Source organism: Dysidea avara, chromosome 2 (assembly GCF_963678975.1).
Source record: "Dysidea avara chromosome 2, odDysAvar1.4, whole genome shotgun sequence".
Taxonomy (NCBI): domain Eukaryota; kingdom Metazoa; phylum Porifera; class Demospongiae; order Dictyoceratida; family Dysideidae; genus Dysidea; species Dysidea avara.
This window is the reverse complement of record NC_089273.1, coordinates 17,033,137-17,105,225: the sequence shown is the minus strand read 5'-3', so window position 1 is coordinate 17,105,225 and position 72,089 is coordinate 17,033,137. Positions and strand designations below refer to the sequence as shown.

The 72,089-nt window shown below is 36.8% G+C and overlaps 1 protein-coding gene and 1 long non-coding RNA gene across 2 annotated transcripts in view; both read right to left on the bottom strand.

Annotated features, from left to right (window-relative positions):
• LOC136246770 (uncharacterized) overlaps window positions 1-6,228 on the bottom strand; it is a 12,524-nt gene extending 6,296 nt beyond the window's left edge. The window contains exon 1 of the long non-coding RNA XR_010696826.1: window positions 6,120-6,228. This is a non-coding gene — a long non-coding RNA (uncharacterized lncRNA). The remainder of the gene's footprint in view (window positions 1-6,119) is intronic.
• Window positions 6,229-30,623: 24,395 nt separating this feature from the next.
• LOC136246723 (uncharacterized) lies at window positions 30,624-60,100 on the bottom strand. Its single transcript, XM_066038280.1, has 6 exons — window positions 60,021-60,100; window positions 33,998-35,657; window positions 33,607-33,947; window positions 33,502-33,558; window positions 32,036-32,329; window positions 30,624-30,857 (listed from the first exon to the last, which is right to left on the bottom strand). The coding sequence occupies exons 1-6, from the start codon at window positions 60,076-60,078 to the stop codon at window positions 30,805-30,807; spliced, it is 2,463 nt and encodes an 820-aa protein (XP_065894352.1). The 5' UTR covers window positions 60,079-60,100; the 3' UTR covers window positions 30,624-30,804.
• Between the last annotated feature and the right edge of the window lie 11,989 nt (window positions 60,101-72,089).

The following is a 72,089-nucleotide window of genomic DNA, read 5'->3' as shown; positions in this document are numbered from 1 at the left end:
GAGCTCGAATGGTGTTTATGGCCTTGTGAATGGGCTGGCTTGGCAAGAATCAGTGGATGGCCAGATAATGTTGGCCAGATAATGTTGGCCAGATAATGTTGGCCAAATAATTTTTCTGCTGATTCTGCTACCACTAAGTAGCCAGTGCAGCCCTGTAATCTCATGTCTAGACTTCATGTGGACTGCCTCCACGTTGAAGTCTATCTCTTGCCCACTCTGCCACCCCCTCCCCCTTTTGAGCACTCATGATACTACTTCACTTTCCCATCTGCTAAGGTTTTATATCTTATTTTTTGGAAACTCCACAGGCAGTTACAAGTACTCTGAAAAGTAACAGATTGATGTATCTTTTGTGTAACTTTTATATGTATGCTTGCTATCCTTGGTAAGTTATGGTGAGATGAATTCTTTAAAATCATAATCCAATCACATATAGTATGCAAGGAAATATACACAACCCATCTTGATGGTGTTTTGACAGTCCATGAACCTGACAACAGCATCAATGAAATCAAACCATATAATCACAAAGAAGCAGGCACTCATATGATCCTTCGTACTGTACAAGCAGCTATGTGTGGCCAGAAAGTTACCATTAGGTCAGTAGATACAGATGTTGTTGTCTTGGCTGTTGCTAATTTTCAGTTCTTACAGTTAACAGAATTGTGGATTGAATTTGGTGTTGGGAAGCATTACTGTTTTATACCAGCACACTCAAGTATTGGACCTGAAAAAGCTAATGTTTTGCCATTTTTTCAAGCACTCACTGGGTGTGATACAACTACTTTTTGTGGTGTTGAAAAATGGCTTTGAGTGTCTGGGAATTGTCTAATAATTTGTCTGAAATCAGTGACACATTTCTTAATAAGCTTGAGAATTTTGCTACTTTGATGTACTGCGTTCCAAACCAGTGAAACCGAGAGAGTCAATTAGCACAACAAGAATTGTTTGCTAAAGGTAGATTAGTTGAAAACATCCCACCTACACAGGGAGCACTGATACAACACATATTATACAGAGCAACGCTATATATATTTGGGGCCAATTACTAGTGCTTCCAACAACAGCTTTTTGTCTCCTTCTAACAGGGACTGGGACAGAGTTGAAACTGGGTCGGGTCACCCAGGTCACATTTTGTCTGGGTCATCTGGATCTGACCCACTTTACAAATTATCTAGGTCTGAACAGGATTGGATCACATACGAAGCAACTTAATGGACCTTATCCACAATGACATCATAATTGACAAAATGGCTGTGTTTAGTGTGGCACTTCGTATGTAATCACTAAAATAAGCTTTGTTTGCAGATTTCACGACATGAAACTATTGGATAATAAAGGTAAAAGGCTAGTTAGCATGGTTTGGCGATGCAAAATAGTCCCACCAGACGAAACCAGACTTAAGTTTTACTATCAACACAAAACCACATGCATTTGTCTTATGTATGCCTCACCGTTCCCTTTGCTGCAGTATGCAAACGTTAACATAGCGAACTGCCATCTCTCCCAATACCCTCTGTACAAAAGTGCCCACACTATCGACCTCCATTTTGTGGTTTGATGTCATTGCGGAATAAGGTCCATTAGTTGGATGATACAGAAGTGTACAAACAATCCCTGATGCAACCCAGCTTATTTTGTGAGCCATACCCACTTATAGTAGGCATTCCAGCCCAATTTTTAAATTTTGGAAAAATGGGCTTTTTATATGCTCAATAGATAGAGTATTGATTGCCGATCTCACAAATATATAGTTTGTTGGGTTGGAATTAGCTACTTTGGCATGCACAGTGCTTAAAAACTGAAAAAAGGTACATTTTTTCTCCAGGGCTCCCCATACATTTTAAGGGAAAAATGGCACAATTGAATCAGGAAGCCATCTAGCAATCTGGACTATCTTGAAACTGCAGTTGCTTCTAGCAGCAAGTTCGTACATGTAATGAGAGTAACTTCAGATCATATTGGATCTCAGTGATCTTTGTATGCTTTGTGGTGAGCAAATATGTTTCACTTACTGCACACTTCTCAATACAGTGGTGTATAGCCATAGGCAAGTGGCTATCTCAAGTAAGTAAAAACATCAAGTTAACAACTTGTAAAGGGTAAAGGTAAACAACTAAAGTGAAGGTGCCACAATACCTAAGGTGGAGTTGTGGTTTCAATTATGGCATTGTTATGCCAACTTTGAAGTGGTTTATACTTTTGAGCTGATGACACAGCCATCAGAAAATTGCTCTGGAGCTGAAAATCGCTAACTCGAGCGAAGTAACTACGCACTTTAAAGTAAGTACCAGTGACTACCTTCCACCCAACAGTACGTTTTTAAAAGTTTTCAAGTATTCTACATACATTGCATGGCTTGAAAAGATTACAAAACAACACAAAACTCACTTATATGTAACGCGCACGGTAAAACTAAGATTTTCATGATGAACAGCATGTGAACAAACCCCACAGCGATTTTCATCCTCATTGAAGCTTGGACGACGGAGCAATCTCAAGTTAAACACGAGTTGTTATTTTGTGCCAGGGTTTTATTGGGGAATATACGGAGAATTTTTTTATTTAAAAATCTCGGATACTGGAATGCCTACTTATAGGGATGACAGTCTGCACATTTATCGGTAGTATTGCAGACTGTAGGTATGCATGAATCTGCTGCCTGTAGAGCCACGCCCACTAATCGTATGAGACATGGTCTAGTCTTGCAATAGGCCAGCTTTTTCATGAACCACACCCACTTTGACATAGGAAATGTGTCATACTGTAATTATGATGTGTTAGGTATGCGCAAAACCACCATTTGCAGGAAATGTGTTTTGCTATCCGCAAACTTACGTGGGACCACGCTGTATAATATCTGCTTAGTTTTCATACAGTATAGCTACCTTTGTACATACATAACGTGCTGGTCGAGCACTGCTCTTGGTGCACACTTCAGTTTTGATTAATCTGAGTCACATTCGGGTTAAATCTTGGTCTGACCGAGATTGCTACCTGGGTAAGCGGGTCTTCCGGTTCAGCAGTAGTGACCCGGTTTCAGTGCTGGACAAGGAAGAAACTTGCATTGGGTAAATGCCTCATTGGACTGCACTACCTGAAGCAAGTGCAGTTTGTAATGAACTACTACACTGTGGTTGCAAAAATCATATCAAGGATTGTTCAAAAGCTTTAAATCATGACTGTAGTATACCATTTTTGTGCTTGTACAGTACATTACAGCAGACAAGACTCTGAATTGTAAATCCAAGGAGTATATTAACTATTATTTAACTAAATGCTGTTAAATAGTGACTGTCTCAGCAAAAACCTGATTTGTTCTCACAAGTATACATATTGAAGTGGTTACTGAATCGAAAGGTTTTTATTTTCACATCTGGTAGTTTCCCCAAGCATTCAACTTTAGGGGACGCAAAAAGTAGCATTAGTATTAGGGTTAGAATCGGGTTCAGCTTTGGTTTCTTCTTCACCTTTATTTTTACTACACGTACTGAGACAACTACATGAGTAACATTTATAAGATAGAAAAGTAGGGGTAGTGGGTAAGTAGCAGCGGTAGCATAGTGGTTAGCACACTTGCCTAGACCCCCAGTAGTCCAGGGTTTGAGCCTCGGATGAGTTTTGAGATTTTTTTTTTCATTTAGTGACCCTTTTTTGTCTAAGTTTTACTGTTGGCTCAATAGCCAGTACAGCTTATTGAACCAACTTTCAGTTCAGTATCCACTGCTAATTCAAAAATAATTCATAAAATTATGCATGCTACAACAAAAATACTCAACTTTTATTGGGGCAGTACTCGAAGAAGGAAGACTTAAATCAATTAAAACTATATACCATCTTATTCACCTGCTCATGGAGAGTTCGAAAATCTTTGTTTTGTTTCTGTAGCTCCAATGGTATATGTGACATGTGCATTTGTTTACAATGCAGGGAACATAAATGAGATCATTATCATTTCTGCTACTAAACTGCCTTCATGTCCATACACACAAGTGACTACTGGAATAATGCTATACCTCGGCTGATTCGCTAAACCATGGTTAACATTTTAGGCCAAACTGCAAGATTGTAGACTAATCCAAATGGAAGTTATGACTGGGAATGTAAGCACCTGTAGTTTATTTTCAGTATAGTTGCTGATCATCTTGCTCTTCCTACTGTCTAGCACTATAGTTCCAAAACTACTCACCACAGAAGGCTGAAACTTTGGTGATTCATTTCTTGGACACTGCAGAAAATACAGAGAAAATAAAAAATTCCAAAATTGTGAAAAAACAAGTCGGGTTTTTGCTGAGACGGTCACAATTATGTATTAACTAATTGACAATTATTGGTCATTGGGATGGTACATTTCTGTTCTGTATGTTGTGTTTATCATTGTATTTACAGGTAATTGCAGTTCCTCATGGTAATTAGCATGTATTTGTATGGCATCTAACCTGTAGCATTAATATCCATACAGTATCTAGTAGAGCGGTATAGCACAAAAAAACATTTTAATGCACACTCAGCTCTGAAACTTTCCACACAAATTGCACTCATTATGACGTTTATTTATTTTTGGTGACCATTACAGGCATTGTTGTAATACAATTAGCCATACAATTAGCTATTTTTGTCTTTATCTCCCTGGGGCATTATTTTACATGGTTAAAACACAGTTTCAAATTAAAGGTCTTATTAAAAGAAACAACTTGGTTTTTATTTGAAGTAAATAGGTTATTCCAAAGTTATTATCATTTCTATTAGTCATAAAAATGAATTTATCTGCCCTTGGGGCGTATATTACAAATAGTCAGGTAACTATATAATTTCATGGCTAATGAAAATGACCATAACTTTGGAATAAAAACACCTATTAACTTCAAATAAAACCAAGTTGTTTATTTTATCAAGACCTTTAATTTAAAATCATGTTTGGACAGTGTAAAAGAATGCCTCAGAATATAAAGACAAAAATGGTAAATTTTCAATGCAAAAATGTCTGTAAATGTCATCAAAGGTCAAATATGCAATGCACTATATCACAAAATAAATGTCATAAGAAGTGCAATTGATGTCCTAAGTTACATGGTTTGCACTATGCCACTCTGCCATCCACAAAGTTCACCTGAGGTGATTATGTGCCATTCTGAAGGTCTCTAATGTAGTGAAGATATATTGTATTATTAATTGTAAACCTCATAAATGAGTATCCTGGATTTGCTCAATAACTGATTTAGATTATGGCTCGTGTGGCTCTGGTCACTGCCAGTAATGGCGGCTTCCTGATCGAATTAGTGCTAAAAAACTCACTGGTAGGCTTCCTAGATGAATACAACCATCTTTATTATTCAGCGATGCTTTTTTATACTCTAGCGATGATTTCTGATGGCTGTTGTGACTGGATCCAGCAAAACATGTGGCACATATAGCTGAGCAAAAGAATCATTCACTTTTTGATAAAACTGAGCACCAAATTTGGTACAATATTTACTTGATTCATATTATTTCATTTTAGATATGGTGCCAATAAAATTACCAATCATCATATTACACTTTACGAGCCTTTTAAGTATGTAAAACAAATAGAAAATGTATTGGAAAGCTAGCTATAAAAGTATTTAATAGAGACAAGTAAGACATGGTTTCATCCAAAACTGATCAACGGAGGTGTCCATCCAGGTAATTAGCTTGTAATATCAATAAGCACAGAAGTTTGAAGTATATGAAGCCATAGATGTGCAATATAGTTGAATTGTGTCTGCACTTTTACACTGAAATATTGGCACCATTAAAAGTTTTAAAAATTGTTCATTTTCCCACAGTTCACAAGATTTTCTGATTGCACTTGTAAATTTGAAATTCACTTGCATGGTTTCCTGACAAGCGATCAATTGGCTTATAACCTAGTTTAGAAGTTTCCAAATATGCCCTACAGCAATGATTTTGATGTGGCACCATATCTCAAATGATTTAGAATACCTTACTCCTTCCACAGAAAATCTGGTGCTTTCATCACAAAGTGAATGATTTCATCAAAATTTGTTTCTTAGCCACTCTACTAACCAATTTTTGAACAGTAGGTCAGGAAAGTCATCCAGATAAATCTAAAGAATTATTAAAAATTATTTACGTACCTCCACCAAATAATTTGCATCATCTTCTGGTAGTAGTAATAAGCCAAACTCTTCCCACTTGTTCAATTTCATCAGATAACGTACCATTTTTGGTATAATAGGTGCTATGAAAAAATAAACAAACAATGGTACTATTACAGTATAGACATTATGTTATAATATATGTATGATGAGGTCAGATGTACATGTATAATCAGTATAATGGGTGCACTAGCAAGGCTGAATTCTCAATAAAAATACAGTAATCAAATAGGAACTGTAGCCAGTTTTTAATTTTTTATTGTTGTAAAAATTGATTTTATATGAGAAGTACTATGTGTGTATCAATGTTTATAGCTGTGCTACATTTCTTTATATATAGAGATATTGCTGTAAGCTTCTTTGTAGCCATTGCTATAATATACATTGATCTGTAGACAGCCTGGCATGCTGGCATAGGCTCATGGCTACTGCTATTATCACACATCTGTGAAGCCTCAAATACATATTTGTCAAGTTTACAAACCAGTACTACGCTATCACACCCCATGGCTTGTCACGACCTGTTGGAAAGCACTTACTGAAATATCTCTCAATAGGAACTCTATAGACCAGGTCACTGCTTTTGCACCATTGTTTAAAACACTGAGAAACTTGTGATGGCATCTTTGAGCATTCAAAACCATTAGTGATGGGTAAATAGAATTTGAGGAAAACGACCAAAAACAGTGGAATGGAATGGCCCACAGAAAATTCCTGATAAAACAATATACAGGTTAGATTTTACAGCACAGTGCTTCTTTGTAACATTGCATCTTTCCGCTATAACAAATGAAACACTCTGATAGAGCATTCACCTGTATTAAATTACTCTAATAGAGCATTCAGAGTCAAGAAAGGTTTACTAACTAGCTATCTCACCATACAACTAGGGACCTGCATTAGAATCCTGTGAATTGATGGACTATAGTTGTCATAGATTAGGTACAGAGACTAGCTAGTTCTTGGCTAACATAGCTAAACTTCACTGTCATCCATGACTCATGTATACTACATATAGCTAGCTATGTAGTTGTAACTAGAAAGTACTTGACATGTCTGCAGACAGTGCAGTAGCTACAAATATTTTATTTTACTTACATGTGTATACACATTTAAGATAAACATGACTGAAATTAGCTAGCTATTTCTTTTTTTTTGCTTACCAACCAACCAACCCAATATGTTGTAAAATCAATCCAAGCAACAACTTTTCAAATAGGTATGGTCTTAGGGATCATAGGAAAAATAGGGAGCAAGGGACGTTACACCAGCAGATATACTAGTGAATATTTAATCTTTAATTCAGTCATGGTTACAGATTGGAGTATAGGTTAAATGTTAATGACAAAATTCTCAGAAATTAGCTATAACTATACCAGGATTTACAACTTTAGCTGTTTTTACATTTTCATACCTACATAGTAACTGGTAATATTGCTCAGGCTTAATGTAGATTGCCCTGCCAGGTAGGAAACGTTGCATGAGATGTACTTCATTAAGGTAAGGGTGTACAAAAAACTCATTAGTTAGTGTGATGCATTAGCTGGTTCCCTCAGTCGCATGACACCATACTGTGTGTCATATGGAGTGTAGTTTTGACCTCGATAATCAAAATGTCAATACCAGCAATAATTCATCCCTGTATCTAATCTATCATATATATATGACCGGATCTGCAAGTAACCCATATGCTCGCACATTATTCGAGTTCCCTTTTATTACATTTTCTTTATCCAGGAAGCTAGCTTCAGCTCTAGAAGCCCAGAACTTTCAAAACTATACAGCACTACTAAGTGGTAGCAGCAGCAGAAACATCAATTTGTACAGTGATTATCTGGAAATAAACTACAGATGCTTAAATAAATAGTCATAACTTTTGCATGCAGTCCTGTACCAAGATGCAACTTACACCATTGGATTCTCCAGTAAGAGGTGAATCCATTGCTGGGTAAGCTTTGTCTTCTAGGCCCTTCCTAAAAAAGTGCAAAGGCAAAAACCTGAGAAACAAGTTGATGTTGTGCTATGTACTTTTAAAAACCAGGCACTAGCTGGAAATATATTTCAACTGAAGCTCCTGTTTTGTAATAGTTCAATTATGCATACAGTTATTGTAATTTTGGATTTTGTAATTGGTGTGTTATTTGTAATTCTCTAATTATATTGCTATATATGCATTTTTAAGGAAATGCATTTCAAACAAACTGCTTTCAACAACTTATTACACACAGAACTATCTACTCAACTGTATCATAGTTTGTCTATAGTGTTTTTCCACAGTTCTCTCTACAGACCTCAAGGCTACCTTTCATTTTTTGTTTGCTTGTGTGGGGGAATGCCCCCTTTTGAGTCAAAGATATCAAATTTCCTAGTAGTTTAAGAAGCCTGCTATGTTGTTTATCAGTAGTTAAATTCATGATGCATGAGGTTTGTAGAGAGTCACTACACCCATATTTCATTGAAACCACCTCAGTGCAAACCTTGCCTATGCTGAAGTTTAATACGGGCTTCATTATTAGTGATTAATTTTCATAGGCTGACTGCTTTTACCACTAATAGGATTTTCCCACGTGGATGCATACGGATAGACATAGGTAGACAGATACAATCTATTTCATGTTGGTTACCCACATAGGCCAAATGCGAAAATATCACGTGAATAGAAATAACCTATGAAATTTCACACCAGGTGGTCGGTTTATTCGTGCCAGCTTGAAAGATGTGCAAAGCGAATCCCTGAAGACATTACGAATGGCTTCCACAACAGGCTATATAATTAATTCCCTATTTAGTTAGAATGGAATAGTATAAACTGCATGGACTCCTGATTATTAGAAGTAGCATAACATCAAATTGTTATGAAACCAATTTCAGTAAACCAGGTTCAACTGGCTGTGGGTGTGAACCTGGTTTACAAAATGATAACAAACTGTCCATCCAACATAAGCCACTAATGATCATATATATATATATATATCTTCTTTCTCCTTTAATTGGGAGTATTGACACGAAACAAAGATTTTCAAACTTCTCTTGCTTTGGGGATCATGATGCTATCATAGTTTTTGTTACATTAAATTTGTTGCAGCTCACTTGAACGTTTTCTGCTGAACTGTGCAAGGACCTTGGAAGGCAGATCTTGCTAGTCTTGCAAAAGTGGTTTCTCTGGGGCACAACCTCAAAAGATCTAAGGAGATTTGAATTAAGTAATAGATAATGCTACACTTTTACAGAATTTGCTCTCATTATACCTCACTAGACCTACCAGTTAACAGCTTCCAAATCATCAAGTTTTATGGCAGCTTTACTACTGTATGTAGACAAAGAAGAAACAAAGGAAAAATTAAACCAATTGTTGAAAGCTTGCATGTCTGGAATAAGTGAACCAATCATGTTCAAATTAGCTATTTGAACTAGTAAAGGTAGAGGATATTTCCAAAGCAAAATCCATGTAATTTTGTAAAGGCAAGGCAAGGCATTGCTATGTTTTTATTACAATATTGTTCTTTCTGTTTAACAAACTGACGTGACACACTGCATCACAACACACTAATGTGTGTCTTTGATTTTTTGAAAATTCCATAGAAACTTTTAGAAAATGTTTGTGGTTACTCTGTACTGTACATACTTAGCATGGGAGGATCAAAGTGCTGCCGCATATCAAGCGGCCCAAGAAGCCGGCGCGCCACACCGTGAGTATATTTACAGGAAGAAAGTAAACGCGATTTTCACACCTTTGCAGCTCCGTGATTCCTTATCCGATTGAAACCAAAGTTGCTACAGAGGTGCCGACTAGGTAGGGGAGTCCACATTCCAAATGTGAAGAAAATCGCTCCAGCCATTTCCGAGATACGAGCGGCCAAAGTTTGGGTTTTTTTTCTTCGTTTTTTTCTTCTACTTCTTCTTTTCGCACACTTTGCAAAATCCGAAATAAAACACGAATGCGTGCTCCAATCGGGCTGAAATTTGGCACACTTAAAGGAGCTCATTAAGGCGAATCTTAGTACCAAGTAGGTAGGAATCCGATGAACATTCACGGAGTTATGACCGATTATTTGCGTAAAATAAGGTCGAAGGTCTGTCACGCCCACAGGGTAAACCGCTCGAAGGAATGAGCTGAAAATTGCTATGTAGATGGAGTAACTATCGTAGGAGTGCCTTTTTGTGGTTTGAAAGGAATCCAGTTAAAGGCCATCGAGATATAACACAAAACCCAACCTGTGTTACAATTACGCGATCGATTTTTATGAATAAAAAACTAATAGTTTTCACGCCTACCAGGCAAACCGCTTAGAGTAGTGAGCTGAAAATCGGTGTGTGGCTGGAATAATTATCATAGAAAGTACGTGCAGTAGTACAGAAGAATCGGATTATAAACTACCGAGTTATGATTCCAAAGCCAACTACGTGTAGCATATGCGAGATCGAGATACTCTAATAGAACAGTCACCCTAATAAAGCATTCAGCTACGTTTATAACTTACTCCATTATAGAATTATATTACATTGCAAGTTATTCTGTAGGGAGTTCAGCTACATACAGTTAATGTTATAGACAATTCAGCTACAAGCAAGTCACCCTGTAGAGAATTCAACTACAAATATGTTGCTGTAGAAATTCAGAATATTATAAGTCACACTGAAGAGAATTCAGTGATAAACAAGTCACCTTGTAGAGAGTTCAGCTACAACAAGTCACTCTGTAGAGAATTCAGCTACAAACAAATCACTGCGTAAAGGGTTCAGCTATAAAAAAGCTACCCAGTAGAGAGTTCATCTAGATCAGCTACAAACAAGTCACTTTAAGCAATGTTCAGCTACAAGTAATTCACTCTGTAGAGAGTTCAGCTACAAACAAGTCATTCTGTAGTACAAACAAGTCACAGTGTAGCTGGAGAGTTCAGTAACCAATCAAAAAACCACTCTGTAAAGAGTTCAGCTATACAAACATGTTATAACTGTATAGAGAAAGTTTTAACTCTATATTGAGATCAGCTAGAAACAATTAGTCATCCAGTAGAGAGATCAGCTACAAGACATCACCTTATAGAGAGTTTAGTTACAAAGAAGCCACCATGTAGAGAGTGCAGCTATAAACAGATCACCTTGTAGAGAGTTCAGCTAGAAAAAGTCATCCTGTAGAGAGATCAGCTAGAAGGATCACCTTGTAGAGAGTTCAACTACAAACAAATCACCCTGCAGATAGTTCAGCTACAAACAAGTTACCCTATAGAGAGATCAGCTAGAAGAAGTTACCTTGTACATACAAAGAAACCATCATATAAAGAGTTCAGCTGCAAACAAATCACCCTGTAGAAAGTTCAGCTACAGATCACCCTGTAGAGAGATTAGCTAGAAGAAATCACCTTGTAGAGAGTTCAGCTACAAAGAAACCACCATGTAGAGAGATCAGCTAGAAACAAATCATCTGTAGAGAGTTCAGCCAGAAACAAGTTCACCCTGTAGAGAGATCAACTAGAAACAAGTCACCCTGTAGAGAGAGCAGCTACAAAGAAACCATCCTGTAGAGAGTTCAATTACAAACAGATAACTCTACAGAGAGTTCAGCTAGAAACAAGTCACCGTGTAGAGAGATCAGCTAGAAACAAGTCATCCAGAGATCAGCTAGAAACAAGTCACCCTGTAGAGAGATCAGTTACAAAAAAAACCATCCTGTAGAGAGTTCAATTGCAAACAGAAAACCTTATAGAGAGTTCAGCTAGAATCAAGTCACCGTGTAGAGAGATCAGCTAGAAAACAAGTCATCCTGTAGAGAGATCAGCTAGAAACAAGTCACCCTGTAGAGAGATCAGCTAGAAACAAATCATCCTGTAGAGAGATCAGCTAGAAACAAGTCAGAAGAATCGGATTACCAACCACTGAGTTATGATTCCAAAGCCAACTACGTGTAGCATATGCGAGATCGAGACACTCAAATAGAACAGTCACCCTAATAAAGCATTCAGCTACATTTATAACTTACTCCATTATAGAATTATATTACATTGCAAGTTATTCTGTAGGGAGTTCAGCTACATACAGTTAATGTTATAGACAATTCAGCTACAAGCAAGTCACCCTGTAGAGAATTCAGCTACAAATATGTTGCTGTAGAGATTCAGAACATTATAAGTCACACTGAAGAGAATTCAGCGATAAACAAGTCACCTTGTAGAGAGTTCTGCTACAACAAGTCACTCTGTAGAGAATTCAGCTACAAACAAATCACTGCGTAAAGGGTTCAGCTACAAAAAAAGCTACCCAGTAGAGAGTTCATCTAGATCAGCTACAAACAAGTCACTTTAAGCAATGCTCAGCTACAAGTAACTCACTCTGTAGAGAGTTACAAACAAGTCACTCTGTAGTACAAACAAGTCACCGTGGAGAGAGAGTTCAGCAACCAATCAAAAAACCACCATGTAAAAGAGTTCAGCTATACAAACAAGATGTAACTCTATAGAGAGATCAGGTAAACTTAACAGATCACACTGTAGAGAGTTCAGCTAGAAACAAGTCATCCAGACTAAGTAGAGAGATCAACTAGAAAACATCATCTTGTAGAGAGTTCAAATCACCCTGCAGATAGTTCAGCTACAAACAAATCACACTATAGAGAGATCAGCTAGAAGAAGTCACCTTGTAAAGAGTTTAGCTACAAAGAAACTACCATGTAGAGAATTCAGCTATGAACAGATCATCCTGTCGAGAGTTCAGCTAGAAACAAGTCATCCTGTAGAGAGATCAACTAGAAGAAGTTACCTTGTAGAAAGTTCAGCTACAAAGAAACAACCATGTAGAAAGTTCAACTACAAACAAATCAAACTGTACAGAGTTCAGCTACAAACAAATCACCCTGTAGAGAGATCAGCTAGAAACAAGTCACCTTGTAGAGAAATCAACTAGAAGAAGTTACCTTGTAGAGAGTTCAGCTACAAAGAAACCATCATGTAGAGAGTTCAGCTGCAAACAAATCACCTGTAGAGAATTCAGCTACAAACAAATCTCCCTGTAGAAAGGTCAGCTAGAAGAAGTCACCTTGTAGAGAGTTCAGCTACAAAGAACCATCATGTAGAGAGTTCAGCTGCAAACAAAATCACCAGTATAGAGTTTAGCTACAAATAAATCTCCCTGTAGAGAGATCAGCTAGAAGAAGTTTCCTTGTAGAGAGTTCAGCTACAAACAAATCACCCTGTAGAAAGATCAGCTAGAAGAAGTTACCTTGTGGAGAGTTCAGCTACAAAGAAACCATCATGTAGAGAGTTAAGGTGCAAACAAATCACCTGTAGAGAGTTCAGCTACAAACAAATCTCTCTGTAGAGAGATCAGCTAGAAGAAATTACCTTGTAGAGAGTTCAGCTACAAAGAAACCATCATGTAGAGAGTTCAGCTGCAAACAAATCACCTGTAGAGAGTTCAGCTACAAACAAATCTCCATGTAGAAAGGTCAGCTAGAAGAAGTCACCTTGTAGAGAGTTCAGCTACAAATAAATCTCCCTGTAGAGAGATCAGCTAGAAGAAGTTTCCTTGTAGAGAGTTCAGCTACAAACAAATCACCTTATAAAAAGATCAGCTAGAAGAAGTTATATACCTTGTGGAGAGTTCAGCTACAAAGAAACCATCATGTAGAGAGTTAAGGTGCAAACAAATCACCTGTAGAGAGTTCAGCTACAAACAAATCTCTCTGTAGAGAGATCAGCTAGAAGAAGTTAACTTGTAGAGAGTTCAGCTACAAAGAAACCATCATGTAGAGAGTTCAGCTGCAAACAAATCACCTGTAGAGAGTACAGCTACAAACAAATCTCCCTGTAGAAAGGTCAGCTAGAAGAAGTCACCTTGTAGAGAGTTCAGCTACAAAGAACCATCATGTAGAGAGTTCGGCTGCAAACAAATCACCCGTATAGAGTTCAGCTACAAATAAATCTCCCTGTAGAGAGATCAACTAGAAGAAGTTTCCTTGTAGAGAGTTCAGCTACAACAAATCACCCTGTAGAAAGATCAGCTAGAAGAAGTTACCTTGTGGAGAGTTCAGCTACAAAGAAACCATCACGTAGAGAGTTCAGCTGCAAACAAATCACCTGTAGAGAGTTCAGTTGCAAACAAATCACCCTCTAGAAAGATCAGCTAAAAGAAGTCACCCTGTAGAGAGTTCAGTTACAAAGAAACCACCATGTAGAGAGTTCAGCTACAAAGAACCATCATGTAGAGAGTTCAGCTACAAACATATCTCCCTGTAGAGAGATCAGCTAGAAGAAATTACCTTGTAGAGAGTTCAGTTACAAAGAAACCACCATGTAGAGAGTTCAGCTGCAAAGAAATCACCCTGTAGAAAATGCAGCCACAAACAAATTGCCATGTAGAAAGATCAGTTAGAAGAAGTTACCTTGTAGAGAGTTCAGCTACAAAGAAACCATTCTGTAAAGAGCTCAGCTGCAAACAAATCACCTGCACAGAATTCAGCTACAAACAAACCACCCTGTAGAGAGATCAGCTAGAAGAAGTTACTTGTAGATTGTTCAGCTACAAACAATGCACCCTGTAGAGAGAGCAGCAAGAGGAAGTCACTTTGTAGAGTGTTCAGTTACAAAGAAACCACCATGGAGAGTTCTGTAATAAATATATGTATTATATATATAATTTGTACATTTACTGATAAAATCAGAAATATTTAAAGTACATCTGCTTCCTCTTTTCTTCTTCCTGTGGAAAAGAAAAAAAGACAGGTTAAAAAAGTCCCAAAGCCGGCCTATGGCCGGCTTTGGGGTATACAAATACAAAAAGAAGTGAAAGCTAATCCAAAACAGCCAGATGTAAAAAAAGTGTGCGGCCCTCAAAAACGCAATGGTGAAAAAAGATGTGAAATCCAAGGTGGCGGCCAAGAAATGGCTGTGATGGTAGGTTAATGGTAAAAATTTTAATAACGGCAATTTAGGTGAATTTTTTGCCAAGACCAAGCGGCACAAAAATTCACCTGAATTATCGTTATTAAAATTTTTACCATTAACCTACCATCACAGCCATTTCTTGGCCACCACCTTGGATTTCACATCTTTTTTCACCATTGCGTTTTTGAGGGCCGCACACTTTTTTACAGCTGGCTGTTTTGGATTAGATTGTATTTTCCATACAACACTGATCAGCTACATAGCTGTACAGTTTGAGTAATATGGCATAGTTTTGCACATATAGTTTTGCACCCCACAGTGACTCTTCTATCAGAGTATTTTGACTTCACGACTCACAGGTTTGCCTTGTAACTTTGTAGCTGTCAATGAAATTTTTTCAACCACTAAAGGTTTGAGCTATGATGGTTAACCTATATGCATTCCTATTTTTAAGTTATTCCCATAAGAGGTTGACCATGTAGGTGTGACAACAAATCGGCATTCTTTAACACAAATAATAATCGTCCATCATTCTACGAATGTTTTCATAATACTTGGTATGTGATTGAGCTACAATACATTCTTAAAGTGTACTAAAGCTCAAGACAATTAAGCTACACATTTGCATTATACGTATAATGGTTTTTGTGAAGTGTGCGAAAAGAAGAATCTAATCCCCCTGAGGCCACTGAAATGAAGAAAAAGAATGAAGAAATTAAGCCAAATTTTGAAGGCTTATATTTCATGATTGTGTTAGACAATCTTGCTCAAATTTGGTATGTGAGGTCCTGAAGGTGGAGGGCATTTGCAGTATAAAAGCAATTTCAATTTGAGAAGAGAGCATGGAGCTACGTATGCATGAAAATTGCATTTTGTTTCTTCCTGTAAACATACTCACAGTGTGGCGGGCCAGCTTTCTTGGCCACACGACACACTACCATGTGTCATGATACATTGCAAACACAGCATTTGAACTATCATATATTAAATATTATGCTTGGTTGCTCTATACCGTTGTTTAGCAAACTTGGTGGCAAGCTTCTATCACCTACAGAAAATGTGTATACAATTTTATAAGCATTATACAAAATACAAAGTTTGATGTGCCAATGCACAACTACATAATAGCACTACAGTAAATAGGTGACCATAGTATAAGCTTGTTTAACAATAACCCAAAGTTTGTAATGCTTAAGTTAAAGCTACAGTGTGTGTATAGGGTCTTACCACAGTCACTTGCTGCAGAACTGGTGCTGAGATCAAGCTTAATTCCTGACTGAGCTAATATGATGAAAATGTAGCGTTGTTAGTTTATTTACTTCATACAATATAGACAAGTGAAATTATTACACCCACAATTGAATAATTGAGTCATCAGCTATCAGTGTTGGGAGTAACGCGTTACATAAGTAACGCGTTACGTAATATTATTACTTTTGTGGTAACAAAGTAATAACGAAATACGCTATGAAAACAGGTAATATAACGCCAGATACTTTACTTACAAACATAACGCGTTATCTAAGTAATATAATTACTGTAACGAGTCTGATGTGACGTAATATTATTACTAAAAGTAACGAAGTTACTAATCTCGTTAGTAATCCTCTGAGTAACGCCTAACCACAACGAAGTAACGAAGCCTATTGAATGAAGCTTATTCACTAGCTTCTTACTTATAACCAAGATTTACACATTGTCCAACAACGTAATAATGTCACGTGATAAGGTGGTAGTTTCAAACGTAACAGCTTAAGGCTGTGGACACAAAGTAATATAATATGTAATATTATTACAGTTACTTTATTTTATGGGTAATATGTAACTGTAACTAAATAGTTCTGTTGCAAGTAATATGTAATATGTAACTAGTTACTTTTACAAAGTAACTTGCCCAACACTGTCAGCTATACAAGGTATGTAAATAAATATGTATAAACCATAAAGCCAATTCAAACAACAGTGACCAGCTGAGCAAAAATTGGTCGTTTTTCACACATTCTTTGAATTCCATTTTATTGCTTCTCTGTTATCTATAGTAACAAAGGAGTTGACAACTAAATTTTCAGCCATTGTGATTAATAGTCTTGGAGTTATAGTACCAAACAGTTGGAACAGGAATATACTTGATTTATATAGCAACAATATGGCAAATAAAATACAGGAGCTTAATTAATCAATGATAACTCATGACTAAAACACATCATGAAGACAGAGCAATCTGTTCACTGTGAACCGGCACATTGACCAAGGTATTTTTATCAGTGTACATCTCTGTGTGTAAAAAGAAGGCCATTTCAACAATTAAATGACGATGGTAATATATAGCTGTTACCAGGTTAGTGTTGTTTAGTAAGAACTTTTAGTTTTAGTTATAGTCATATTCAGTTTCGTCAATAATTTTAGTTTTAGTTATAGTAATCTTTCTTAGTTCATTTTAGTTATAGATTTAGTTATGGTTTTTATTGTCTTTGTTGATTTAGTTTTAGTTGAAAATCTTTTGATTTTAGTTATAGTTTTAGTTATCTTTCTTAATTCATTTTAGTTTTAGATAATGCTTTTTGTGAAGTGTGTGAAAAGAAGAATCTAATCCCCCTGAGGCCCCTAAAATGAAGAAAAAGAATGAAGAAATTAAGCCAAACTTTGAAGGCTTATATTTCATGATTGTGTCAGGCAATCGTGCTCAAATTTGGTATGTGGGGTCCTGAAGGTGGAGGGAATTTGCAGTATAATAATAATTTCAATTTGAGAGGAGAGCACAGAGCTACGTATGCATGAAAATTGCATTTTGTTTCTTACTCACAGTGTGGCGGGCCAGCTTTCTTGGCCACACGACACACTACCATGTGTCATGATACATTGCAAACACAGCATTTGAACTATCATATATTAAATATTATGCTTGGTTGCTCTATACCTTTGTTTAACCAACTTGGTGGCAAGCTTCTATCACCTACAGAAAACGTGTATACAATTTTATAAGCATTATACAAAATACAAAGTTTGATGTGCCAATGCACAACTACATAATAGCACTACAGTAAATAGGTGACCATAGTATAAGCTTGTTTACCAATAATTCAAAGTTTGTAATGCTTAAGTTAGTGCTACAGTGTGTGTATAGGGTCTTACCACAGTCACTTGCTACAGAACTGGTGCTGAGATCAAGCTTGATTCCTGACTGAGCTACTATGATGAAAATGTAGCGTTGTTAGTTTATTACTTCATACAATATAAACAAATGAAATTATTATGCCCACAATTGAATAATTGAATCATCAGCTATACAAGGTATGTAAATAAATATGTATAAACCATAAAGCCAATTCAAACAACTGTGACCAGCTGGGCAAAAATTGGTCATTTTCACACATTCTTTGAATTCCATTTTATTGCTTCTCTGTTATCTATAGTAACAAAGGAGTTGACTACCAAATTTTCAGCCTTTTGTGATCAATAGTCTTGGAGTTATAGTACCAAACAGTTGGAACAGGAATATACTTGATTTATATAGCAACAATATGGCAAATAAAATACAGGAGCTTAATTAATCAATGATAACTCATGACTAAAACACATCATGAAGACAGGGCTTGGCTCAATCTGTTCACTGTGAACCGGCACATTGACCAAGGTATTTTTTATCAGCGTACATCTCTGTGTGTAAAAAGAAGGCCATTTCAACAATTAAATGACGATGGTAATATATAGCTGTTACCAGGTTAGTGTTGTTTAGTAAGAACTTTTAGTTTTAGTTATAGTCATAATCAGTTTTGTCAATAATTTTAGTTTTAGTTACAGTAATCTTTCTTAATTCATTTTAGTTATAGATTTAGCTATGGTTTTTATTGTCTTTGTTGTTTTGAAAACCTTTTGGTTTTAGTTATAGTTTTAGTTATCTTTCTTAATTCATTTTAGTTTTAGATTTAGTTTTAGTAAATTATTTTGCTGTTTTTCAGATTTAGTTTTAGTTATAATAAATTATGGATTTGCTTTTAGTTATAGTTTTAGTTAACTAATACATATTTGCCTTACTAAAAGTACTTTTAGTTTTAGTCATAGTTAACTAAAACAACACTATACTAGCTCCTGCTATAATATACAGGTAAGGTTAATAAAAATAATAATATTGTGATGGTGTTTCCAGTATCATGTTAAAAGGACAGTCATGGCTTAGCCTGAAAGTTTACATTTGCAGTAGTGTGCAATAAGCATACTCACTAGGAAATGAAATATATTGGAAAACAATTGTATTTCAATATGCTCCTATTATAGTAACTCTGAGGACAGGGAAGTAACACACATCCTAGCTTATGCTTCTCCTAGTCTTTCTCTTAGGCTATGTTGTATTATTGACATTCCTGATATTGTTTAACAATATTTAATTATATACTGCAACAATGGAGAGAATATTGACCAGGGGCATACCAAGGGGGTTTCCAGGGGTTTCAGGAAATGCCCCTTGGATTTTACACTCCACTCGAAACATTATAAGAAATTGAAACTTCAGGTCTCCAGAAACTGGAATCTATCATGGAACAGGACACATTTTAAACTTTTATCCTAGTTAAATAATAGTTTGAACTTGATAGCAACATTTATAGCATTGTTCTGAATTATGATTTTAATGAAAAAGATTGAGATACTCTAATAGAGCAGTCAGATAATATAAATTACTCTAATATAACAGTCACTTAGCTGTAGTGGAAAATACTTTTCAAAATTCCCCTGTGTATGCCACTGTATACTACTATAGGATAAAGTAAAATGATACACTAACTCTGTATGCACACATCTGCATTCTGTGTAAAGTCCTTGTAGACTTTTCCACGGCTCAGGGCCTAAGGCTTCCTGTGACCACAAATTACTGTAGTATTAATAACATCTAGTGCAAGATCAAGTTATATATCAGTACTAGTAATGATGATGATGTGAAGGAGATAATTTTATAATAATATAAATTAATTTGTCATGATACAATACTACTAAGGGTGCATCAGGATTTTAACAATTTAGTGAATCTACTACAAGTATATATAATCCACACAAAAACAGCCAAGCTGTGAAAAAATGGTGCGGCCTTAAAAAGCCTGGGTGAAAAAAGTTGTGAAATCAAAGGTGGCAGCCAAGAATGGCTGTAATGATGTTAATGCTAATAAATTTTAACAATGCACACAGCCATTATTAAATTTTTTTAGCATTAACATCATTGCAGCCATTTCTTGGCCACCACCTTTGATTTCACAACTTTTTTCACCCAGGCTTTTTAAGGCCGCACCATTTTTTCACAGCTTGGCTGTTTTTGTGTGGATTTCACTCCTTTTTATACTTTATAAGGCCCAAAACCAGCTTATGGCTGACTTTGAGGTTTGTAATTTCTTCTTTTCTATGTAGATACAATGATGATTATTGAAGACAGACTTATAAATGTATTTCATTGCATGATTTAATTCAATATTTGATAATATTATTGTAATACTCTAATAGAGTGCACATTTTTTGAGGACTTCTAATAGAACATACACAGAATGTTCTAAAACAATCTAGTACTTCTATTGGTAGATCTATGAAATTACAAACGTTTGATTATAAGCAGATTTCAACTAGAAATTTCATTTATAAAGCAGAAATTAAGTGAGGTGATCAGTCAAGGTAGCAGTGGTTCAGTGGTTTAATAAGGATGCAGGTGTTAGGTATGGAGGTCCCTGGTTCGGACTCTGGTAAGACTTTTTCTCGACATTTTTTGCACACCTTTTTTACCCCGTGGTGACTGCTCTATTAGAGTATCTCGATCCCGCGATTTTACACTTGCTTAGTTTTTGCTTTATAATTTTGTCGCTGTAACTCTATTGCTATTCAAACTATCAAAAGGCACTGCTACGATGATCAGCCTGTCTACACACCAATTTTCAAGTTATTTCTATGCTTGGTTTACCCTGTAGCCGTGACAGAAGTTCGATCTATTTTTACGTGGCGCCCATATCTCGCAAATGGCTGTTGCGAATTTAATCAAATTTGCTGTGTGGCGTACCCTACCTGGGGGACAGCTAGCTATAATGCAAAAATAGTGTGCTTTGGAGAAGGGGCCATGGAGCTATGCATGCGTGAAAAAGCTGCTTTCTTTCTTCCTGTAAATATATTCACGGTGTGGTCGCCGGCTTTCTTGGCCGCACGACACACTACCGTGTGTCTTCATTCAAGGGCAAGTTTAGGGGGATGCATGGGATGCTGAAGCGTCCCCCTTAAAAATTAACTATGGGAAAGCTAGTTGTAGCTACACTAAATATGTAATTGCATCTTCTGCACACATGGCCAATAAAAATGGAAAGAACAAAGGAAATTTTTTTTTTTAATCACTAATTAATGACATAAGATAAAACAGTACATAATAAACAAAAACAAATTATCTTACATATGGGCCTCAGCGACCTGCACTGCAATCGGTGCCTCAGCAATGGGACAGCGCAAACTGGACCTGGCACCGCGAATGCACATAATTGCAGACCTCAACAAAGAGAAGCTCAATTTGCATCTCAGCCATCCCATCACTATTCCGTAGGAAAGACTGTGCTTTGCACTCAAAAGGTTGGCCAATCTCTTATAAAACTGAGTAGCAGCATCACCCATTCCACCAGTAGTGGTAAAAATTAAGGGAGTAAATGAGGCATTCTCTACTTCATGAACCCGTTGTTGGTATTCACGTCTCTTTTCCTTGTCATGACGTCGGTATGCAGAGTGTAGGGGTTGATTTGCAGGTGCACTAGGGTTAAAAATTCTGACATCAAAGTATGACCTCTCAAACCGTCCTCCCCAAAAACCATTAGCTGCAATGTCAAGCCTTGCGTTATCATCACGATTAGCTTTTTTGTATTGAAGGGTCTCACTAGAAAGAGGCTGAAGGTGGGGTTCAGTGACAACATTGTTACAGACCTCGGAAAGTAAATTGGCAGTTAGATCACGCACTTCATTATGTCTCAGAGAAGGAAACCCACCCTTTGGGCAAGACAGAGCATGTTCTATGGTAAAAGAGTGACCACAGGCACAGGAAGTAGGGCAGGCAGATGGTAGCCAATGATAGCGAAGCGCAATTGCATCACGAAAAGCAGTTTATGAAGCACAAAATTATGCGACTTCAATGGAAGACAAGAGAGCCAATTCGATGCACCCTTCTCCTGAGCCAACATGACTGAGGAACGCATGCTAGGAGGAAGTTCATCGAACAAATGATTGGCAGATTGAAGTTGCTCTTGATGGTTCCTAGAGTGAAACTTGGATCGCAACTGAACCTGTGCATCAAGACAGTCACCTAGTTGATGTACCTGAGAGATAATCAAGCCAACGAGACCAGCATTTACTTCTACAGAGCAGGAATGCTGCTGTGACACAACAATCGAAGGATCAAACACACCAAGGCCTCCTAGCCGCACAGGCAAGGCAAATAGCTTTCTCTCAACATCACCAGGGACAGTTCGACCCAATAGACTAGGAAGGAAAACAGATTTAACAAAATGTTCAAGAGGAAAGAAAAGGTCTGTAGAACAAGAAGAAACACGAAAAAAATAGTTCCATCGGAAAGAGAAACCATGACAAAAAGCAGCATAGGAAGCATGAGGTTGTGTTTCGGCAAAGAGGCTCAAGGTCTTAAGATCATCAATCCAGCCATCCACTTTACGTCTCAAAAATAGCTGTTCAAAGGCAGGAGTGCCAATTACACCTCCCAGATAACGGTGTCCTCCAGCAGTAACCTGAATGTCACAGTCTCCAAAAATTGTTCTAGCATCAGTTAAAACAGTTTCCTTGACTATCAAGATAGTTTTAGTAGCATTTGGAAAATAGACATAACGGGGCCCTACGGAAGATAACAAGTCCCACCACTGCTTAAGCTTGGAAAGCTTGCCACCAGCAGCAGAGTCATCAGCATACCAGCACTGCTTTACTAGACCAGTAAGACGAGAAATCAAGGGCAAAGTACCAATAGTGTACATAGCCATAGCGAGAGGATCACCCTGGGTAGTCCCTTCACTAGAAAAGATGGTACGACCTCCAGTAAACAAAAAAGCATCAGTACGATAAGTGTTAATTAAAATGGGAGCAAGAGAAGGGCAGAGGACCTCAACGTTTCGGAGTGTTACTTGACGATTTAACTCATTGAAGGCATTCTTAGCATCAACAAGGAGAACACCATCAACCTCAGGCAAGTCAAATATTTGTTTCATTGCATGGACAGCAGCTTCACAACCACCCATTTGACCAGCACATAATTGAGAGGATCCTGCAGCCTGCTGTAAATCACGCCCTATAATTCTCATCACAGCTTTTCCAATAATTCTTTGCAAAACTTCACCCACACCAATAGGACGAACACCAGGACGCTTATCAAGAGGAATTAGGCGACAAGCACAGTAAGCAGATAAATATTTTGAATTAACATAAGAGGTGGAAATACAATGGGCAAAAGCAGAAACAGCTGCACACAAGTCATTAGAAGCATCACCAAACGCTGTACAAAGATGTCTCCAAGCATGAGCATCAAGACCAGAAGGGCCTGCAGAGCCACTTATCTGCATGACCACTGATTTAATTAAAGCAGCATCTAAGCCATCAAATAGAACTGGATGAAACGATTGAGAGGAGTCAACGGGATCAAGTATAGCATCAGGGTCTGCAGCATGACCATGAGGATGTTTTTCATGCAATACATCAAACACAGTTTTGGGAGAACCATCAGACAAGGAACCCACTACATGATCCAAGTTAAGAGGGCCACAGTCGCAAGAAGGAGACAGACAGCGAAGAGCAGCATTAACACGGCCCTGAGACATAAGGTGGGAAAACCTGGAAGAATGAGTTTGATCATCACAGGAAGGACGATAGCGAGGTGAAGCAGATAGATGTTTCTGTATGACAATCCCTTCATTAAATAAAGCTAAAAAATCACCCTTAAGCCAAAGATCAAGTCGTCTCTGAAGGCAAGAGCGAACTACTCGAAAACTGAGTTTGGACTCGTTGTGGGGTTTCAAGAAGGGAAAATGGATCAAAATTATGGTTAAGACGAAATTAATAGAACAGCCAACTAGCTACTCTAATAGATCATCCATCACTAAAACTCCTCTAAGGTATAAGGTACAGAAATAGTGTGTGAGCTGCTACTTCTTCACCAGTTCATGTGCACTGATATCTTACCACAATACCAAAATTTAATATCCTGTCATACAAATTGCTTAAAGTTACTCAGGGGCGTAGCCAGTTTTTTTAATGGGGTTCGGATTTAAAGTGGAATGTCTTATGGGGAAGGCCTGGGTGCTTCCTCTAGACCATGTTTGGACGAAAATGATACATACACAAAATGTACCCTTAGGCAGTAACATTAAAAGATGCTGTTTGTGCATCTAACTAGCTAAAACCTACACACTGCTGTTTATGCAGCTTATAGAAACTGTAAACCTATTGTACAACTAACTAATCTTCACTTCCAGACAGCATACGCGCCATACAGACAGCCAACTTCAATTTCTTAGCACAGGGAAGCCCTCCACACTCGAGTCCCTTACTTTTTTTTCAGATACATTATTCTCGGCCGGTCCTCCTGTTGATGGTCAGCCACTTCACACTTGACTTGTACTCCAATATGTTCGAGACATCACGTGCCCACAACATGTAACAAATAAACAAACCATTCATCAAGTAAATATACATCAATAATTCGCAGTTTGTGTTAACCTGACACATGTATAACATGACCACTCAAATTTAGCAGCTGCTACCTTGTAATATGTCTCAACCGACCATTGAACAGTCCTTCGCCACTTCATTTCAACCATGTATCACGTGCGCAATTGATCACGTGATGCAATAGATATGCTTTTCAATGGTTCAGCATTAATGTGATGTAACCCTCAGGAGTAGTACAGAGGAACGCCAGTGGGCAAGTAGCTACCGGAGAACATGCAGGGCTGTAAGATTTGGTGTGATTTTTAATTTAAAAAAATCTGCCTCTGAAAGGGGGGTTCGTCCGAACCATCCGAACCCCCCCTGCCTACGCCCTTGTTACTGTGACTCATAAGACATCAATTCTAGCAGATAACAGTTCTTTTGGTTTTAGGAACTTGATACTTTTGAAATGAAACTAAAAATTCTAAAACATTAATTATAGTGTAATTTTAAGCATCTATAAAGTTAACAGTGTCCTTACTTGATCCAGCTCCACCCCATTTTCTAACTTTTAATGGCTTTAGAGCAAACAGATTGTGACCATTGTATACATCCCTTCTATACTTGCTCTTCTATACTTGTATGTTGCATTTGATGAAGTACATGAGGTATAAATGTAGTGTATTAACTGGGGTGGATTTAGGGGGTCAAGAGAGGGCTTTTGGCCCCCTCCAATTAGTAAATTTGTCAGTTGTGCTGGATAATTATAAATATTGTAGTCCCAATGGCAAGCCTACATGCTAATTGAAACCCACAATTAAATACATCGAGTGTTGTGTTAAGTACACTGCAAGTTGTGCGTAGTACAATATATTCAAACAAATGCAGTAAATTTGATTGATGTGAAACTAGCTAGCTAAACACTAGGATCTATTAATTTTGAGTTTGTCAGCATTTTCAAGGAAACTACATTCTAAGATCCTGTCTAGCTACTGTACTGCATGGAACTGTTGTACAGGCTGTATACAGTAACAGAGACAGATCCAGGGGGATTATCAAGTATATTCAGCTATAATTAAAATTGAGGTATCAAAGATTGATATCTAAATACTTTAATACCATACCTGTTTCACTGCCCATACAAAAGTCTCAATAGTAGCAGTGAAATTTATCCTGTATTTCACTGGTAGCAGTGAAAAAGTTGTAATTGCAATTTCATTGGCTAGAATTTATGTTAACAATTAGTGTTGACACATGTTTAGTACATAGTGACAAATTGCGTACATGGCAACGCTAATGCACAGCATGCGCATATGCAGTGAGTATAATATTAACTGGGAATAGCATGGGTAGCAGTGAAATTTGGGATAAATACCACTCTTGTTGTATTGGAAATGGTAAATTTCACTTGGCTTCGCCTCGTGAAATTTATCCCCATTTCCAATACAACACTCGTGATATTTATCCCAAATTTCACTGCTACCCATGCTATTACTAGTACTAATAGAACAGTAAATTATACTAATTAAAAATGCCACATTTTAGTTCATCTGTACCAACACTCCAAAAATTATCTCAGTATGGTAAGTCCTGATGTTATTCCTGGGATATCCCCAGATCCCAGAATGGCATCCATGCTTCAAACTTTGTATACTGCAACACCATCTCTGAACTCCTTAGCCTGTTCCCTAACATTATGTATGTTTAAAATGTCAGCTTTTAGAACACTTCTTGGTGAAAGTGCTATATACCAGGTTCAATTTCAGAATACATAATTTTGGGAACAGACACACACTAGATTTAACTGTGCAAGCAATAGAAAATCTGGAAACCAGCCACCAAAATTCCTGTAGCTGCAGCTGTCCTTGTATAAAAATTACAGTTCAGCAGGGAATAACTATATAGAAACCCTAGTCCATCAACAATTGCATATACACTATATAAAAATCAATATTGAGGTATTTTACTCACCAAATAGCTACAAGACTGATTCTAATAAACTGCTGAAATTAAAATAAGCCTCATTTCAGAGGGTATACTGTTTAAAATTTCCTGGATGACATGCATGTATTAAGTTGGACAATCACAACTTTATTATATAGTCAAGAGCTTACCATAAATATCAAGATAACATCATCCTAACAGAGTGGTCACTTCTACAACAGTCAAATGATAATTTCTTGCTGAAACCACTCTCAGATGCCATCAGAATTCGAAAGTCTAATTAATCAAAATTTCTTTTGGGGGGTTATTCCCCCAGATCTCTCTAGGTGGGCATACCTCACATGCTAGTGTGCTGGTAAACTTCCCTATAGTGTCATAACCACAATGAATTCCCAATCAGGATTTTTGTGGTGTGCGTGTCTGTGTGATCCCTTAAAGCACCATTTTCTTTTTGTGTACTCATAGAACTTCCATACTTTATCCAATGCAACTGCCTTTGAATTAATATTGTACACTTTTAAGAATATCATTACTGAGTTTTGAGTGAATCCCACAAACATTAAGTAGACTTACAGTAGCTATATAAGTAAGTGACATAAGAGATTATGTCAATTCATCCATGTGAAGTGATTATATAAGACAATCAGTTTGTAGAGACAGCTGCAGGTTAACATTGTATCTTATGCTGTTTGAAAGAGATTTAGGTAACAGCTATGTTCCCAATGTACCAGTCAAGCTTCACAGGCATAGGTGGGGTTTTGTGTATCTTTTGTTAGAATTTAGCACCCTGGGGATTTTGTAATTGTGTGGAATTTTGAATAACATTAAAATCAGTTGTGTTTTGAAAGTAGGGATGCGGGAATTATGCTGGCATAATTTCGGGCATAATAGGTATGTGTGAGAATCAGGAATTATGGTAGCATTATGAGGTGATTATAAAGCTTTAACAGTAGGAATATCTGCAGATTGTACAATTCCGTTAAAAAAATCGAGATACTCTAATAGAGCAGGCAGAAAACTTTAATAGAACAGTCACTAAAGATTATTTACTCTAATAAAGCAGTCACATTGAAATTAAATACTCTAATACAGCAACCAGCTAAAGAATTAAAGACTATTTGAAGCTTAAACATCAATGAAAATGGCCTGATACAGCAATGAACTGGCATTATTAGCCAATTATTGTGGCATAATTTTGAGAATTCTCAAAGGCATAATAGGTGATTTTTTGAGCACTGCTCAAAAGGATAATGCTCAATTTTTGGAGTATAATAGCTTCATGCCTAGCTATTTGAAAGTTTTGGTAAACTGTGGCGATTGTAAGCTTGTATTTATTAAGTGGATGCTACACAAAGTCCCCACATTCCAGGTATGTTCAACAGCCAATTTTGGCAGGTTTTGATAAACCTGCTTTTTACCTGAGGGGCAAGTCTTTTGCACTATCTGTTGTGCAAATCCCCACCTATGCCCAGTAAGGGTGGGGTGGGGCAGCTGGGGCTTTGCATTGACAGGTGCACAACAAGCATGTGCAACTAGCACACGTACAAACGTGAATCAAGTGTTGCCATAATACACTGTGAAAAAGGTGGGATATAAGATGGTATTTCCAGTGGCTTATTGAATACAAATAAGCCTTAATATAAACCCTGTATTATACTCATGTTATACTTTAGTGTAATGCATACTATACTATTACATATATGGTTTCAGTTTATTTACTACATTACCTGAAATAGCTTATATCGAATATAATACCCACACTATACCACCACATATATGGTTTCAGTATGTTTAACACATTAACTAAAGCCTTACAAGAGACTGTTAGTATAATACAGGTTATACCAAGCTTTTTTGTATTCAATAAGCCACTGGAAATACTATCTTATATCCCTCTTTTTTCACAGTGATAATGTGATGAAGGTACATGTTGACAGAACAAAATGTTATGACGGTTGACTCCTTCTATATAATAATAATACTGTATGGTTTAAGATTTTCTTAATATCATGTTCAAAATATAGCTAAATGCTTCACTCATAGACAATAAAAATCAAAAAATGGCCAATTTTTGTGTGTGATAAAGGTACCATTTACAAATCCTTCTCATGCTCATGTTATACAGGAAATACCACTAATGTTAAAACAAGCTGACAATAACGTTATCCATTAATTTTAAAATATGATTGGAAACAGAATACAGATTGGAGTAACACAGGCTACACAGCTATAGACTAGCCAAGCATAGCATAACATTGGCACAATCAAGACACCTATAGTTAAAATAAAGCATTCATAAAGACTGCAGTGATTCAGTGAAAAGATGAGAAGTCAAAGAATACAACCATCAATGACAATATATGATCTTAGAAAGGTAAAAGCAGCTCCAAGCAGCCTCCCAGTTGAATGCACATAATAATGTTATTAATAAGGCCGGGAAAGGCCTTGAAACAACTTAGATGTAATCAAAGTTACATTTTATAGGTGTAAATAAACTTTAAACAAATTTAATAAGGTGAGGGTAATGCCCTCTCCTATATATGTATACCAGTAGTCCATGGAGAAAAGTTGCATAAGGCTTTTGAAATAAGCTACAAAAAATGTTATGTGAACATTACAAGAAAAACACTATTGGTTAATCCATTGCTTAGTTTACTAGAGTGTATGGTATACCCCCAGCATATTATATGGAACAGTTAATAGTAATTACTCTTTTAGTAACTTTTAAACTATCAGACACATAATAATAATTATAAAGATAAAGCTGTTAAGATAAGCAGCAATGTTATCTGTATCATAGTATACCTGCCTGTCCATATGCATCCTATAGTCTTTTGCTTACATGATCACTGCTTAAAGTTCTTAGTTAACCACAGGAAAAATTTGTCGTTAAAACATTTTTGTCGCCAACTGTATCAATGAAAATTAAAGCCACAAATTATTTTAACTATATGGATAATTTGCGCATACAAATATTAATGTATAGTTATTCTGTCAATTTTTTTTCGTTGATTATGCTAGCGACGAAAATATGTTGGATCGAAATTGTAATAAACGAAATTTTCCTGATTTATGGTAATTATTTTGTTAAGCTGCTTTACTGTAATTGTATTGTTGTACCAGTTAAACTGATCGTAAAATAAGTGACCGAATTCCATGAACGTGAGAGAACATAACTTGGTGTACAAGTAACATGTAAACAATGCAATGAATTTTTTTTCGTTTATTAACCCATGTTGGTGCTCACTTTTGACCAAATTTCAAGTCAATATCCTTTTTCAATCTGAAGTTACAATTTTACTTACAAATCGTCAAAGTTCGTAAAGTGGATGTGTGTGGAAGGACCCTTTTCGCAAATCCGGTAACTTTTAGCATATGGAACATGTTAAGTTGTTTTACTAAGTTTTAAAAACATCAGTGAATGCAGTTTTACAATCTGAATGCTATAATTATTTTAAATTAACTTTATTGCCTACTTTAATACAATTAATGTGGTTACATCACAACTTACATTCCATAGCCAATTGCAGTTTGAGTTTGTCCCTTTCCAGGGACAAGTCTGGACATTAAGATGTGGCTATATAACCTAAATTGTGATTGCAAAATTAAACCTATAATTGCAGAGCTCAAGGATTCAATTACAGATACTCCTGTGCATCCATTTGGTTTGTTTCACAAGAAACAACATGACTATGAGACAACAGAATAAGACAAGGTTTAAGATGCTATATCTTATAATAATAACTGAGTATTTAAATGCAGTGATCAAGTGAGAGATTGTCTAAGAAGTTACAACATGGTATTGTAAGAAGCTGTGAATACTGTACCAATAGGCACCACACGACTACTATTGTTTTTTTTTCTGTTGAACTTTATATAAACTTCCAGGATGAATACTGTTTTCTTCTGTGTCTAAGTTCAGCAATTTAATAGAAGATTTGTGAAATAGAAATGAAGAGGACACCAGGTTGAAACTACCCATGTTACAAAACTATCATCTGTGCCTAGATCATTTCCATACTCTTTCAAATAGCTAAACGGATGCTACACAATTATTGTAATGTACATAATATTAATACTTATGTACAGTATAAAAAATATTAATATTCTTCAACATAAAAACTCGAAATCTAAGTGTATGCATTGCAATTTTACTCCATCTGAAGTTTCAAAAAATTGAAAAGGCAATCTTATATCACAGTGCATGGAGACCTTGTCTTGGCACCCATAGACCGTGATCCACCTGTACAGAAATAAACACACATCATACTTATAACATGCTTTTCCAATTGTTCTAAATTATTAGAGAAAATTTTGGTGTGAAAAAAGTTACATCAAAAAAATTTGGCAGATAATATTTGAATATTTGTGTTCACTCTATTTGATTGGCTAAATTGGACAAGAATTTATTGATGTCAATTTGCCAAAGTCACCAAATTTCTCCTGCCAAAATTTTGTATTGTACAGTATAAATTTACCCTTCAATTGTTATAGCACATGAACAACTACTAGATAACATGGCCATAAAATGAACAAAGACTCTTTTTAAAAACACATTACCACAGATGCAAAATCTATCTACATGTAGAACCTTATGAGATATCAGAGATTTTATAATTACACCAATTATATTGATGTCACACTATATGAGGTGCTACTACACCTCAGAATATATGTAACTGGTGAAAATGTTTTGAAGAAAGTATTCACATGCAACTACTACAAAAACGAGTCCCACAATACAAAGTTCTATGTCGCTCAATATAATGAGTCAAAGCACATCGATTATTTGAACTGACTGGGTATCAAAGTCATTGACAAACCGCTTACCCATGATATTGCACTGGCAATATGCAAGTTAAACACCAAGCGGCGCCTTTGAACGTCCACACTAAAGTGGTATATGTATATATATATATAAATTTGCAGAGCAACCCCAAACCTTTCCAAAAAGTTTATTATAAAATAATTTTCTTTGTTTAGTACAGAGTTTTCTACCAGCTGACTAATGGATGCTGAAATTAAGATCTTCTTAACAAAGCAATTAATCAGGAAACTTACTTTTAGCCTACCAGATGTTCAATGGTTCATTGTAGTTTCAGTGTAGTTAGTTTTTAACGGTCTAACTGCAACAGAGTTTTCATAATTTTGTAATGACAGGCATTTGTGAAGTTGAATGGTCTGTGAGACTTTTTCTCAAGTACAGGAACATTATACAGTATATTAATATTGTTTTCCACTCCTCCCCCCACTGCTAAATGCCACTGGGTGCTGAAATAAAATTGCAGTTTTTCAAAGTATAGACAAACTTATATGTGTACAAAAGACAGATCAGTTTTTTTCTTTGCAAATCTGTTCATCAGTAACATTCCAGAATGTATCATGTATAAATTATAACAGATTCATGTGATAAGTACTTACCTAGTCTCTTAGCCATTTTCTTCCAGATCTGGTCATCACTTTCCTCCATAGACTGAAGGAAACCTTTATACTTCTCACTTGTGTTCAACTTCAGACTAGGCAGTATCACATCATCCAGCAAAACTTTCATTCCCTCTTGTTCTAATTGCTCTTTGTTTTCAATCTTTTGCTTTTGTTGTAATGTGACAACTCCTTTAGAAAAGAGTGAAGGTAGCAAATCCTTTACTTTTAGCATACAGATTTTGTCATACTGCGATATAAGAACTTTCATAGCAGCATCATTATCAAATGTACCTGAAAAATTTAGACAGTTAAACAAATACACTGAGGATTAGAAACTAGCTATGTGTGCCTATGGCTTAACTGAATAAGTTGTATTACTGCAAAAAACATGACTATCTCTAGGAATACTGGTGTTATCGTATTTTAAGTATTCAATGTTTTGTGTATGGCTGGCATGTATTGCAATACAACGGTGTATATGCAGCAATTTTTTTACAAGTACCACAACAAACAGCCAAGTTTCTATCATTATTGGTTGACAAGCTTATATCAGGGTATAGTGTGACAAGAAGAGCAGAGGATTATTATCAAAATAAGGAAGGTATAGACATGTAAAATTATGGGTTATATGGAACCACCACGAAGATGTAGTTTCAACTATAGCAAAGCTCCAACAATAGCAATATTTCAAGCCACATGTATGGTCATACAGAGAGCTAGGAAAACAGCTCAAGACTACTTGACTTCATGAACATACCCAGATTAATTTAACACTTTAACTAAGTTGCTTGTCAATTTACCACCAAACAATTCTAGACACTAAATGCAACTTTTTTTTCACATTGCTCAGTCTACATCCAATGAAAATGAATTAAGTTTAGTCACATAGTCACAGTACACATACACGTGTACACTAGCTATACATATTGTGCAAGTATAAGAAGTATTAGTGATTGTAAGTACACTGCAGTTTATAACAAAATAAGTGCTTAACTTGGAGAATTTTTCAAGATACAGTAATAATCTTAAGTGTTGAATGCTCTTTAACCAACTTGACCACATTCATGGTAGAATTACTACAAGACTAGGATTGTAAAAGCAATGCTGTAGCACACATAAATAATAGAATAACACATGTCAGCTGTTTTACATAGAACTTGGTTAATAACTGTCATTTTATGCAGCTGGTGTCTTTTATGTTGCTACTTTAAAACAACAATGCTGCTGCTACTGGCAATTCCACCCATCTCATTTTGAACACTAAGGCTACAAAGGTTGCAGTGTAGTTTTTAGACAAATTTGGCACAATTATCATAACTAACCACTGAAAATGAGTTGAATACAAATTTAAAACCTACATGTTTGAATACCAGGCAAAAACAATAAAGATCCAGGTTACTATTATAGGAATTGTGGTATGAATTATAGTCATTGTCAATTTCTACAGCAACAGAATAACTTACGGCTGGGCAGAGACTTAGAAGGTTGAAGCTGAGCTGTCTGAACAATGTCAGTCACACCTGTGAAGTATGTTAATTTGTTTTACTTTCTTCAATTACATGCAATACCTTTCATTTGAAATAAATCATGGTAGTAACCTTCATCAAAAGACTGACCCTTACAGATCAGAGTGTATCCTTTCTTCACCTCTTCTAGTTTAATGTGAGGTTGTTGGCATATCTGACAAGGCACATATACTATTGGCGGTGTGCAAGCTGGCAAAAACTCATTGTGAATAGCATCAATGTTGGTTTGTAAAAAGTGTATCAAATTTGCCCGAACTTCAGCAGAAGATGGCTGTATCTTTTGAAGAGCAATGGCTAAACAGATACTGGATTTCTCTGGTAAAAACTTCAGGTAGTAGCACTGTCCATTATCAAGGCTCATGAAGCATTCAATATTTGTCATCCTAAAACATGGAATTACATAATGAATGCAATTATTAATAGGTTTTCTTACCAAATTATATTTTCATTTCTCTGGCCAGTCCAATTGATGCATCTGGAAACAATTTGATGATACACAAATGAAGGAAGAAACCCATCTGTGAAGGTGAAAAGAATTTCCCAGCTAGATGTTCCCTTCACTATGTTGGATGGTGCATTCTTTTCTGGCAATTGGGAAGGAACTAAAAACAACCGTTTTTCTTCTTGCGGTACTGGATGTGTCTCTTGGACAAACCTGTTGTTAACGCTTACTTCCGCAATGAAGCCAAACTTTATAAGGAAATCCACTGCTTGTTCATATGAAATTTCGTACCCCTCGGCTTTGAAACATTTGTTAAATTCATTCAACATGTGGACAAGAAAACTATTCAGCAGAACACCTTCATTCTGCAAGCGCTCATAAGAGTGGTCATGTTTGTCTCCTGTTGGGTATTTGTATGGGTGAGCTATAATCAAATATGAAAATAATTTGGCAAGAAGCTGCGGTGACAAGAATATCAGCTTGCTTAGAGTTGGGATGGATGGAAAGTGTAAAATGATGCCTTTATTGTGGAAGTGTTTCAGTGCACCTTGAATTTCTTTGCTATCTTCCTCAGCAACAAAACCATTTTCTTTTGCAATTTTGCTGAAGTATTTGGTTGTAATGACATCTTTTCTTAGTGAAAGTAAGGCTTTCTCTATCTTGATGTAAATTAGTGGATGCTTTTCCCTCAAGATTGGTTTAGATATCTCTGCCACAACCTCTTTGAGTTGAGTGATGGTTGCCTTGTTTCTGTACTTGTTGCTTATAAAAAAACAGTACTTCTTAAGAGCATCTTTAAGCCCAAGTCGGTGTCCTGCCAAATGCTTAGCATAGGGTTTACCTGCCAACTCTTTCACAAGTTGATTAATGATAGCATCTTTCACCTTTGTCACATCTCCAGTAATCTCATCCAGGTGAGTAGCCACCAACACTATGGTAGGTAAAAACTCTGAAATATGCTCATCTCCTCCTTTATCGCGACATATTGAATGGACAGTTTGAAGCCAGTGGTGTATGATCTCGCAACAGGTAGCCACAGGATTACGTGATTGTTTGTCTTCTTCCCTTGCCGCTACAGCTTCACTGAGATCACAGGATGCCTTAAACACAATGAACACCATATTATTTCTTCTGATGAAAACGGAGTGCGTAGTAAGGTAACGGGTCTGCCCTGCAAAGTCCCAAATGACACCACAAAACTCATCTTCAACAAAAAATTTGGTGGATTTCGATTGACTAAATTTGTATTCTTTTGCTAGCTGTATTTCTTTGTCCACTTCAGGAATTTTTAGGCTAGTGGTGACAGCTGCTCCATGTAGAGGTGGTGATGCACTTGAGAAACTCTGAGCTTGAAGAGATGCAGTATCAACATGCTCATCTGCTTGCACATTTAGCTCGTACCAATATTGTCGCTGAAGTTTGTGCACAATTTCTTGTGGTGCACATTTGCGCCAGTTGTCAGTATAGATAGTACACACCTGGATATCTGCTCCTTCGGTAGCAGAGCTGACTTCAAACTCATCCTCCACCAGGGTAGCAACCAATGAGGTTTTTCCTGAATTCTCAGGGCCAAAAACCAGCATCCTTAGACTGAAGGAATCTGCTAGACCCTCCTTGAGGGCCAAAGCATAGGCCAATTTCTCTTGCTCCTCTGCAAAAAAACAACGTACATGGCATTAAAAATTAATTTATACTTAAATCATACTATAATACAATATATCACATCATCCAAATAATGTCATAAATAGCAGTTCTTTACTTGACACACATAAAATTGACGATCTTTTGCAAAAGTTATTACAGCTACAGTGCTATCAAACATGATCTAAATGATGAAAAGTGTAATGGCTTGATACATATCACATAAATGCAAGTTAAGAGGTTCTTGGAAAGGTATACATAATCATATGCTTTAGACATGAAGCATGATTACATTAGGAGTCGGAGTTCCCTACAAGTACAGTAAGACCTTCACTGATCTCATGCACAACACTATCCAGCCCACCATGAGCTGATATTGTAGTCATAAATTTGCCAGGATGGTCAGTGCTATCTGAATCAATATAGTACGTAGTGGTAAACTGGAACTGCAAATTAACAATGGTAATTTGACAAAGTACTTGAGCTCTTTACAGCTACCAAGCAATATCCTACACAGCCAAGGAGTATAATGCACAGCCGAGGAGAGGATGTCATATATCAAGCAGGAGTCAAGTAATAGAAAGCATAGCAGTAGCAATATTACAATAGTTTGAAATATAAAATTCTGAGCAATGACAGCTTTTCATCTCAAAAATTCTTGCACAACTTAATCAGCTTGTCTCTATCACTGACCACTACTGGCTCCACACACACACACAAGTCTACTAACTACTGCTAAGTAATTATATAAATCAGTCTAACATCACTAAGTATCTACTACAGGTACATAATTGTACCTGATGTTCTACTTAAGTAAGTCCTAAAATGTTGACTGTTACAGTCAGTTGTTCCAAGTGACTGAAAAGCACATCAAGTTAAAACAAAGCGAACAAAAGATTCTAAAATGGGAGAATATACATAACTGAATTTCTTCTGAGTTTACACATGCACACTGCTTTGGCTCATTGTAAGAAAAGCATTTAGTATAGTTCCCAGTCACCGTCCGAGTCGAGTTTAGCTCACTGCCAGAAAGGTATTTAATATAGTTCGCAATCACTGTCTGAGCCGAGTATCCGAAATGAACGATTTTTACTATTGATAGAACAGCTGTCTATCCCGTAGTTTAACCTATATCAGAGTATAGACTAAACCATGTTATATTACAGTACTGAGAAAACAGAATCTGCTGTTCAGTTAGTGAGTTGTGATTCAGTGTTAACCATACCATAACAGCTTACAAATTATATAGGCTGGCATCCTAATTCAGCATTGGAAAATACTGCAGTTAGTGGAACTATAGATAATTCTTTAAATATCCACTGATTTACCCATAAATGTGTGAAGAAAGCCTCAGTGTCATAACCAGATTACCCTCACTGTTAGCTAGTGTTAGGTTAGGATGATTACCAATCAAGTTAAATCATTGCCAAATCTGAAAGCTCCACTTGATGTCCATGCAGCTATTAAAGGTACTGTTGTTCAACATTTTAAACAGGGTCATGATGGTTATAGGAAAGGTTTTGCACATTTGCAATGACATTTCATTAAATGACTGACGCACAACTCATCATGAAGGTTCTATATACTAAGATACACAAATGGAGTTTCTCATTGTAGCCTCTTCCAGAAATGCATTTTAGTGTTATCCTGTCATGTACTGCTGGTAGACATGATATTACAAATAAGATTAGACCAACTGGATGTAGCTAATCACACTACCAGGGGAAGATCCAGGGTTTGTAAGGGAGTGAACCAGGATAGTAGGTAGACTATATGGAGTACAGGACTGAAATTCTTGATGCTGAGTAGTTTATGCACAATTAGTTATCTTAATAATTATGCTTAAGTTCTAAGTAGTCAGCATTGATCAGGAGTTGTATAGATAAGTGACAGTCATAAGCAGTTCAGTTGTCAGCCTGTCATTATACAGTAGAATGGCCACATACAAAGGACCATGTGCATTTCATTTGCAAAGAAAATTTCTAGCAGGCAAAATGTGCTCCTGGCCATGGATAAATGCAAGTTCTCATACTTAGCAACTACATGTCACTGAGATATGTCACAGTGGTGACTGTTCTATTCACGTATTTGACTGACTGCTCTATTAGAGTATCGCAAAGTTTTGTTTTAGGAAGGGGAAAGTGGCATGTGTCCCCTGGATTCCACAACGTGGTGCATGGTGAGGAACCATGTGCACAACAGATTTCACATGAAGGATATAATGCAATAGGTCACTGCATGGTGTCACAGTGTCATTAATTTCACTTCAGGACTTGGACTTCGTGGAAGCTGTGTGAAGGCATTGGTTTGGTGTTAGTTACACTCACAAGACCCCATTAACCCAAGGATAGCTACTGCAGGTGAGCTAGTATGGACTGGGAAGTTGATGGGGGAGATTTTATTTGGGGGACCAGTTGCAGCAGGGCGTACAATCTGCAGTAACTTTACATGGTCCAGCCCGGACTACTTGAGGTATGGTAGTTAGTCCAACCGGACCACTTGCTGCTTGGGACCACCTGCAGCATGACAGACCATGCTCTGAGGTGATACGAAACACAGCAGTTACGTGCCTGTAACATTGACAACGCATGGGCTTTAAAATGGCTAGTAACAGCCCGTTCTGAATTAGATGGAGGTGAAATGGGCTTGTTTGTACTAATCAACACTACATTTGTTGTTTACAAGCAGCTGTCAAGACACAAAAATGAGTTGTAGTCCAATTAGTTGTACTTTGAAACATAGCACACGCCTGTATTAAACATTGGCAACATTTAAATGGGTATCAACAGCCACACTGAATTAGAAGGAGTGTCGAGAGCTTGTTTCTAGAAATTAATGATACATTTCTCGTTTACAAGCAGCTGTAAACTAAAACAAGTTGTAGTCTAAATAAGTTAGACATCAAGAATCAATGGGTTCTACAAAATTTAGAAAACACACAGGCCCTTAATAGCGCCTAAGCACAGCCAGGGCACTACAGCCCAGGGTCTTCAGGTTTTCTAAACTTCGTAGAACCCTGGTTCTTGACATCTAACTATTATTTGGTATTATGGCCTTTACTATAACAACTATAAAATAAGGAACTTTAGGGATTATAGAAAAGAGTAGGAAAACAAGGGAGGTTGCCTACTCCAACGAATACACTAGAGGACATTCAATCTCTAATTCAATCTATACCCATTACTGAATCAGTAGGGATTAAATGTTCACTAGTACACGTATATCTGCAGGTGTAGGTGACCCCCTTGTTTCCCTACTTTTTTCTATGACCCTACATTTACGTTAATATTGCTATACTTGTTTATTTACTTTTCGTAACATTATTTTGACTGTAAGGAGAACTGGTGCTTATCACATCACAAAAAGGCATAGGAAAGTTTTCAGAATAGGGGGGGAGGGGGCAAAGATAGACATAACCAGTTAACCATAAACTGATCAACACCCATACAGACACACAGTGTCCCATCATAGATAATATACCCTCCGTAGGTATATTATCTATGGTCCCATTGATATGGCTTCTATAACCAGTTCATGCATGCATTAATATAATTATAGGTGTTGTGGAGTGTGTTATCACTAGCTAATAGCCCTACACCTATACTGCATAGCTATCTCTACATAGCTATCCTGCTATTCGCTACTATGCTCCTCTACACCTACTGCATGTGCTAGATGTATGTATATATCATGTGAGAAATCATGTTCACGTGAAGGCCTTCTCTTTATGGTGCTTCACACTACAAAGATTACAACATTAATAGTTGTTATCTGCAAAGTGAAACGTCATTACCTTTAAGGAACTACAAACTGGGATGTCTGCTGTTCCCAAACTTAGTGTAGATCACCTGAATACTACACTACGTTCACGGTTGGCCACTTTCATTTTCAGCATCCTTGTATGTTTCTCTTTAGACTCCTTAATAAATCGACTTCACCAAAGTCTTCATTATTTCTGGTTATTAATTGTTGTTAGTCAGCAACTCCCATACAGTCGTGCACTACAGTGAGACTGCCCTTAGATTTGTTACCACCCTCAATTTGAGTTAAATCTTTTCCACATCATGTAATGCCACGGATGTGGCACTATATGATGTCTCTTCAAACATCAGTCAGCTGTAAACACCTACCTTTGGCTGTTTATGACTGGTCCTATGAAAATTGGGCATGGCACATATAATTTATTCACTTTTTCAACATTTAATGGTCATAACCTTTTGCAACATTAAGAGTGCTCTGTACAGTTCCACGTATGGCTTCCCATAAATTATGCTTTCTGCTATAACTTACGAATGGATTAAACTATTCTGCTAAACTCTTTTTATTTGCAATAAGCTATCATTACTGCACAGTTTAGTCCAAATCCCATGTCTTAACTCACTGTAGATAGGGTCCGCAAACCGAAAAATCGATATCTTACAAACTATAGTCATGTGTAGGGGTAGGTCTAATCAAGAAAACACTAGAGTGGCAGCAAATTTCGTCCATGTCTTCTAGTGAAAATAACGCGAAATATATACCTTGAACTTGATCGATTTTTCACCGTCGTAATTTGCAATGTTATTCTTTTGGGTCAAAACTCTCTCTCAAGCTTTGAGAGGTTATCCACTCTTACTATGGAGTATAGGTAGTTTAAAATAATTAATTGATATTTCGTGGTGGCGTTGCGCACATCGCTGATCGGCGAAAAAAAGACGTTTCGTGATCTGGAGCACAGCAGACTTGCAGGAAATACTGCAACATCTACTACAGTGATCACTTCCAAGTCAAGTACCTGTGTGCAGAATATGGTGTGGATTGAAATTTAATGACCATCTGACTGAGACCAGCCTCACCTGATTTAGCAAAAAATTCCTCCACGATCCAACAAATACTGCAGTCTTGTGCAAATTAACACCTTTAGGTGTGCTGAAGTATGGAAATGATTGCTCAGAGCAAGTATAAACTTACATCGATGGCTTGATTACTGATGGTAAATTTTATAGTTAGCTGATAACGTAATTTATTGTGCAAAACTAAAACTCTTGTAATGAAAGTTTTACGGCACTCAGCATAATATTACTAACTTAATATGATTATAAATCACTGTGAGTACAGTAAGAAGATCATTTCTGTAGCAAGGATGGAGTCCAGAGGTCTTGAGTGCAAGCCCAGATCTATATAGCTATGTACATGCAGGTCATGCAGCATAGTTATAATCATGCACACCCTTTTTATAGTTAAATCAGAGCTTATTATTATCTGATCATCTATTTTTATGTGATACTCAGATGCAGTAGCATGCAAGGTCAGATGGTATGCTCCCCAGACAAGTTTTTACATGCCTTGAACTACCTATACTCCATAGTAAGAGTGGACAACCTCTCAAAGCTTGAGAAAGAGTTTTGGCCCAAAAGAATAACATTGTAAATTATGACATCGAAAAATTGATCAAATTCAAGGTATTTCACGTTATTTTCACTAGAAGAGATGGACGAAATTTGCTGCTACTCTAGTGTTTTCTTGATTAGACCTACACCTACACATGACTATAGTTTGTAAGTCGATTTGAAGATATCGATTTTTTGGTTTGCGGACCCTACTGTAGAAGGCGAGTTATAAATTTTCGCTTCAAACTAGAACTAGTCCCACAGTTTACACCCTAGAGACTTGATTCTTTAAAAATACATTATTGAAAACTGTACAAACAACCGTGCGTTTCTATTTTTGTTCTCTGGCTTCTCAGTTATCAGATACTCTTCTTCTGTTTTTGTGCTGGCACTAATCAGTCTTCTTTACCTCCATGCCATTCCTCGCCAGAAGGAGCTATCAAAAAACGACAAACGCTCTTTTAATGCATAAATATCATGCTTGCCCATCTGAAACTTTCATGCCTATCGGGTCTAAAATAACAAACTAGTTCTAATTTTAGTATCAAGGTATAGAAACTGAGGTGCCCACAGCTGTTCTATGGCCACAGTTATTGTTTCTTAATTGCATAACCGGAAGATAATTGGTAAATTACGGATCGCTATATTCATTAGACCACAATGAAGAAGATTCAACACTTACTTCGCTTCCTTCATGTATATCACTCTTCTTTCTTCGTTTGTGGCAGGTTATTTCATCCTAAAAGACATTTTCTTGTTGGGCGTACCACGCGTTAAACAAGCCACAGACTAATTAGATAATTACTGGTGATCATGGGAATCCATTAGTAAACCCCAGCTGTGCTAACCTCAGAAGCCATAGGCGGAACTGTACAGAGCACCGTTAAGCTGTGGCTATACAGTTTTGAGACAATATTGAACATTTAAGTTATACATTACAAGTTACAGAATACAGACATTCTGTTCCAGCAATGATATTCTGCCATGTGATGGCATTTAATTTACCCAGTGTTTACAGGCTAGTCACATTTTAATTGTAATAATCACTTCTAGGTTGTAATACTGTATAACTGTTTTTCCTTACAATTTACCTTTAATCATCAACTTAAAAAGGACATAGTGAAATTTTATTACATCTAATATTAATTAATTTTATTGATCTAGTTTGATGACTTGGTTTGTCCAATTATATACGTATACTTTAATCACCTCTTTGTTGTACAATAATTTCATATGCCAAAATGTATGAGAAAGCTAAATCTAATCAAAAACAGCCAAGCTGTAAAAAAAGGTGCGGCCCCCATAAAGGCCATGGTGAAAAAAGATGTGAAATCCAAGGTGGCGGCCAAGAAATGGCTGTGATGGTAGGTTAATGGTTACATTTTAATAACAACAATTCTGGTGAATTTGGTGCCAAGACCAAGCGGCACAAAATTCACCTGAATTGCCGTTATTAAAATGTAACCATTAACCTACCATCACAGCCATTTCTTGGCCGCCACCTTGGATTTCACATCTTTTTTCACCATGGCCTTTATGGGGGCCGCACCTTTTTTTACAGCTTGGCTGTTTTTGATTAGATATCACTTCTTTTTGTATTTGTATACTGCAAAGCCGGCCTATGGCTGGCTTTGGGGCTTTTTTAACCCATGTGTTTTTTTCTTTACCACAGGAAGAAGAAAAGAACTTAAAGAAGAATTTTAGTACTTCAATTATTTTTGATTTTATTAGTAATTATACAAATTATATACATATATTTATTACAAGCTCATTATTCCCCACAGGATTTTTTTTGCAGCTGATCTCTCTACTGGGTGACTTGAAATGTAGCTGAACTATGTACAGGATGGTTTCTTTGTAGCTTAACTCTCTGTAACAGGTGATTTGTTTGCAGCTAAACTCTCTACATGGTGGTGTCTTTATAGCCGAACTCTCTACGTGATGGTTTCTTTGTAGCTGAACTCTCTATAAGGTGACTTCGTCTAGCTGAACTCTCTACAGGGTGATTTTTTTGTAGCTGAACTCTCTGCAGGGTGATTTGTTTGCAGCTGAACTCTCTACATGATGGTTTCTTTGTAGCTGAACTCTCTACAAGGTGACTTCGTCCAGTTGATCTCTCTACGGGGTGATTTTTTTCTAGCTGAACTCTCTACAGGTGAATTGTTTGCAGCTAAACTCTCTACATGGTGGTTTCTTTGTAGCTGAACTCTCTACAAGGTAACTTCTTCTCTACAGGGTGATTTGTTGTAGTTGAATTCTCTACTAGGTGGTTTGTATGAGGCTGAACTCTCTACATGGCGGTTTCTTTGTAGCTGAACTCTCTACAGAGTGATTTGTTTGCAGCTGAACTCTCTACATGATGGTTTCTTTGTAACTGAACACTCTACAAGGTGACTTCTTCTAGCATGATCTTTCTACAGGGTGAATTGTTGTAGCTGAACTATCTACAAGGTAACTTCTTCTAGCTGATCTCTATACAGGGTGATTTGTTTGTAGTTGAATTCTGTACAGGTGGTTTCTTTGTAGCTGAACTCTGCACATGATGGTTTCTTTGTAGCTAAACTCTTTACAAGGTGACTTCTTCTAGCTGAACTCTCTACGGGGTAATTTCTTTGTAGCTGAGCTCTCTATATGATGGTTTCTTTGTAAATGAACTCTCTACAAGGTGAATTCTTCTACCTGATCTCTCTACAGGGTGATTTGTTTGTAACTGAACTCTGTACAAGTGCGTTTTTGTGGGTGATCTCAATGCAGGTTGATTTGTTTGTAGCTGAACTCACTAAAGGGTGATTTTGCTTGTAGCTGAACTCCTTGCATTGTATCTAGTTTCTAGCTGATCTCTCTACAGGGTGATTTGTTTGTAGCTGATCTCTCTACAAGTTGATTTGTGTGTAGCTGATCTCTCTGCAGGTTGATTAATTTGCAGCCGATCTCTCTACAAGGTAATTTGTTTATAGCTGAACTGTCTATAAAGTGATTTATTTGTAGCTGATCTCTCTGCAGGTTGATTTGTTTTAGCTGAACTCTCTACAGGGTGCTTTACTTGTAGCTGAACTCCTTACATTGTGACTAGTTTCTAGCTGATCTCTCTACAGGGTGATTTGTTTGTAGCTGATCTCTCTACAAGTTGATTTGTGTGTAGCTGATCTCTCTACAGGGTAATTTGTTTGTAGCTGAACTCTGTACAAGGTGCTTTTTTGTAGGTGATCTCACTGCAGGTTGATTTGTTTGTAGCTGAACTCACTAAAGGGTGATTTGCTTGTAGCTGAACTCCTTACATTGTGTCCAGTTTCTAGCTGATCTCTCTACAGAGTGATTTGTTTGTAGCTGAACTCTCTATAAGGTGATTTATTTGTAGCTGAACTCCTTACATTGTGTGTAGTTTCTAGCTGTGATCTCTACAGGGTGATTTGTTTGTAATTGATCTCTCTATAAGGTGATTTGTTTGTAATTGATCTCTCTATAAGGTGATTTGTTTGTAGTTGATCTCTCTGCAGGTTGATTTGTTTTAGCTGAACTCTCTACAGGCTGATTTGTTTGTAGCCGATCTCTCTACAGGGTAATTTGTTTGTAGCTGAACTCTCTACAAGTTGATTTGTGTGTAGCTGATCTCTCTGCAGGTTGATTTGTTTGTAGCCGATCTCTCTACAGGGCAATTTGTTTGTAGCTGGTCTCTCTACAGGGTGATTTTTTGTAGTTGACCTCTCTTCAGGGTGATTTGTTTCTAGCTGATCTCTCTACAGGGTGATTTTTTGTAGCTGAACTCTCTTCAGGGTGATTTGTTTCTAGCTGATTGCTCTACAGGTTGATTTGTTTGTAGATGAACTCTAATTTGCTTGTAGCTGAACTCCTTACTTTGTGTCTAGTTTGTAGCTGATCTCTCTACAGGGTGATTTGTTTGTAGCTGATCTCTCTACAAGTTGATTTGTGTGTATATAGCTGATCTCTCTGCAGGTTGATTTGTTTGTAGCCGATCTCTCTACAGGTAATCTGTTTGTAGCTGAACTCTCTATAAGGTGATTTGTTTGTAGCTGATCTCTCTGCAGGTTGATTTGTTTTAGCTGAACTCTCTACAGGGTGATTGCTTGTAGCTGAACTCCTTACATTGTGTCTAGTTTCTAGCTGATGTCTCTACAGGGTGATTATTTGTAGCTGAACTCTCTTCAGGGTGATTTGTTTCTAGCTGATCTCTCTACAGGTAGATTTGTGTTGATTTGTTCATTGCTGATCGCTCTAAAGGTTGATTTGTTGCAGCTGAACACCCTGCAAAGTGTTTTGTTTGTAGCTGATAACTCTAAAGGGTAATTTGTTTGTAGCTGAACTCTCTCCACAGTGACTTGTGTGTAGCTGAATTCTGTGTAACTGAATTCTCTAGAGAGTGACTTAATTGTAGCTGAATTCTCTACACAGTGCATGACTTGTTTATAGCTGAACTTTCTTCAGTGTGACTTGTAATGTTCTGAATCTCTATAGTGGTATATTTGCTTAACTCTCCACATGGTGACTGTCTTCTTGCTGAACTGTCTATAAGATTAACTATTTGCAGCTTAACTCCATTCAGAATAACTTGTGATGTAATAGAATTCTATAATGGAGTAAATAAATTAGCCGAATGCTCTATTAGGGTGACTGTTCTATTAGAGTATCTCGATCTCGCATTTGCTACACGGAGTTGGCTTTCGAATCATAACTCAGTGGTTTGTAATCCAATTCTTCTGTACTACTGCAAGGACTTTCTATGAAGATTATTCCAGCTATACACCGATTTTCAGCTCATTGCTCTAAGCGGTTTGCCTAGTAGGCGTGAAAACTAATACTTTTTTATTCATAAAAATCGATCGCGTAATTGTGACACAGGTTGGGTTTTGTGTCATATCTCCGTGGTCTTTATCTCGATTCCTTTCAAACCACCAAAAGGTACTCCTTCGATGATTACTCCATCTACATAGCAATTTTCAACTCATTCCATGAAGCGGTTTACCCTGTAGGCGTGACAACAAATCGATCTTGTTTTACGCGAATAATCGGTCATAACTCCTGAACCATTCATCGGATTTGTACCAAATTTGATGCTAGGATTCGCCTTTGGACTCCCTTTCTGTGTGCCAAATTTCAAGGCGATCGGAGTACGCGTTTGCTTGTTATAGCAATTTTTGCAAGTGTACGAAAAGACGAAGAAGAAGAAAAAAACGAAGAAAAAAAAACGAAACTTTGGCAACTCGTATCTCGGAAATGGCTGGAGCGATTTCCTTCAACTTTGGAATGTACACTCCCTTGGCTGGCGGAAAACTGTGTAGCAAATTTGGTTCCAATCAGATAAGTGATCACCGAGATACAAAGGTGTGAAAATGACGTTTTCGTTCTTCCTGTCAATATACTCACGGTGTGGCGCGCCGGCTTCTTTAGCCGCACGACACACTACCGTGTGTCTTGATAACGAGAAGTCTAAGATTTAAATTTCCTCATGTGAAATACTTCCTTTATTACTGTGGCTATTAATTGTCAACCAAAACACATAAAGCACAAAAATGTGGAGAAACTGTTACTATCACTGTATGAGTACTGCAGAAGATTGAGATACTCTAATAGAGCAGTCAAATGGTTCACTAAACTACCAGTTATTTATTATTGTTACGGCTACTCCCCTATAGACATTTATTGTGAACTAGTAATTTAACTAGTGAACATGTTCTAACACTTGAAACACTGATGAAAAGACAACAGCAGCTTCTCATGTTAATTAGATCACTAAAACTTTCTAAGTATTAGTTAGACAAAGGTTTCTATGCTACTCAGAGATCTGAGGTTATGTAGAGACCTAACGAAGGTGTGGAAAGAGCTACCCATAAATTTATTACTGAGACTGCAATCTATTTTGGGTAGCTTAGCCCACATCATCTAAATTGTGTAGAAATTGATTTCAACTTGTTTTAAGTACTTTAGAAAATTACCCCTAGGTGAAGCAAGTGAAGAAAGAGAGAAATAAAATGATGAACTACAGCTACTGTACTAGTACCAAGAATTACCTGTGGCCTGTTGAAATTCTTGTGGCTTTCACAGAATACTAGAACCCCCAAGAATTCCTACCTCCAAGCCATCTTAGTAAAACATGCAGTATTAAGTAGGGTTTAGAAAAAAGTGTTCTGAACATGGACCTATTATAAGGCTTATAAGCAGAATCCGGAATCCGGAAACCCTGCACACCTTACCAAAACAACCACCATCTGTTAATGGTGGCAACTGACTCACAACAGGATCAGACTGGTGGCTTATGGTTCTAACAGCAAGGAGTTACATTAAATGAAGTTTAACCTATTAAACTAAGTTAATTTAGCGACTCTATACAATGGGGTTTTCTTTGATGGCGGGATACTGACCTGATGGTAGCGGGCTAGGTGTGAGGTACTTCCAGTCTAGTGGACACAGCCGGTATCACCAACATTTGTGATCGAGGACAGAAAGGGGTGGCAATGATTAGAAATAGGGTGATCATTAACTGGAGAATAATTGTTGTGCATGTGCTGGACAAAAGGCACGTAGAAAAGTGTAAAAAGACATGGCAAGGCTCCCTAACTCCCTCCCTTTGTTACTGGCAATTAATAACACTTACCTTAAGACAATAACAAAGGGCTCTGGGTACAGAACTAGCTTAGAACCCAACAAAATAGATTATTTAAAGTGTAGCTGGAATTTCTCAATTCAGACTTCTAGTGGGGTTGTGGGGGGATAAGTGCACCACAAGAAGTCTCAGTTGGGAGACTTAGGCAATTCCACTTCCCTCATTATCCACATTATCATCCTGAGATTAGCTCAGGGTGTGAAAGTGCAGGTGTTTCACCTAAGGGCCTGTTGAAATTCTTGTGGTTTCCACAGAATACTAGAACCCCTACGAATTCCTACCTCCAAGCCATTTTAGTAAAACATGCAGTATTAAGTAGGGTTTAGAAAAAAGTGTTCTGAACATGGACCCATTATAAGGCTTATGGGAGAATCTGTGAAACCCTGACCTTACCAAAACAACCACCATCTGTTGACAGCGGCAACTGACTCACAACAGGATCAGATTGGCAGCTTATGGTTCTAACAGCAAGGAGCTACATTATGAAGTGTTGTATCCCTACTGTGCTCAAGATATCATAAAGAAAATGCACAGTAGGGATATAACACTTCTTACAGTTAATTTTCAAATGTATACATTAGTTGGATTGGTCACATCAGGTCATAGCTGGGAACATGGAACTGAGTCAGGATATGATTTGTGTCAGGTTACTAATAAACATTTCCAGGGAAGCACACACTTACAAAAGACTAAACAATAATGCAATATACAGTAACACTATACTGCATGTGGTAATATTTCTTTTGATGTCAATTAACACAACTGATAATTTTTGGTGAAACCACCGGCTGCAAAACTCCATTACGTTAATTTTGTAGCACTATCTGAAAGCAACAGCCAAATAAGTTATTACAAAAATCCGTAGTTGAGTAAACGTTTTGTAATTTTAAAGCAATCAACTTACTTTCATTGTATTGACATGCAACCAGAAATTGGGTGGGCAGTGATTTGAATCATTAGGTATAGACTTTGTTCACTTTTGTACATATGTGTAGATGTGGTTTGGTTTTTAACCATATATAAGTAATTTCTCATGACCATGCAAAAGTGTACATAGCACCATGCACACATGATAGGGTGTTTACCACGATTCATCGTTTATGCTATGTTGTTACTATAGTAACATTTTACAGTGGACTACAGCATATATTTCTAAGTTTAATTTATTATGTGATTAATTTCCAAGCTTGATGTTTAAAATGTGCATGTTACTGTAGCTCTCACTCAACTCAACCCACTATGTATGTTGTCATCTCGGAAAAACAAGTGATGTCAAACAACATATCAGGATTTTATAGCTTTACTGATACTATCCCCTAGTATTGGCATTGGTGGATCAGCTAAAGTTTAATTAAATTTTAGACTTTAGCCGATGCTATTGCATTTTAATAAATTTTCAAATATCGTCCCTATTATGCTGGCATTATGCTTGATACTGTTGGTCACCTATTATGTTTCAAATTATTCGGGCATAATCGGCCGGGGTCTAATTGCTATTACTTGTTAAAGTGACACTTTCCATTTACATTGTATTATACGAAGAACTTCTCTACACAAAGAAAAAATACGCAAAATAAAAGCATAATGCATTTCTGAAAAGCATGAAAACAATCATAATAATTGGGGAAATGCCAAAAACTTATTAGGAAAATTTAGGAGCATAATAGACTCAAGCCTATCTTGGGCTGAAGCAATGTCAAACAGTGAAAAAATCAAGCCTGTAGCCTTAGCCGTTATCGAGTTACGCTTGTCTGAAGGCATCAGTCAGTTACTCAGTCAGTTATTCAGTCAGTCAGTCAATAGAAAATTCTGTTAACTTGAAATTTTTTTTTTTTTAATTTCGTAGCAACTTGTTGAAAGCATTTCTGGTCGACTGAAAGCTTATTTGGGCTTAGTTTTACCTAACCAATACTACTTCATTGTCTTGAGGTGTTGTCGTCAGGGATTATTAAGTGATGTTATTTTGTGTGCCATGCCTACTCCCTTGTGGTTCCTACTATACAGTACGATAGTACTGTATGAAGTACTATCGTACTGTATGATGAAAAGACCATTCTCTTATTTTAGTCACAGTAAATTTATGATACACATCTCCATTCACTAATCTTAATTTCTGTTTAAGCAATGCTATAATAGTAACTAGGATTTTTAAACCATCATTCTTGTTTGTTATCAAAACATTTTTATTGCAGCTTCATTGCAACCCAAACAAATATTGTTACACGGTCCTCAAATTAAGAGAGGTGTAGGATTACACCAGTACATAATAGCTGATGGAATACCACTGTTGCAGTTTTGTATGAATGTAAGACCAATGCAACTACGTATAATTGTCTTGTCTTTCAGGAGGCATTGGAAAAACTGATGGATGCTCTGATGCTAATGGTACAACATGAAGAATAGTTTACTGACTAAAATGATAAGAGGAAAAACTCAAAGTCAAGAATGAAATCGGGGGCCAATGATGTGTCAACTGTTTGGCATCAGTGAATTGTTTTATGATTGTTATGCCTTATACACTTTACTCTAGACTAGCTATAAATATGAACTGCTTTAATACCATGTACATAACGATAACAATTAAGTGAGATTCCAAAAAACTACTAAAAGCACATACAATAAATTTAACAGCAGTTGATTGCTAAATGTATAAAATTTTGTGGTAAAAATATTATTGTTAAAACTTTTCCGGAGCATTAACTAATCCTGTTTTTTTCACAAAACTGCAAGTGTGAAAAACTTAATATGGCTTGTGTAAACTTTGCGCATACTTGTGGACTCCACTCATTAATTAAACCTTCAATTTCATAGCCATCTCTCTCTTCTACCAGTACATCTAGAAAACTTACAGAACACATACAACCCACACACTATGGAGCGAAGAGAGGCGTGTCTTCTCCATATTGCAATGGCATTGAATAATGGATGCCGCCATCTTACAAATCAACTGAATGACTTCATACTATTTATTTTTAGAATCCTTATCATGTGGGGAATAGACATCTTCCTAACATTTCACGCTGAACAACATTAGAAGTGCCCAATTGTGCTGAGCAGTTTGGTAGAAATTTCAGCTTCGTAGCCCTTAGGACAATGGAGTCATGGGTCTGCTTATAAAGGGAACCTGTTTTTGCAATATATTAGCCATTGGATAATAAAGGCCAACCATGAAAACATTTCTATCATAAAAATTTCTCAGACTATGATACATGTTTGAGTGTGGACCAAGTGCTGAAAATTCCAACTATGTGACTGATTAGGCACTTTCTAGAGTTAATCCTGTCTGGAATACAAATCATGACCAAACATTTTGTGAATTTCAAAGAGTTTAAATTAGTGTTAATATTCTGACTGTCTTGCATTTACAATTTTTAGCCTTCTTGTGGATAGTAATTGTGACCAGGTCTAAAAAGTAACATAGTTTAAAACAAACTCCAAAGACAAACTATCTGACCTTTGGGTTAACAAACACTACAGAACATCATTTCTAATTTAATTCATATCTTAAATTCTTTCCTATTCTATGGCAATGAAAGTTAAACATCGGAGTTTGAAGTATACAGCAGACAGACATATAATATGACTATTCTATTAGGGTGGTTGACTACTCTATTGGTTGGAGATTAAACAAAAAAAAGAATTTTCAACTAGAGTAGGGACCATAGCACATTGACTTGAGCACAGTAGGGATACAATACTTCACTGTGTAATCATATTGTACACTACTTCAGCTTGTTTTAGTACTTTTTATCAACGTACTATGGTCCATACTTCAGGTTGAAAATTACAATTTTTTGTTTGGAAAATAAAGTTATATAATTGGTTAACTCACGCATACCACACCAAAAGAAAGAAATGGTGCTGTGCATTCTATCTATCCCCAATTATCGTCTAAAAAGTTAAGTATACATTATGCTTTGTTGTCTGCTATGTCAACCCATTACACAGTATTACAAATCAAAACTGTTTGAAAATCCCCTCTGCAATCAAAGTAGCCACTATAAAAAATACGGACGATTTGCGTTACGAATGGAAGCCATCACATGCTACAGCAAAATTGGCACCTTTCTTCATCAGCAAAGATGAATAGAACATAAAGGAGGATATCGGTAAGTCCATGAAGAATCATTGTACATACTATGGTATGGCAAAAGGCACGTGTCTGACTGAAGCGACATTGAACAGTGAAAAAATCAAGCCCTTAGCCTAAGCTACTATCGAGTTATTGTATGCTTGTCTGAAGGCATCAGTCGGTCAGTCAGTTACTTGAAAATTCCATTTAATAATTTTCTTTAAATTTCATAGCAACTTGTTAATAGCATTTTGGGTCGATCTGAATGCTTGTTTGATTTTACCTAACCAATATTGCTTCAGTGAAAAATGAGGCTGGTTGTGGGTGATATTTTATCATGGACCATGCCCAAACCTTTGTGGTCCCTACTATATAGTACTATCATACTATATGACAAGCACAAGGAAAATTAGGAATTTTAGATTTCATTAGGGATCAAAGTAGTGAAATAAGGGAGGTCGCCTACACCTAGTGGATATATATTCCATAATTCAGTCATGAGTATAGACTGCAGTAGGGTGTCCACTAGTATATTTTGACCTCTCTTATTCACTACCTTTTATTTCTTTGATTCATAATCAAACTAATACTCCTAATTAATTTTTTTCCTTGTATTTGTATAATAACGGTGAAAGATGTGTAACAACAATCTACTTGATTTGGAAAGTACGAAAGTAGCTGATTGATTACCTAGCTACCATGTAAGTTGGAACATTTTTGTGTCCATCTTTATTCTACTGATGACTGGTTTGCTGGAAATTACGGTCTGCCTGTTTTGGGATCATACATAGATTGTAGGGCTGTTTTAGGGCTATATGACTGCACAGCTATCTTTGAAGTGGGCATGCATGATGGGCAAAGAAACTGACTAGTCATGGATGCTAGTTATGTGCAATATAAAGCAGTCATCTTTTTATTATAGCATATTAATTTTTTTACATCCTCTCCATACCAGGTACAGCTGAATTCAACCTAAACATGAATGTGTGGATCAACAGTTAAATTCAAGCCACTAGCAAAATAGTTGATGAATAATAATAATAATTATTTTCTTTGACTAATAGAGCATTTCATCATACAGTACGATAGTACTGCATAGTAGGGACATCGAAGGTGTGGGGGAGATCCGTAATATAATATACAACCCAAAAACCTGCCACGATTATTCCTCAAAATGACATGACAGTATTGGTTGGGTAAAATCAAGCCCAAAAGTGTCTTCACATCAACCCAAAAAGTTTCTGTCAAGTTGCTACAGAATTTTCTACTGCCTGCCTGTCTGCCTGCCTGCCTGCCTGTCTGCCTGCCCGCCAGATGGCTTCAGTCAAGCATAGCGGAAACTGGCTACAGCCCTAATTATTTTGCAGAAATGTTTCTAGTTTGCTTAAGAAAAACCTTTGGTACGTATATTGATAAACATACAATACTTGCACTATTGTCTTATCTTGTATCCTTCTTTACCATGGCCATCAGTCAAGGTTCTACCGCTGAGTGCTAATAGACTACAGTACGGCTTCCATCTACCAGTGTATATTGCATCAAACTATTCAAATACACCAGGGCCGGCTCACTTTTTTAACATTGGGTGGGCCAAACTGTTATATACTTGACAGGGGTAAAAGTCACTGCACACTGTGCTCCCCCCAGGAAATTTTTTGAAATTTAGATGCTCAAGAGTGAAAATTGTGATAATTTGGACAGAAAATTTGTTAAACTTAATTAGTAGTCTTATAGCTACATAGTATCCAGCTTAAACGTTTTGCCAATCCATCTTTCCATTTGTTGAGAGCTGCCAGCAATGTAATGTTGGTAAACCAACCAGTTAATACATAGCTATTAATATTAAACTTACAAAAGCTTGTTGTATAAGTCATGTATTTTTTCTTCTCCCTTTGGCAAGGGTGGCAAAACACTTCTTATCATCATAATGAAGAAAGCTAAACTCAGTAAACCATGAATCTTGTCCAGTTCAATGATGATACGTGGTGTCACATATGTTGAGGCCCTAAACACCTAAATATATTTATAAATGCCATAAATACCTGTCCTAAATAAAGGCCAGGGGCATCACTTTACCAGGTCCATGGTGTGAGATAACAATCACGAATGCATGGCCTCCTACAACTATAACAAACAATGTCAACAGCAGCTGTTACAAGGAGAAACACGACCAGCCACTTCAGTGACGATTGGAAATCAGGCGTCAGATTAATTAAACTGGTTTGTTAAAGTTAAAATATTTAGGCAGGAATTATTGGGTGGGCCATGACCCTGCTGAGCCGGCTTTGGAATACACGTGGTCGCCAGTTGCACCAAAGATATACATGTACGTGACTCGCTGTTGATATGGATCAGAGAGAGCAACTCACGGCGATGTGTAAGTCAATAAATATAGTTAATTTAGTAACAATGTTAAACCGAGTCGGGTCATCCAGGTCCTGCTTTACAGATTATTCGGGTCTGACCCAACATGCTAAAATAAATGTGGAGGTGTTACAACACGTCATAGTGTAGCTCTGCTTCTTTCATGAGCCATGAAAATTACTGTCTGTAGACATATGGTAGCCAGGTCCATTCATCAGTGTGTAGGTATTCATGAATCCACGCCCACTTACGTAAATTACTGTCTGTAGACATATGGGTAGCCACCTCCATTCATCAGTCCATTGGTATGCATGAATCCACGTCCATTATTGTTTGCAGTCTTCTGTAGAGCCATGCCCACAGATCAGTTGTTATTGTACGAGTCATAATCTAGTATGATAGTGCTGTGATTAACTCTTTCTTCAAATGGGAATTTATAGAGCACTTAAAACATGTTGTGCATCACAGTGCTACACACTGATTGCTAGATCTAGTCATTTATTTCTGCAAACTAAATATGTCCTTACTCACTATAGTATATATACTGTAACATTTGCTCCACTATTACTGCAGAGCCTTAACACAGGACTTGATTTAAACCACAAGGAACTTATATCACATGATGACTAGGAGATGAATCAGTTTTAACCTAGAGGCTGAAAACAATTAAAATTCTGACTGAACATGTACTACATACCAATTGTATTGTCCACAAACCAGTGACCACTGGCAGGCAGGTGCTTTTACTGACATGGTGTGCATGCCAAGCACTTCAGGGTTTGCTACACCATCTCTCATCTGATTGGAAATGTGACCTTGTAAACTCAGAAATAAAATTACAGGTGCTTTTTGTGTTTAATACAGTACAATGAATGGCTGGACAGTTGTGGTGGACTGGTGATGCCACATCCCAGAAAGTGCTTTAGCACGATAGTTCTCATATGAAGGTATGTATTTGTGTGTGTGTATATAACTTTGGCTGATTGGCTACTAGTATTTGGCCCAAAAAGTGGGGGGCAAAACAAACTTTTGAAAACAGTGTGGAGCATGGCCCTCTTGGCCTCCCCAATTCTGATGCCCTAGACCCTGTAATTTGCAGTATTACAGCAATGAAACATTTAGTGAGCACTTGAAATTGCATGACCAAAGAGCTATCTCATTAAAAAGTTTGTGTCATAAAAGTTCAAAAAAGTAAGCCCACATTTCCAGCTCCACAAGCAAGGCCAGATTTATGGAGTGCTGAAGTACACCCCCTTCCAAAATTTTACAATGTGCAAGCTAGGAAGCTACTAGAAGATGCAGTATAGGTCAGATTGCACCTTCGCATACATACTGTAGGCAATGAAAAGATGGAAAGAGCAAGGAGAATGGCTAATCTCCTTGAAAAAATTAGCAAGATGGTTTTAAACTTGTTCTATGTGAAGTAAGACTAGCTGGAAATTGAACTACTCTAATAGAACAGTCAATTGCAACTACTCCAATAGAATATCCATTATTAAAACTACTCTATAAGACCAGTGTGTGAGCTGAAATTGAACTTCTTCTTAATTGTTGAGCTTTCACTACTATCTTACAATTGTGCCAAACATCCTGCCACAGTTTCATATCATCTAATGCACTGAATTATCAGTAAATCTTCTTGAAAGCCTATTCTGAGCACACTTTCTTTTATTTAGTACCATAGTGTGCATTTTCATTTGTAGTTAAAACCAGGGGCAGATCCAGACTTATAGAAAGGGGGTTCGAAAATGAACTGAGGCACTACATTGTCTCTGGTTTGACAAGGTGAGACCAAACAAAAAAAAAAAGGTCACAGCCAGCTGACAATAGCTGCCCACCTCACCAAACACGCATTTACAGTTGATAAAGTACATAAAAATCCTTAAATAGCTCACTACACACTGTTGTAATACTGTGACTGCTTTATTAGAGTGACTGCTCTATTAGAGTATCTTGATCTTGGTATACTAAAAATTTTTGGAGGGGGGGGGGGGGTGTTAATAGCCTCCTCTTGCCCCCCCTCCCCTCCTCCCCCCTGGCTAAAACTGGATACTTACATTAAAATGCATTCTCTTGCAATCACAACAGTAATTATTACAGTGAAAGTTTTAGTATCTATGAAGTTAACAGGGATGCAGCATCACAATGCAGGGCTGCACATACACTGTGTAACATTTGTTTAAATTCCAAAGAACACGATATACATAGCTATGGTATAAATGATTGCAACATAAATTCAGTGGGCCTGTGGCTATGAGTAGACTATTGTAGCATCAATTAAAGCTAGTGGCGGAGGAGGTAGTTGATGTGAGGGGGCTGACCAGAATATAGAATCTGTGGCAGCAGAGGATCTGGTGGACGCGGTCCCCCAGAAGCTGTAGCCATTCTAGGTTTTACAATGTCTTAAAGGTTTACCAGAATTAATTTATAGATAAAATTTGAAGCATATCAACAAAAAACAATAAAGATACGCAAGCATTAATAAATAAACTAGTGTACTTAGAGATAATGAGTTACTCTCTAGAATTCCTATGGATATAATTACATGAGGAGAAAACATCCTGACCACCTGGTAGACTCCTGTAAGCGTTTGAGCGTAAATCGGATGGCTGCAGGTTCGAGGCTACCTAGGTCCAGTCATGGATTTTTTCTCCTTTCTCCAACTTTTCAAACACACCTTCTGTAGCTAAAGTCTTTGAGCAGGCTGTAGGACCAGGTGTCCTACAGACCTTCAGCACTTGTGCTGTAAAGCATTAATAAATATATAAATAAATACAGCATTTATAAGCAGTACAAAATAGCTTTCAGACACCTGGAAACACTTGGTAGAGTGGTAGTACACCAAGTCTCTCAAGTAAGAGGTCAGTGGTTCGATTCCCACTGTAGGAAATTTTTTGGTTTTGTTTTTGACTATTACTAGCAACAGGTTTTTATGAAGTGTTCTGACTGCTCTATTAGGGTATTTGAGCATTCTGATAGAATATATCAATCATTTTCAGTGTTCAGCCCCACTTCAAGAAGGATAATTTTGATGAGACATCATACCAAGGGGGCTTTAGCTTCCTCTGTCCCCCTTTACCGCCACCTATGAAGGTAATAAAATGCAGCTTCTGGAGTTAGCACTCTCAGATCGTTTAAACTTCAACTATAAACTTAAATAATACACCTTGTGCCCAGAAAGATGTTACTTTTACAGTAGCACAAAACTAGTTGCATACTGTATAATAGAAGTGACTTGAATGGTGATGGAACCACAGTGATTGAAATAGTAACCCACATTACAGAACAGTAGCTATGATGTCAAAGTTGTGTAGCAATGTGTGTGTTTTATAGCCCACATATGACTAACATGATGTCAAGATCCAATCCTGCGATACCCAAAATTTTCTTACAAATCAAAGTTATAACTACATGTACAGCATCTTTGTACTCTCTGTGACAATCACTATCTTAAAATGTATGTAGTTCTGTGTTTCAATTGGAATCACTTCCATCTGAGCCCAATCTTTTATTTAGAAATTCTTCCAGCTCTCAATCATTCATCTTTCAGTTCAATAATTATTTGGTTAAAAGTAGCTTCCAATTCAATCTTGTGATAACTGTTTTTCAAGGAGAGTATACCCCCAGACCCCTCTAACATGCAAGTGTTTATGTACTCCACACATTAGTGAGTCTACCTTAGTAAGTGGAATATAAAAACTGAGTTGTATAGATATTGAAAGTGAGTGTGTAAAAGAAATTTTCTTATAAGGCTCTTAGAATTGTGTATAAATAGACTCTGCAAAATGGTGTGCTGCTTTTTTTATTATAGTAGCTTTAAGACAACTAGTTTACAGTTGCTCTAGGAATAGAGTTTGGGTTCAATAGCATGGTCTTCACACCAGTAAGTCTATACTGCCCCCACCACTGACACTTACCACACAAGCCATGTCTTCACTATAACTGTTTGGTCTAAAATATAAACTAGCAAAGCACACTACACTTCAAAAACCACCAGGTAAATTTGTTTAGTATTGTATGATCATGCATGTGTAGTAGATGCTCTCCCCCTCCTGTTCTAAAAATTGTTGTTGTTGTTTTTTTTTTACCAATGGCTGTGCCTTTATGATAGCCAGCACTACAATTGCGAGAATTATGACACATATTATTTTGTTACTTTATGTGGCTCAGAGGTATATATTGATGTTCATGAGCCACTTATACAAAAAGACATCATTTTTATCATCAAATTCAATCCCAACAAGCTAAATTTACAAACAATTCATGCCCCAGACTACCCTAGATAGAACATGCTCTGCATGCTGGGTGCATGTGCTTTGCACACTGCTCTACATAATTGGACCTATCAACCATTGCCATATTTCTTAATTTCCCCCCTTTTAGATCCGTCCCCCACCTCTCCATCATTCTTCTATACATTGAAATAATGTTCTTGGCAAGTATATACAGAATTACAACAGCGGCAGAGGAAGTAGTTGAAATGTGGGAGGGCTGACCAGAGTATAGAATTTGTGGAGGCAGGTGGTCTGGGGGGTGCAGCCCCCCAGAGGTTGTAGCCATTTTAGCTTTCACAATGTCTCAAAGTTCACCAAAATTAGCTTTTAGCAATTTTATAGGTACAATTTAAAGCATTTTAACTAAAACACCAACTTTTAGTCAAAACTATTTAAAACAGGCCATTTGCCAGTTCAAAACTTTTTTTGGCAGAGCTTTTAGCTGTTGACTAAAGGGTTATTGAACATATAGCATTTATAAGCAGTATAAAACAGTTTATAGCCACCTAGAAACACTTGATACGGTGGTAAGACACCAAGTCGTAAAGTAAGAGGTACCTGGTTCAATTCCCGCTGTAGGCAACTTTTTTTGTTTTGTATTTTTTTATTTTTAAAGCTACTTTTAGGACACGTTTTATGAAGGCCTTGACTGTTCTATTAGGGTATTTGAGCGTTCTATTAGAGTATATCAATCTTTATCACAGTTTCCAACTCCACTCCAGGAGTTATAATTTTGGCATGTTATCATTCTGAGGGGGGCTTCAGCCCCCTACCCCCCCTTCGCCGCCTATGACTTATAGCAGTACTTGTACTATATTTAGTCATCATTATATACATTTAGTGCATAACTATTCAAAGATACATAATATACCACTAACTTTTTCGAGAGAAGAAATTTCACTTCACGGACATGTATGTAGATTTATATTATGCTACTTATTTTAGCCACATTACTAACAGTGAGGTATGGAAGGGAGGATGAACAAGCAATTGTGACCAGATCTGCAAAAACCATATACATTAGGGAATTTTTGAAGAACATTTTCCCTATCTAGATAGCCAAAGGAATGGTAAACACATGTTTTAGTTCTAGAAACCAAGAACTTTTGAATTTATAGTGCTACAAATGATGTGACACCAACAGAAAAATCAGTTGGTACAGTGACAGTACAGAAAAAAACTACAGGCACTTAATTAAATGATCATACAGTAGCTTATGAAAGCCATTCTTTATAAAGATGTAACTTATGCTGTTGGATTCTCTATGAGCAGGTGAATCCAATGCTGGGTAAGTTTTGTCTTCCAGACTTTCCTACAACCATGGCAAATGTATATAAAAATGTGAGAAAAAGTGACAATGAATTGCTTGTCCAATGTAGGCAAACTAACACTCATATCCAGATCTTGGGAGTACTGAAGTGAAATGAACCCCATTTACATTGGGGATCACATTGCTACCAAGTTATCACCTTCCTTCATTATAAGAAACAAAGAACCACAAAATTTATGGATTTTTCCCATCTAATTTATTCTACTGTAAAACTGAACTTGTGTTAACATGTGGGATTTTTGCAGATCCAGTCACAAATATTGAGTACTGATGGTGTCGTCAACATTACAGAACTGCAGTATTATTATGGAAGAGGTTGAAACTTGAAGTTCACCAACATCCTACCTTTTAATGATTCCATCTTTACTTCTTCAGGATGAGTTCTCTCATATTCAGCTACCATGTGATTGATTTTGGCTTGGTCTCTCTGTATTAAATATACACCAACAATGAATATAGCACACAGACACTGACTTATAACATTACTAATGTCATACATTTATTTGAATCACAACTAAATAAGAAACATCTCATTTCTGACTACTGTAAGAACAACCAATAAAAGCTATACATGAAGGCTTGGGTTTATTATGATGCTATTATTCATAGCACTAAGCCAAAGAATTATAATAGTAGCAAATAGCTGCTATAAACAACATCAGGCCTAGAAGTAATCTTACAAATGTGTTAGACAAATAAAAAAGCTCTTAGCAAAATCACCAATTCAATTATTGAACATCTGTATCATTTACTTTATGACAGTGGTGGACCACAATTGTTGTGAAGATTACTAAAATTTCAATTCTGGTATTGAGTTTATACAGTATGGTACTTTGTGTGGGAGGATCAGGGTGCCTTTATTAGTCATAAAGTAGCAATGCTCTTTATGACTAACAAAAGGACGGTTGTGTGGTAGATACAGTACAGCTATGAAAATATTTATCTAGCTTGATCACATGTGTTATGTTTCAATTTACTAAAACCAATCTAACTTGTACTATTGTTAGTTCTATGGCTTATTTCTACAGTACTTCTATCACTACAAACAGATTGTTTGGATGGTCTGATGGTTGAGAACTAAAGTAGCCTGAACACTCGAGATGAAGATGATGGTACAAAAAGTAGTACAGTACATATGTAGCATTTAAAGCACTACCTTCTGTGTACAAAAATACAGCACTAGGAGGTCAGGGGTGACTCTGTCAACATCCCCCTAACATTTCAGTTACTATACAGAAGTAAAGTGGTACAGTATTGTCAGGTATAATTTATTTTAAGTAAACTTGTATTTTTTAAGGTGGCTATCAAGTGGCTGCAGTGGTCGCACTAAAATGAAATGATTTGACTTGCTTCTAATAATATAGCACACAGGTACTATAATGATTACTAATGACACACTGTAAATTTATTTAAAATATAACTTTTTATTTATTTGTTTGTGACTAATTAGGGCATGTGGGAACATAAAATTTTTATTTTATTCTAAAAACTTTCATGATTCATAACTTATTATGTCATTATGCTAAGCCATGTAATTTTCATCACTTATTAAACAGTTAACTAGTTATACAATACAAGTTGTAGAATGCAGATATTACCATTCCAGTATTGAGATACTGTATGATCTGTTATGTGATGGAGTGTAGTTCATGTTCACATGCCTTATTTTTGCAGGCGTGGTCACATTTATTAATGCTTTACACAACATTTTATTGCTGACTACTGTAGGAACAGCTAATGAAAGCTACTTCATCAGTAGGTTTAATCTATTTTATGTATGTTACCATGATTGTTACTAATAATCATTATACTGGAATAATGCTAGCAGATGATAATCCTAATAAAAGAATAGTACAATTTGCTAGCCAAATAAATAACATTAGCACATTAAACACCTGTATCATGCACTGTAGGATCATAGTAAAGAATTTATGTACAATTGTTGTGACGATCTAAAATTTCAATTATGGGATACAGTGTTATCAAAATTATGGTACTTAGAGTAGGAGGATCAAAGTGCCAAATAGTTATCACATTAACAAATCACATTATTAGGAATCATTTCCAGTAGTTTATTAATATTCTTTATAACAGTTCTAGTTCTATACCTGGAATTACATGTAGAATAAAATTACTGGTACTGGAATTACTTTTATATAGTTCCAGTACTGAGAACTGGAACAACACTACTTGGCACATGTGGTATCCTTGCACATTATTGCAGATAAGATGACACCATCACAAATTTCTTTGATGGTTGACAATAAGTACTGTAGATGATTTGATTTTGTAGTGATAATGACACTGCACTGAAGAGAAACAATAAGGAGACAGATTATACTGTTATTTTAGAGTGACGTGTTGTTTCTTTTGTACATCTCCAATCAGTAGTGTCAGTGGCGGATCTAGAAATTTTCAGAGGGGGTTTCAGATTCCATTCAACTTCAGCCTACTGTAAGTCGAAGACCAAAAAAAAAAGGTCACAACCTGCTGCTCATCTTCGCCATAATTGTGATTTCAAAAAAAAAGTGAAAGTTTCGGTCCTACTGTAACACACTACGTATAACTCGTGGTAATTTTATCACCCACTAATAAATTTGGGGCGCGCACTATTCTCAGAGGGGGTTTCAGCTGAAACCATTGCAACCCCCTGTATCCGCCACTGAGTGTATATGCAAATGCACGCTTAGTCAAATACCTGAAAACCAGACTTGGAGATAATCATTTCAACTGCTACAGGTGAGCAATGTTTATTTGTTATTATAAACAATACTAGACTGAACAGCTGTAAAATTTCATAATTATGCAGTTTCACATAGGCTGATTTTTGCACTTTAAAATAATGGATTTGTGGTTACAGTTGTGTAAACAACAACTAAATAATCAAATTCCTTGTTCCATAATGAGTATTTGATTTTTGTTTTCCCTTATATTATCTGGGCACCTGCGTTGTCCAGACAGCCCAAAATAGTGACGTTGCTGGTAATCTATTGACAATAATGAAGTTTGGGTTAGATGAAAGCACAAGGAGGAAGCCTAAAGGTGGTGGTTTACCTGTTTGGTGGCTTATTTATTGTACTGATAATTGGTTGCTAGGTGATAAAACATTATTACAGCCAAGGGGAGTGACCATAAATGCTCTGTAGAGACTTCTACCCAACAAACTGTATAATACAAACTGACAGCAATAATAATAATTTACAACAGTTACTTCAGCATATTAGCAACCACTTATTAGTTACAGATATTTCTGAGATACAGACAGTACTATCCACCAGACTTCCCAGATAAGAGAGGTTCCACTGTAGGAAGATTAAAGGACATGAAGAATGCCTTTAATTAGCCATAAAGTAGTGAGGGCTCTAATACTCTATAACTAAGAAAGAACAGTTATGTGGTGGATACAGTACAGTAATTACTAGAGTTGTACCGATTCCCACTTTTTAGGGAAAACCGATATCCGATATATTTTTACCCCGTTTAACTGATAGTTAACCGATACCCGATTGTAGGTCTCTACAATTATACTTGTGCACACTCCATTAAAAGTAGAGCTAGTAAAGCCAATGCTGTGAAATTGTATACTTATCTCAATTGCAGTTGCTAGTGAGACAAGTGGGCTAGGGCTTGAACCACCACTGTTTACTATTGTGGTCACCACAAAACATAAACAAATTGCCCAAGCACATACCAGAGCCTTTGACACCAGCCCTGCAGTGGAATTGCAGCTGCTGAAGCTGAATAGACTAATAATCTGCGGGCGTCTGGATTCAGTGGAATGGAATGGTGGACTGGAATGGTGGAATGGACTGGAATGGTGGAATGGAACGGTACTTAGGTATTTCAATTAGTGGTCACCTCTTTTAAAATACCACCTTCTAACAAAGACTACCTCTTTACAAAGACTACCTCTTTACAAAGACCACTTTACTTTAATATCTGAATTGTTGTTTTAGAGCCATATAAGACAGCCTTATTAATGAATTGTGTGTCACATGTTATGTCCCCTAGAAAAGCCAGTGATATCTGATTTATGATACAATACATGCTATATACCCCATACAAAAAACAGTTTGACTATACAAAAAAATATGTGTCCACGAAACTAAAATCAACTGGTACCATATCTAGAAATGAATGTCAATATATACTGGCAACTAGGTATAATTTACAATAATCTTGGTCCTTTATCATTGACTTGTGCAGTCTGACTGTATTAATTCCCTGCAAATCTATTTGGCTAGTAAATTGGTACCTTTCTCAATAATCCGGTGTTTTAGAGGAGAAAAAAGGCAGCTAGTTCTAAGTCCTTGAATTAGGTTAGGTAATCCTAAGGCTGCAGCACATGTTGCTGTCAGACCTTCAGTGCTGGTCACTGTAAAGTGCTGATAATAATAAATTACTAGCCAATTAGAGTTACAGGGAATTAATTAGGAATGCAGCAAGACTGTACGAGTGAATGATGATGGACCAAATTTTTATAAATTATAGCAAGTTATTTGTCAGTATTTCTTGGCCTCACCCAAATAATAGCTCCTTTAGTTGTCAGTTACTTTTAGTTTGATGGGGACATCATTTCATACAGCCAAACTGTTTTTGCATGGGGTATATTGCTATATTACAATAAGATATCACTCTAGGCATGTGGTGCACAACTGATCAATAAGACCATTCTATGGGGATACACTCTAAAACAACAAGATAGCAGCACTTTAAACATTAAAGTAAAACGGTCTTTATAAAGAGGTGGTCTTTATAAAGAGGTGACCACCAATTGAAATTACCAAAGTACCGTTCCATTCCACCATTCCAGTCCAGTCCATTCCAGTCCACCATTCCATTCCACTGAATCCAGACGCCCAAAATCTGCTGGCCTAAGCCCATTACAACCGATTTCCAATTATGGTAATTACAGCTAATTTTATCAGCTTCTACTGATTACCAATCCGATTATCAGTACAACTCTAGTAATTACAGATATATAGCTAGCTTAATCGAGTACAACACACTTTGAAACATCAAAACTAGTCAAACTAATCTTATTTGCTAGTTCTACAACTTGAAACAACATTATATGAACACTTATTAATGGTCTGAGGAATGATAACTGAAGCAGTTCAAGTATACTTCAGAAAACGCTCCAAAGAAGACAACTCAGAAAGTTCTATATAATGTTTATACTCTACCTATGTATACTTGTTTGTACTAAAATAATAGAGGTGGTGGTTTATTAAACTGTCACAACTTTAATAGGAACTTCTCTAATTTGCTCTAAATTATTAAGAGTACAAAGAACACACATTAACAAAATTCCTTTAATATTTGTACCATATTAACAGTTTATTCTGCTTTAATTCAGCTTACAGGAGAAACTGCTTTAGTGGTATTTTATAATAAATTTTTGTGTTATGATGATAAGTATTATAATTAGCATAGCAGGTTGATCTTAGTTCACTGATGGCTAGCAAAATAGACTATCAAGTGTACTCATCCAAAACAGCAAATGGAACTTTTGAACTTAGGTCAACGAAACTTTATTAAAAGATTCTTGTTCATATTTTTGAAAACTCATTAGGTGGGTGGTTATTACTCATTATTCTAGTCATGACTAGAAGCAAACACAACCTTAAGGTCATAGAATTAAAAAGTACATTGTGGAAGGTTGTCTACACCTGCAAATGTACTAGTGGACATCTAATCACTATACTTGATTCTGTACCCATGACTGATTATTTCTAATTCCACTAGAAAATTTACATATTATTTCCTTTGATGTCAGAGGTTACTAAATCCAATAGAAACTTGTGGCTGGGTTACTAAATCATTAGTAACCTGTGGTCTCGCTGGTGGTTGCTTACTACATTTATCAAACAAAGCCAAAAACAAAATGTCCTTACTATTAACTTACTTTCTGGATAAGACAGGCATTGTTAGCATTCAGCTAGGTGTCCAGTACCAATGTCTGACATGGTGTGGCACTGACACAAAACACTCGAAGGATAAATCTCAACGCTAGCACTCATAACTTGCTTCTTAATAGCTTACTTTCTGGACAGAACGAACGTCTTTTTAGCTCAACATAGTAACTACTTGATACTGGTACTATAGTCATGCAACAGTTATGAGTGTCATGTCTGTGCAGTGGCACAGACACAGACACAATCAACTCAACTTAAAGATAAATCCCAGTGTTATAGCACACACAGTTTACCACTTTCTCTCCTACTTCCTTAACCTAGAATCAATAGGAAAAAAGGTGAGATTTCTGGACCAAATATCAGTATGGAAATGTACAGGAATTGTCAGTGTTGAATTTTCCAGTCATATTCTTTTTATTGCTACAGCGGAACCTGCCTTAGTGGCCTCCTGTAAAGAAAGGCCGCCTCTTTTAAAAGACCAGCTTTAAATTACCCTAGTGAGAAGTGTATACCCTAATCCACCTGTTAAAGCAGCCACCTGCCTATTAAGGCCAAGAAATCTTGGCCCAAAGGTGACTGGCTTAGATTCCACTGTATATCAGACCTGAAGTAAACCAGTATACTGTAAATAACACATGTTGTGACATTTCCTAACATTTCATGTGTCTGGACATTTCCTCTGCCAAGCTGTTGATTTCCTGGTATTTAGAAGTTTGACATTGTCATGAGATTTCCTACATAAGTCACCACTGGAAATCAATGGGTCAGCAGTAAGTGACTCACAAGAGAAGACTGACACTATCAACAAACACTTTTTATCTGTCTTTACTGAGGAGGATGCCTTTACTCTACCAGACCTAGGGGCATCCCCATACAATACTATTATCACATGGTGAATGGTGTGGTTAAATTGAGCTACAAAGCTATAGAGCCTTTAGATCCCAAATGGACTGCTTATAAGATGGCTTTAAAGTATAACTACATCAACATCGTCTTCCCAGTGACTGGAAAACTGCCAGTATCACTCCAATCTTTAAGAAAGGATCACATAAAAATCTTGCTAACTACAGGCTGATATCCCTAACAAGTATACCATGTAAGATCATTGAGTACATAGTATGTACAGTAGTTCAGTGTACAAACACCTTGAGACAAACTCTATCTTATGTGATTCCCAACATGGATTCAGGAAGAATTGCTCATGCAAGACACAGCTCATTAACAACTATACATGACATAGCCATATGTCTCAATTCTGGGGACCAAGGTGATATTCTTTTTCTGGACTCTTCAAAGGCCTTTGACAAAGTACCCCATGTCAGAAACTGGATATTATGGAATTTCTGGAGCATGTTTAGAATGTGACTTTCTCACCAATAGAACTCAACAAGCTAAGTACCTGTAGACAGCAAGTTTAGTGTACCATCTCTTGTGCCCTCTAGTCTACCCCAGGGTCTTTGCTGGGCCCCCTTCTATAATTACTTCTATTCATCAATATTAACTCTGTACTGAAGCTTTATGGTGATAATGTATTGATTTATGAAAACATTAACAGCCCAAACCTTGCAAAATGACATTATTAAATTAGCTCTGTGGTCAAAGATCTGGTAGTTACCTTTGAATTTTACAAAGCGCGAACATCTAATAGTATAGTTACAAACAAGCCTCCCCCTTCTGAGTATCACTATCTGTTGAAAGGTCAGAAAGTACCATCTACAAAATATCTTGGCTTGATTATTTCTCAGAATTTGTCTTGTTCTACACACATCTCTAAAGTCATTGGTAAAACAAATTCAACTCTGGAATTTTTTCAGAGACATATTGGACAGTATGCACAAGATGTATAACCCTAATACTATTAAACATATACATGCCCCATTCTCAAGTATCCAGCAGTCGTTTAGTCCCCTTACACACAATTTAACATACAACAAATGGAGATGGTATAAAGGAAAGCCACTAGATTTGTAATTAGTGATTACTCCAAATACTTCAGTGTTACATCTATGTTATCTCAACTTGATTGGCAAACAATGGAAATCTGATTACATGAATTAACTTTAGCAGTAATGTTTTATAAAATTATTAATCATCAAGTAGATATATCTTGTCATCACATCCTGGACTCTAGTTGAATCGTTGGAACTGCAGTTAACTAAGCATTAGCTGTTAGGCAAGCATACTTGCTCAATCACAGTTAGAGATATTTTTAGAGGAATTAAGCCTCTCCAGAGTGCTGAGCCCCAACCCCCTGTACAAAACGTTTTTCAAGTAATTTTTCTGAGCTGGTTAATTGTGACTGGTTTTTGGAAAACCGATCTTATTGCCCATGACTACAGATTTGATTTTCACCAAGAACACAAAGCTACAAAAATAAACTATCAAATTTCATAATCAAAATCAGCTAGACTTGAGTGGTCTGCTTTTGCTGACTACTTTTACCAAGCACAGTGGTGATCTGTACAAGCACTCTGGGGCTCTAATGGAGTTCTGGCCAGCCTGGGGATGGCTGTATGTGGCTGTACAGCTCTGCAGTGTTGAATACAGACCTGTGTTGTAAATGTCCTTCAATTTTAAATCTAATCCATCCATATGCCTTCCACTTTAATTTCTATAAACAGCTACTTGCACTTAGCTGTTTGGTACTTGTACAGTGGATGCTCTGGAAGATGAGGAATATAGCATAAAACATGTGAAAATTTGGTATATGTAGCTTCATCCATTGGCGAGCTCCATCACACTGAATACTTATAGTTAGCACTTCTTGATACTTTTAAACAGGCAATAAGACCAGTTTTCTCAGACTGCGTCACAATTTATCTAAGCAACTTTGGACTCACAAGGCCTTTTCCAAGGAGTTGTTCCAATGATATAATTATATAATTTGCTTTTTTGGTTGACACTATATACCTGGCATGATGTCATGTATAGCACTTGGGTGGTACTTTGGCCATTAGCATTGTATACTAATGGCTAGTAAAGTAAGTACCACATATGACCGTATTAAAGCCGGGCTCAAATACATGCCGGGTACAGCTAGGGCACTGTCATAATAAACGCCGGGGCTCATTTAAATGCCAGGGTGCTAATGATATGCACTGAAAGGAGTTCTAAACTCGTGTCAGCTGCTAACTATACAGTGATGTCTCGTCACCAGTCTTATGATGTCTTGTCTTGTTCGACTATGCTTTCTCTTCTGGTGATGGCCATAGTGTATTTATCGTGGTCATTGTCATCTTTCCGCCCGACTTCCAATGTTTCACCCAGCAGAGGAGTCCAAATGGGTTTATGTACGTGATAGGCTATAGATTTCGTATTTCGTAGGTACTTGTACTGGCACCTGCCATTCTCAACGACTGGCTAGTAAGAAATAAATGCCCGGGTCCAAATTAACGTCGGTCTTGTTTAAACGTCGGGTCAAAAATGATTTATAGGAAATAAACGCCCGAGCTTCTATACGGTCATATATGGTACTTTAGTACACTTAAAACATCATATGAACTTGTGTTTCTGTTTTATATTACTGTTTCATTGATGATAGACCTGGAGTGATGTCATGTATAGCACTGGGTGTGGTACTTAGATGATTAATTTTAGCAATGAGTGTTGTATTCACTATGTTAGTTTATTCATGGATACTTCACAGTTATATCTGCTTTACAATAGTAATTATGCCACAGGAAGTACACACAATTTATAGTGTATTAATGTACAAATGCCAGACTAGTATTGTATTAATTTGCTGTTGAAGATAGGTATGTAGGTAGCTAACTGTAATCTAAGGCCAGTAGAGCTGCTGCAAAACTCATCGGGCATTCATAATGTGCAGCAGACTTTCAACTTAAGTGATATGTTGTTAAACTATTAATGTACAATGCTTTAGCATTTCATTTCAGGAAATGTTCACAGGGGTACAGCTAAAATATTATGTAGCCAATCACAGTAGCAATACAGCCATTGAAGTTGGGATGCTCATGTGTCAACGTTGAAACCGGGTCACTACTGCTGACCCGGATGACCCACTGACCCGGATTTGACCCGGATGTGACCCGGATTAATTAAAGCCGAGACGTGTTTCGGCTAGTCTCGAGCGAGCGAACGAGTCTACATTTTGAGCGTTCGATTCTTGTTGAGTAAATATTGCAACTTCAGCCTAGCTGTAGGTTGAAGACCAAAAAAAAAAAAAAAAAAAAGGTCTTCACCTACTGACAATAGCTACCCCTCACCATAGATACCCTCAGTTTCGTGCTACATACTGCACTTACTAACAAATAGGCGTGGCTGAGCATATGTTAGTAATGCAATAAGTGGGCGTGGCTCACGATAGAGCTACGCGATAGCGTTTATAAGTTCCACGTCGTCAAACGAACAATTTCGTTTCTCACATGATCCAATCCAGGTCAGACCCGGATAAATTGTAAACCGGGTCAGACCCGGATGACCCGGAGAAAATGTGACCCGGATGACCCGACCCGGTTTCAACGCTGTCATGTGTAGCCAAGCAAGTCATGGACTACTGATCTGGCCTATTATACTGTACCTATAGTGGACACTATATACATTGTACAAGTTATCTTGCTACTTTTTATTTACTGAACACCATGGCTTAGTTTTGTGATCAGAATACTTTGTAAACATTCTACCAGGTAAATATTATATGATAAATAAACCATAATTCCTTATACAAACTAATAAATACCTAGAACAACTTTCTACGCTATACAACCCACTGTAGCTATACAATACACAAGGTAGTCTCTGGATGAAACGTTGAACAGTACAAAAGTCAAGCCTGCAGCCTTACACATTGTTGATTTATGCTTGGCTGAAGGCATCAGTTAGTCAGTAGAAATTCAGTTGAATAGAAAATTTTTAAAATTCCATATAAACTTGTTGGAAGGGCTAGGGGTTGCCCGGAAGGAATTTTTGGGCTTAGTTATGCTTAACCAATACTGCAAAGCTGTTTTGAAGGTAAACTGAGGATATTTTTCGTGTGATTTTGAAAGCCAAGAAGCCAATAGCTACATGATCCCTAATACACAATACTATGGTACTGTACGAATAGTGACATTATCACTTACTATGAATGAGCATGTATATTTGTTAACACTTTAGATCAGAAACCAACATAACATTTCTGTAGTGATCAAATTTGCATGTAGTTATGATTAACATGAAAGCAAGAAAGGTTAACAAGAAATAGCTTTAATTAAATTATTGACAATTATTCTCCTGGCTTCAAACTATTGTCTGGATACTGAAGTAATAGCAGGATATCAGATAATATTGTTCCAGCCTTAGTAAGAACCAGATTCAACAACACTATGGATTATACTACACAATAATTCATTAATGTAGTAACAGTAGTCACACTTAAATGCATCCAAATCTGTTACCTCAGAGACATGTCACAATTGTGACATGTTGCTGTAGATATTCCTTACCTGTGAAAATTGTGAAATGTTTTGTTTACAACTCTTCTTCAAGTAATACATGATATCAAGATAATTCTCATCTGTAGCCAACTTCAAGGGAGTCCTGCCCCTCTACATATGATAAAAGTGGATTATTACACTTGCAAACAATACAGAATACAAATATCATATTAAATTAATGTGGACCAAATTACAAAATATTGTATAAAGTACAATGTGGTAACTATTAAATGGAATGATTATTAACACAAGTCACAGAAGTACTCTAGAATTTTGTATCATCCTTACTAATCATCTTAGTATAGAGTCTACATATTTGCACCATTATAAATATATACGTAGGTGTGAAAATGCTGTGGTTTGAAATCAAGACACACAGTGTGTTGGTAGTGTGTCATGTGGCCAAAATAGCTGTGGTATGAAATAATAAAAGATGAAACCAAATATTGACGTTTTACAATTACAACAAACAAGTACAAAATAGCTGAACTGTTACATACTGTATTACTACACAACACAATAGTTAGGCAGGTATTTCATTAGTCAAACAAGATCTTTTACTGGAACAAGCACATTAAAGCTTGCAGTTTTTGTAAACAGTCACATACAATATATAACAAATATGTTACTAGCTGAGTAAAAAGCTATTTTTGATAATTATGGGACAACATAATATCAACATTCATACACTACATACTTATTTGTACTGTATTATTTCTGTATCTTTACCCTGAGGCTGCTTGGCCTAGTTTGTATGAGCCTCCGAGTCAAAAGTGTTGACATTAAAAAGTAAGTGACCATCTTACTACGTGGTCAATACATGGATGTGTATAGTTAGAATAAGGTCCGGTACAAATTACTGAAACTATATAGCTAACTACATACCTGAAAATTTATTAGGACATTATGTGGAAGTACAACCACAGTATTATTTAGTCAAGAAATGATGTTCTACAAACTTACAGAGTTGTGGTCATTAAAAAGGACTAGTCACTATCTACAAAAGACATTCATCCCATGCAACTTGTTATAGTAACCGTTATTTTCTGTCTGAGAGTGTA

What these genes read in the sequence shown, in the direction of transcription:
- LOC136246723 (XM_066038280.1), bottom strand. Translation starts at nt 60,078, where the DNA reads ATGGTAGCTGAATATGAGAGAACTCATCCTGAAGAAGTAAAGATGGAA. An exon ending in AGAAATGAAAATATAATTTG is followed by an intron (nt 33,948 to 33,997) that starts GTAAGAAAACCT and finishes TCCATGTTTTAG; the next exon opens with GATGACAAATATTGAATGCT. An exon ending in TTCTAAGTCTCTGCCCAGCC is followed by an intron (nt 32,330 to 33,501) that starts GTAAGTTATTCT and finishes TAAATTTTTCAG; the next exon opens with GTACATTTGATAATGATGCT.